General features: G+C 40.2%; 6 protein-coding genes across 9 annotated transcripts; 3 read left to right on the forward strand and 3 right to left on the reverse strand.

Moving 5' to 3' along the window:
- Positions 1 to 1,359: 1,359 nt before the first annotated feature.
- Positions 1,360 to 4,036, reverse strand: LOC102718481 (cell division control protein 48 homolog E-like). Its single transcript, XM_040526968.1, has 2 exons — positions 3,552 to 4,036; positions 1,360 to 3,460 (listed from the first exon to the last, which is right to left on the reverse strand). Exons 1-2 carry the CDS (start codon positions 3,952 to 3,954, stop codon positions 1,467 to 1,469), a joined length of 2,397 nt encoding a protein of 798 aa, XP_040382902.1. The 5' UTR covers positions 3,955 to 4,036; the 3' UTR covers positions 1,360 to 1,466.
- Positions 4,037 to 6,774: 2,738 nt separating this feature from the next.
- Positions 6,775 to 10,808, forward strand: LOC102704439. Its single transcript, XM_006659331.2, has 7 exons — positions 6,775 to 6,915; positions 7,029 to 7,162; positions 7,620 to 7,824; positions 8,338 to 8,472; positions 9,040 to 9,672; positions 10,045 to 10,221; positions 10,331 to 10,808. The coding sequence occupies exons 1-7, from the start codon at positions 6,775 to 6,777 to the stop codon at positions 10,502 to 10,504; spliced, it is 1,599 nt and encodes a 532-aa protein (XP_006659394.1). The 3' UTR covers positions 10,505 to 10,808.
- Positions 10,809 to 14,029: 3,221 nt separating this feature from the next.
- LOC102704725 lies at positions 14,030 to 18,548 on the forward strand. Of its 2 annotated transcripts, XR_001550928.2 has the most exons (3): positions 14,030 to 15,235; positions 16,342 to 16,732; positions 18,028 to 18,548. XR_001550928.2 is itself a non-coding variant. In XM_006659332.3 (2 exons), the coding sequence occupies exons 1-2, from the start codon at positions 14,782 to 14,784 to the stop codon at positions 18,072 to 18,074; spliced, it is 501 nt and encodes a 166-aa protein (XP_006659395.1). In that variant the 5' UTR covers positions 14,030 to 14,781; the 3' UTR covers positions 18,075 to 18,548. The 2 variants fall into 2 exon arrangements, 1 of the variants encoding a protein (XP_006659395.1); XM_006659332.3 differs by lacking the exon at positions 16,342 to 16,732.
- Positions 18,549 to 25,995: 7,447 nt separating this feature from the next.
- Positions 25,996 to 26,759, reverse strand: LOC107304815. Its single transcript, XM_040527209.1, has one exon. The coding sequence runs from the start codon at positions 26,656 to 26,658 to the stop codon at positions 26,323 to 26,325; it is 336 nt and encodes a 111-aa protein (XP_040383143.1). The 5' UTR covers positions 26,659 to 26,759; the 3' UTR covers positions 25,996 to 26,322.
- A 12,111-nt stretch (positions 26,760 to 38,870) lies between these two features.
- LOC102718764 lies at positions 38,871 to 41,680 on the forward strand. Of its 2 annotated transcripts, none has more exons than XM_040526830.1 (4): positions 38,871 to 39,381; positions 39,824 to 40,024; positions 40,660 to 40,754; positions 40,837 to 41,680. In XM_040526830.1, exons 1-4 carry the CDS (start codon positions 38,976 to 38,978, stop codon positions 41,401 to 41,403), a joined length of 1,269 nt encoding a protein of 422 aa, XP_040382764.1. In that variant the 5' UTR covers positions 38,871 to 38,975; the 3' UTR covers positions 41,404 to 41,680. The 2 variants fall into 2 exon arrangements, with proteins under 2 accessions (XP_040382764.1, XP_040382766.1); XM_040526832.1 differs by having other exon boundaries at positions 40,833 to 41,105.
- Positions 41,681 to 44,568: 2,888 nt separating this feature from the next.
- LOC102705094 (probable alpha,alpha-trehalose-phosphate synthase [UDP-forming] 8) lies at positions 44,569 to 50,584 on the reverse strand. 2 transcript variants are annotated; one of them, XM_006659333.2, is made up of 4 exons: positions 50,427 to 50,584; positions 45,786 to 47,859; positions 45,385 to 45,658; positions 44,569 to 45,287 (listed from the first exon to the last, which is right to left on the reverse strand). In XM_006659333.2, the coding sequence occupies exons 2-4, from the start codon at positions 47,765 to 47,767 to the stop codon at positions 44,955 to 44,957; spliced, it is 2,589 nt and encodes an 862-aa protein (XP_006659396.1). In that variant the 5' UTR covers positions 47,768 to 47,859; positions 50,427 to 50,584; the 3' UTR covers positions 44,569 to 44,954. The 2 variants fall into 2 exon arrangements, with proteins under 2 accessions (XP_006659396.1, XP_006659397.1); XM_006659334.2 differs by lacking the exon at positions 50,427 to 50,584 and adding an exon at positions 50,274 to 50,317.
- Between the last annotated feature and the right edge of the window lie 20,974 nt (positions 50,585 to 71,558).

The raw sequence follows: 71,558 nt of genomic DNA on the forward strand, positions 1-71,558 counted from the left end.
GACCATCACGAACTACATTACAAAGCTGACAAACCTCGCGTCGAGAGCTTGCTCCTGTCGAAAAGATTGGTGATGTGCCGAATATGTGTTGATCATGTGTGAGTCGATGTCTTTACAAAGCTACAAGGTGTTATATTTATACCTCGAGAATTAACTAACTAACCGGATATGGATCCGTATTTAATAACTAATCTATTACACATGGACTCTATTAGATATAAAACCTAAACAAACTCTAATACGTATATAAAACGAAGTTACACGGATTATATCTATTCCCGAATATATCTGCATGATTTTCAGGCCCAATCGGACTCCTTTTCCCATCTGAGTCAAACTACATCAGCTGTATCCAAGTTGTACTCCAATTGCTTCCTGTCCAATTGCCATGTTTCCTGTCCGATTCGGTTATTAATCCCGGTTTAATCTCCAACGACTATTTTTCAAATTCTGGCGTTAACAGCAGCACGTTGAGGAGAAAGTCGGACGAGAGCAAAAAAGAGTCAATCATGTGCTTAAAAAGGGAAGCTACTCAATTCAAAATTTAAAAATTAATCACTAAAGTTAAAAAGATAATTTTTAACATGTCATTAGTTTATGCTAAACAACCCAGAAAGACTTATATCTTAGAACCAAGATACATATATTTTAGGATGGAGATAGTATTTGTATGGCCTGACTTTCGTTTCTTCCTCTTCTTCTCCTCTTTTTCAATTAATCAACATGAGATTTTGCTATTTCGCTTCTGCTTAGCCAAACTTTGAATTTGAAGTTAATTTTGAAAAAAAATTATCGTAGTTTATTTTATAGCTCTTAAATCGCCAATAACATGTTTTATTCATAAAATATTTTTATTTTCAAATATGCCATATGACTTTTTAGGTTAAAAAGCCGAACACTGATCCATGTCCTATTGGCAAGGCACCAACTGGTGGTAGCCAATACAGTTGCCCAACATGTCCCAAATCCTTTTTGGAGTGCCCTACATGGAGCGATGAGGTGTAGGGTAGTTTCAGTTCCTGTGAGAAACAGGGGGCAGTGTGGATTATTTGGCCACCCACTGATTACGACTTACGAGTCGGTCCAATTTTCATTCTTCAAGCTCTGTTCTATATGACAAGCCGAGCTCAGTTCCAAGCAAAGCTCGTCAGTATAAAAATAGTAATATACTCCTCCGGACCTCCGGTTTTCAGTGCTCAACACCATTGATTTTTTTTACGAACATCCATTTTATTTAGTTTATGTACAAATATGTAAAAATATTAATCACATTTAAAGTTAAAGAAACAAACCACACAAAAATAAATAATATTTTTATATATTTTTTAAAAAAATGAATAATAAAATAAAACTGACGGTACAATGTTGATATAAGTTGGACGACACAGACAGACACGTTTGAAGAGAACTCCAATTGATAAGTAACTAAATTGACACTAAAAGCTACTACTGGAGAGACCTAACAGCTAACCGTACAGCATGTCCTCGTCGTCCATGGAGGACGAAGAGTCCGTAGAGCCGTCGGCATCCTCCACCATCACTGCCTTCAGCTCTCCCACTGGCGCCTGCGCCTCCTCCTCCTCCTCCTCGGAGAGGGAGACCCCGCCGCTGAACTTACGCTTAAAGAACTCGTATCTGATCAAGTCGATGTCGCTGACGCTCTTCCTCGCGTACTTCATGGCGCTCTTGAAGTGGTCCACTCTAAGCTCCGCGCCCTTCATGGCCAGTGCCTTCCCGACCACGGTGCTCTTCTCGACGACCTCGCGCACGGCGAGCTTGCACGCGCGCTGGCAGATCTCCTTGATATCGGCGCCGCTGAACCCGTCGGTGGATTCCGCCATCGCCGGCAGGTCGACGTGGCGGGACATGGGCGTGTTGCGGAGGCTCGCCCTGAAGATCTCCAGCCGCGACCGCGCGTCGGGGAGCGGGATGTAGATGAGCTGGTCGAGCCGGCCTGGGCGGAGCATCGCCGGGTCGATGATGTCTGGCCGGTTGGTGGCGCCGATGACGAACACCGTCTTCTTGCTGTTGATCCCATCCATCTCGGTGAGAATCATGTTCAGGACGCGGTCTGACGTGCCGCCAGCGTCGCCGACGTTGTTGCCGCGCTTGACGGCGATGGAGTCTAGCTCGTCGAAGAAGAGAATGCACGGCGCGGACTGCCGCGCCTTGTCGAACAGATTCCGGATGTTGGACTCGCTCTCGCCGAACCACATGGTGAGCAGCTCGGGCCCCTTGATGCTAATGAAGTTCGCCCTGCACTCCTTGGCGATGGCCTTGGCCATCATCGTCTTGCCGCACCCCGGCGGGCCGTAGAAGAGCACGCCGCGCGACGGCGACATGCCGAACATGTCGAACAACTCCGGGTGCTCCACCGGGTACTGCACCGTCTCCTGCAGCTCCTGCTTGACCTCGTCCAGGCCGCCGATGTCGTCCCACGACACCTTGGGCACCTCGACGATCCCCGTCTCGCGCAGGGCCGAAGGCTTTGTGACCTCCACGGCGAACCTGAGGTGGTCCATGCAGACGGTCAGGGAGTTGAGGATCTCCACGCTAATTGTGTCGTCTTCGATGTCCATCAGGTCGAGCTTCTCGCGGATGCACTGCATGGCCGCCTCCGAGCACAGCGAGGCAATGTCGGAGCCGACGAACCCGTGGGTGTCCTTGCCGACGCGCTCGAGGTCGACGTCGTCGGCCAGAGGCATGTTCTTCGTGTGTATGCGGAGGATCTCGAGGCGCCCGACCTCGTCGGGCACGCCGATGTCGAGCTCGCGGTCGAAGCGGCCGAAGCGGCGGAGCGCCGGGTCGAGGCTGTTGGGGCGGTTGGTGGCGCCGATGACGACGACCTGCCCGCGGGAACGGAGGCCGTCCATGAGGGTGAGCAGCTGCGACACGACGCGGCGCTCCACCTCGCCGTGCGCCTTCTCGCGGTTGGGCGCGATTGAGTCGACCTCGTCCAGGAATATGATCGACGGCGCATGCTCGTCCGCCTCGGCGAACACCTTCCGCAGGTTCGCCTCGCTCTCCCCGGCCACCCCCGCCATGATCTCCGGCCCGTTCACGACGATGAAGTGGGCGCCTGACTCGGCGGCGATGGCGCGCGCCAGAAGCGTCTTCCCCGTGCCCGGCGGGCCGTACAGCAGGATCCCTTTGGGCGGCCGCACGCCCAGCGTGGTGAACAGCTTCGGGTGGCGCAGCGGCAGCTCCACCATCTCCCGGATCTGCGCCAGCTGCTTGCAGACGCCGCCGACGTCCTCGTAGCCCGGCCCGTCGATCAGCTCGTCGTCCTCCCTCTTCACCGGGTTCTCGCTGTCGTAGAACACCTCCGTATCCCTCGCGACGATCACGCACTCGTCGGCCGGGTCCGTGTCCTCCACCCTGAACTCCACGGCGTGCATAAGCCCGCGCACCAAGAACCGGTCGCCCTTCTTCACCGGCCTCATCGCATCCTTGAAGTAAGCTGCATGCATGAGCATGGGAGATTAATTAGTATCAGATTATGCTTGATGACGAAGATGATTAGTGGACGATGGGTGGTGCAGTGTGCTTACGTCGGAGGTAGGGTTGGAAGAGGTCGCCGGAGATGCCCTTGACGGAGTCTTCGAAGGGGCGTACCAGCACTCGCCTGGCGTTGCCGACGTGGGGGCTGCGCTTGACGGCGACGAGGTCACCGAGGCGGACGTGGATGTTGCCGCGGACGCCGCGGCTGAGGCGGACGCGGCCGTCGGGGCACGACTCGTCGGCGTGGGCGTAGCAGACGGCCTCGCGGCGGCGCTTCCCGCGGAGGGTCACCAGGTCGCCCTGGAAGATGTCGAGCTCCGTCATGGTGACCTCGCTCAGCGCCACGCTCGAGTCGTCGACGGCCACCCCGCCCTCGGAGTCGTCGACCAACAGCCGGTTCGGCGCCTTCATCATCTTCCGCTCCAGGATCGCCGTCGAGTAGTCCATCGCCATCGACGAGAACCTGACCCGATCGAGTGCAACAAAAACTACCCTAAAACCTCTCTCGCGATTTCAGGCTAGCCTGCGTCGATGGATCCTCGATGATCTAGGGTACGTTTCGTGGTGCGGTCGCGGACGTTCGCGATTTCAGAGGCAGGGGCATTGAAGGGATTAGCTAGTATACAAGGGACTATCCATTGATAATATTTGGAAAATTATTAACTATTTGCCACTCCCATATATCTATGACATATGGCCCCGGACCCATATGTCATAGTCATGGCAGTGGCAACTAGTTAAATGCCCCGATAATATTAGAGAGTGATTAGCATATATTAAGTCATATTAATACTAATTAAATTATATTAACAATTAAAATGTTGGGTAACGTTCAATAAATTATTTATGAGACCACTAAACATTTTTAGTATATTTTTCTTATTTATGCTACATACTAGATGATACCCCGCGTATTGCCGTGGGATAATTTTGTGATAATATAGCAGATATGATTACTAAATTTTTTTCTTACCTACTATACGATTTTTTATGTGTTTATATATTTTTGTGCCTTTATCAATTATCCATAAGTTATAAATGATTGGGTTGTATGGTATGCCTTTTGGGAAAAAAGATACGATTTATATTCTTGATAAATCATCCAAAGGCTAAGAATGATTGAGATGATGTGAAGAGATGTAATTTACACCCTTAATGTATCATCCTAAGGCTAAAAACAATGGAGGTGATGTGGCTTTATGAGAGAAGAGAGAATTAGGTCTTGTTTAGTTCCGAAAAAGTTTTTCCCAAAAACATCATATTGAATTTTTAAACATTTAAATGGAGCATTAAACATATATGAAACAAATAACTAATTGCACAATTATTAGAGAAATCTTGAGATAAATCTTTTGAGACTAATTAGTCTATGATTAGCCATAACTACTATAGTAACCAATATGTGTTAATGATGACTTAATTAGGCTCAAAAGATTCGTCTCGCGGTTTTCAGCCGAGCTGTGAAATTTGATTTTTTATTCATGTCCAAAAACTTCTTCCGACATTCAGTCAAACGTCTGATGTGACCCATCTCCCAAAAAATTTTAGGAACTAAACGAGGCCCTAGCATTAACTGCATTTAGTGGGCATGAACTTTATAGAAAGAAGGGATTTAATATTTTTAGTGCAATCAACCAAACAACACCACGATATATATAGGCTCATCACAGCCAACCAACCAAACAAGACACACTTCCTATATAATTTCCACATCCTATTTGAGTATAGCCTATCTATAGTTCCTATATAATTCTTACCCACTACCTATAAAGCTCAATATGCACAAATGTCATGTTATCACCAACTAGCAATCCTTATATTTAAGGGACAATTGTAAATTTGCCACTAGTTTGAAACGTTATTGCAAAACTGACACTAGAAAATTACAAAATGCCACTAAAACTATCATTCGAGTGACATCCATGTAATTTAGAAAAAATAGTGGCAAATTTGCAAATGCCCCTATATTTAAAGCTCATACAAACATGTCACTAACTACCATTATATTTGAAGCTCATGCAAGCATGCTACGTAAGCTCAACATGCAAACATGACATGTCATAATCCACTAGGAACTATTATAAAGTTTATGTAATCCTGCTATATCATATATATTTTATTAGATTCTAAAGATGAATATAAAACAATATCAAATCATCATCCTCTTTACTATTTTGATAATATATTTTTTTTATAATACTTAATATATATTTATCTATTATTTCAACTTATTTGACATGTAATCATCCATGTATCCAACATAAGTATATTCATGTACTATCATAACATATTTAATATGCGTTCATCCATATATCCCGCAGCAAAGCGCATGATATCATCTTGTACTTCTTATGAGCCAGGCTAAAGCTATATAATCAACCAAACACACCCTACGGCTATGCCAGCTGCACTTATGTTGTGATTGGACGGCCCATAGAGATGGCAATGGGTCGGTCGGGTACGGGTGGAGCAGGAACATGCCCGACCCGATACCCGCCCATGAATATCCGACTCGTACCCGAATTGCTTAGCAGGCAAAATATTATACCCATACCAGACGAGCGCTCGGGTATCCACTGAGAACCCAGTGGGTATTTTAAAATAAACATATCCTTAATTTCATATTCAAAATACATACAGAAAATAATAGTAAAAGAAACAATGAACTCAAAATTACAAATAAAAGAAATAATGATATAAATCATAGTATCACACTTAAAAATAGTGAACTACAACCAACCATAATATCACAATGAAATATATATGGTTTTTTATATGGACCAATTGGAGGGAAATTATATTCGGGTCGGGCGTGGGTTAGCCACGGGTAAAAATTAAACCTGGCTGCTACCCATTAGGCAGTCGGGTCGCGAGCGGGTACGCCTACGAGCAACAAGTTACGCATGTACCCATACCCGTCGGGTCGGGTACCCATACCCGTTGGCAACATTGTCATCCCTAGCGGCCCATACATATGGCCTAATTACATCACAGCCCATCGCATCATGGGCCGTGATGACTACCAAGTGAGGCCCACTCTGCAGAAGCCACGGTCCACGAGCCCACGACCGACGCGGGGACTCGAAAATTTCAAATCGCCGAGGGCGGCGAGCGCGGGAGGCGGAGCGAAACCCGAAAGGCGCCTCCAGAAATTTCTCTCCTCTTCTCCCACCACGTCGCCGCCGCTCGCCGGCGACTCGCAGGCCGCGTCCCCCATTGGACTGCCTCCCTCTCCTCGCGTTGGGCGGTTTTCCTCGAGGCGGACCCCCCACGATGCCGGCGGTGGAGGGGATGCGTGACGTGGTCGCGACCGTGAGCGGCTACCACGGCGACGAGCGGCACAGGCTCGTCAAGCTCATCGCGGAGACCGGCGCGAGCTACGTCGGAGCCATGAGCAGATCCATCACGCACCTGGTAATGTTAGCGCGCACGCTTTCCTACGCCGACTTGTTCCCACCCACGGGCATGGAGTCTGACGCGCGCTTGCGGTTGCGGTTGCTTTTGCTTCTCGATCGCGCGCATGGCAGGTGTGCTGGAGGCTGGAGGGGAAGAAGTATGACATCGCGAGGAGGCTCCGGACGCGCGTCGTCAGCCACCGCTGGTTCGAGGACTGCCTCAGAGAGGGGAAGCGCCTCCCCGAGAAACCCTACATCATGGAAAGGTACCTGGTTTTTCTTGATGCGATGTAGCTCTAGAATTTCCAAGTCTTGGTAATTGTTTCGGATGGATATGAACGGCGATGAATTAAGCACTTCATTTTTTATCCTATTTCTATTCTTTGATAAAATACTAGTTTGGAACCGCGAGTTATATTCTGATACCGTGTTCATTGATTTGTTGCAACATATCAATCGTGCTGTGCCGGAAAGGGGCACTTTATTGTATAAGTTTTTAGTACTATTGGAGTATTGGGGTCTTGCCCTAGATTTTTCTTAATAGGATTTGAACCTTATAGATTTGTAACACAATCGACAGCCCAGTAGGTTTAAGCAATTCATTTGATTTAGATGCTTACAGTTCTTTATGAGCGTGATAGATGATATCTTGTAAAGCAGTATAAATAGCGCGAAAATTTCCGTGCGAGTCTTTTAAAACCTTCTATTCTGCTTGATTTACAGTGGTGAAGAAGCAGGGCCAGTACCTGAGGTGCCCACTTTCCCGTGTGGACGATCCAAGAGAGATGCAAGCATGAAGAATAGATGCTTGAAAGAATTACCTGATGATTTCTGCAATACTTCATATGCAACCGATGTGCTTAGGGTTGCTGATTCAGGTTCTGATTGTGAGCATCACGGATGGTCTGATTCCTCCCTACTGAAAGAAGTAAGAACTATAGTATCAACTGTTGTCCTCACATAATTTGATTTGTTTGGTACAATCCCCTAACGGGGCTTCATTCCATATGTTAAGCTATATTCTGTTCAGTACTGTACTTTACACCACTACTGCACTACTTACTCTTCATTCAGTTCAAACGACAACCATACAATTGTTTGTCATCCATTTCTATTGGCATTGCGGAGTGCCAATCATGGCATTGTTACCGAGTAAACAAATGCTGGATGATGGTTGATCTGCGTTGTTTTTTCTCTTGTCAAGCCACCCATAATATATAAGTACGGGAGTAGCTTTTAAAGCACTCTAAATTTATATACATCTTCTGCACATTACTTTAAAAAAGTATTGTTAATCCTGACATTGGATGGTATTCGTCCATTTTCCAAAAAGTTTTCATCTTACAAAATTAGAATACTTTCGATACTTTTCTCAATGTACTTTTATACTTCAATTTATACTCTATTTCCTGATGGAGCTTTGTTGATCTGTTGGCTTCAGAATGTTTTTGTTGGTGGTGAGAATTCTAAGATTGGTGCAACACATGCTAAGGAAAGAAGAAAACGTTTAAAGCATGCACAGAAATCAACCAATGAAGATGTACTAGAGCCAGAAGACAATATTTCTAATCTCATGGTAGTATGCTAATTATATTCTCCTTTATGTCAGTTTTTTTCGTTGGCTTTATACTGGTGAACCTTAAGACGTCATCACTGAATTGTCCTGATAGTTGGGTGTTCATCTTGTTAACCTACCAGTACGTTTGTTGCACAACCAGGTCCTTAACTTTGATAATATCCTTCATAATTTCTTTTAGAAGTTAGAACTATCTTTCGTAGTAATAAGGGTTTATCTTGCATGTTGTAAATGATAATATCAGTCTTCTGATGAACGAAATTCCCATTGACACAATCTGCACCAGTTCTGTATCCTAAAGGACATTTCAATGATGGAAACTGCAATGGGCCTATATGAAGCTGCTGTTGTTTATGCAGATGGCTAAATGACTTAAAACTTTTTCTTGTTGTCGCTGTCTAGGGAATGAAATTCTGGCTTGTCAATCTTTGTTTTAGATTGGCACTCGTGTTGCTAGTCTTTAATGATTTTATAGTACCTAATTTCTTGTTTCTCCTTGCTCTGTATTTTCTTGTACCTACAAGTTACAGCTGTTCTGCAATCTAATCTGTATTTATGACAACACAGGCAAGAAAAGGGCGTCATGAGTCAAGTTTTACTTCATCTCGGAGCAGATCAGAGCAGAAAGGAGATCTGTCAAGGTTTCTTCATAACGATGATGCTAACATGATGGCAAAAAGAAATAGTCTCATGAAAAAGGAATCAATAACCAAACATGCAGGCTATCTTGTAGAAAGCTGTGAAAATGAAATTTTAGCAGACAGCTTCAGTGAACCTGAGATGTTGGATAGTCCGTCCACCGAAGATCGGAGAAAAATAAGGAAGACAAGATTGTCATCATCATTTCGACAAAGTACCTTGGACAGTATATATGATTATGGTGAAGCTATTGAGCATGATCCTGAGAAAAGTGCGGATCAAGAAAGTTTCGAATTGGGTGAAAGTCCAAGAAGCTTTCAGCCAAGTTCTTCATCCAGGCAAGAACCAGCTTTCTGTACTGAGGAGAAAGCAAATCAAAGTGGCATTGATGATGAAAAGGGAGATGATGGGAAACCCCCTTTGGAAAAACCAGCCAGTTGTCAAGGGCAAGCAGAACTTTCATGTGTTATTTGCTGGACAGATTTTTCTTCAACAAGGGGCATCTTACCATGCGGACATCGATTTTGTTATTCATGCATTCACGGATGGGCGGATTGTCTGGTATGTATTCAGTGCAACTCATTACTTAAACACCATTATATCACCCCACTTGTCTGCGTTATGTGTGTATTCAAGAAATCAGTGTAGCATTTCGTCCTGAATCCCTGATTGAAATAGATGTTGCCAACCTACAACAGATCAGATATAGAACAAATATGTGAAACCTTTTCTTCTGCAGTCTGCATTACGGAATGTGGCATAAGCATAGTTGCTCCCAGCATGTTATAGTGTGGTATGTTTATGTGCAACTACAGTTGTTTTTGGAGACCATGTCTGGTCTCACCGACTAGCCGTTCTTCAATTGGATTTCTTATTGTAGGAACTGTTCTTTCACGTATGCTGACATTCATGATGCGTCCTTTTCTTTTTCAGTCTTCTAGGGGAAAAGTCGCAACATGTCCACTGTGCAAAACCAGCTTCACCTGGATCAGTAAAATAGATGAGGCCGGTACATCTGATCAAAAGATATATTCTCAAACAATTCCTTTCTTAACTTCTTCCGACACTTTCATGTTTGATGATCGAACCTATGGCAATCCTGAATCACCGGTGAGCTCTCGTTCCATTATCTTGTTGATGATTGAATTGCTCCCAGTATTGGCTTGCGATGCTTACACCTCAGTACCTCACCTATATTCTACCTATCCGACATATGTAGTCTGGGCAAGGAGCTTGCTACCAGTGCCATTGTCGTGAGCCTGAGGAACTTCTTCTGAGCTGCCATGTTTGCCGGTCGCAATGGGTACACTCGTACTGTCTGGATCCTCCATTGACGCCCTGGACGTGCATACATTGCAGAGACCACCGGATGCTGTATCAGCGGTATCGCTAACCAGAACTCTGAAACCTGATGAATCTTCCTTTGTTCATTAGAGATTATTATAAGGGGCTATTGCATTTGAAATGTATCATCGCTGCTCTGGTCATGTGCTTCAGGCATTGTTATATATGTTGAGAATTGGCAATAATTGGTGTCTGTAATGGTGATATCCAATTTCACATAAGCCGTGATAAACTGCTCACGTTTGAGCTCCATTTAACTGTTGTATACTGTAGTTGCGAAGCTGTACTGTTGGAGCAACTCCAAGAGTTTTGCAAATTTTGTTTCTCATCTTGTATTTTGGCGAGTCTTCAAATAATATGGCAAACAAAATCTATCCAATCTCCAATATTTTGGGACAATTTGTTTGGCAAAATAAAAATAGAGCTCACAGTATGTTATTTTCATCCTAGCAGTTGGAAGTCTCTTGTCGTCCGTGCGTCAGAAACGTAGCCACCACCCTGACTCTGCCTGCTCGCACGTGCTGCTGCTTGCTTGCTTGCCCTTGCCCAGTGCCATGCCGTGTGGCGTCGGGGCGCGGCGCGGGGCGGCGGCGTGCGGGTCAGGGTGGCAAATGGCGCATGGAGGGGAGAGAGACGGCGTCGGCATGCTGAAGCTTCCGCGTGCGTGGAGAAAATTGCAGATATAGGACCCGAAACAGTGGGCCTCGCAATTATAGGACTCCAAACATCGACTTCGCTAAAATAACCCTTGAAACATTGTAACTTTGTTTAACATGACATTTGGCCTTTTTAATCACTTTTCTCAACTAAAATACATGTATTTGTTTCCTATGACCGTATTTCATCCTATCCTGTATATTCCATCGTTTCATCTAACGCCGCCCGCGAGACGTGCGACGTTCCTCCTCCCGACACCGCCGCGCCTCCTTCCCTCCCCACGCCGTCGCCTGACGATGATGATGGTCGCCCAATCGCCGCCGCCGCCGCCGCCGCAGCAGCAGCAGTCCAGGTTTGATTTTTTTTTTTGGGTTCTTGGAACTCACACTTGTTGCTCTCGTCTGGTATTTCTTGGTTCAATTAGAGGAGATGATGTTCTTGGGTGCGATTTGTGGCTGACTTGCCCGATTTTATTTTTTTTCTCCTGCTGCTGGAATGCAGGTGAGGTGCGGGGAGGAGATGATGTCGCGGCAGTGCGGGGATGGCGCGTTGCTAGCGGAGCGGGCAGGCACTGTCCATGGTCGCAAGAGCAGAGGTGCGGCGGCGGCCAAGAGGAGCCATGGCGCTGTCAGGTTCCATCGGTGCTGCGTGAGGGCTCACCTCTGGAGGAGGGTAGAACGGGCGGCGATCCTGCGACCATCGTCATCGTCAGGCGGCGGCGTGGGGAGGGAAGGAGGCGCGGCGGCGTCGGGAGGAGGAACGCCGCGCGTCTCACGGGCGTCGTTAGATGAAACGATGGAATACACAGGATACGATGGAATACGGTCATTAGAAACAAATACATGTATTTTAGTTGAGAAAAGTGATTAAAAATGCCAAATGTCATGTTAAACCAAGTTACAACGTTTCAATGGTTATTTTAGCAAAGTCGATGTTTGGAGTCCTATAATTGTGAAGGTCACTGTTTTGAGTCCTATATCTGCAATTTTCTCGCGTGCGTGGGAGCGAGCGTTGTACTTTTTCATTGAATGCCAAGCGAAACTTTAACTTCTAAATATATGCACAAACGAGGAGATATGTGATATTGTAAATTTGGAAAAGTCGGATTAAAGAGAGGTTTTTTAATTTGTTAAAAATAAAAACAAGGATGATAAGGTGGGATAGGGAACTCTTAGAGTTGTTCCCATACTAAATCGTACTAGTAGCCTAGGTGCCAATGGTTCACCTAGACTACTGGAGTAATTTTTTACACGTGTGCTGTAAAATAAATGATGTAAACTTTAAAATCAATTTAAAATTAAACTTTAAAATGTAAATTTTGACACATGCTTATACAAAGTTGTCAAAACAATAAGGTTTCTTAGGAATGTTGGATTCTCAAGACATAGGAATAGGAAAGGTAAAGTATTGGAGTGTCATATCAACTTAAAATTTATGGATTAAAGATCACGAGAAAACTATAGGAATAATGATTTCAATAAAGCGTAGGAAAAACACCGTAATTATAAGAGAGGATATGAACAAATTGATTTTTCGAAGAGGTTGAATGTCATGTTGAAAATTTTCAAAAAAATCTTATGTTTTGAGGTATTTCTAAGGAATTTTAAATAAATTTGGGAGAGGCATTCCTTTGTTGGAAAGGACGATATAGGAACTTTTCCACAAGAATCTAATCCTTTAAGATCTCTTCAAAATTACCTTGTTCCAAAGAAGTCCTAAGGTCCTCTTGCTAGATGGCACTCCACAATTTTAAGTCAAATATGAGCGATTAAGTCAAATATGAGTGATAGATAGCTCAAAAGTGAAATTTATAGTTGATTTTGGGTTCCTTTTATCACAGTTTTTTTAGCCATTCTTTTAGATTGCTTAAAACATATGTATAAAATTTCTATTCATAAATTATTTTTTATTTATAAATATGTAGTTTGACTTTTTTCCTTGAAAAAGTCAAAGAATGTTCCCCAGAGCATGACAGTTCGCGAGACATTTTAAATTGGGAATCTGCGAAGGAATTCAATCTCTATGAGGAATTTTCAGTTTTACGCTATTGTCATGCTAATCAGACAACATGGATCCTAATCAGATTGTTTTTTTTCATCATATAAAGACTGGCAGTCAATTGTTAATAAATGCCAAGGGTATGATAAGCACGAGCTAATTTGTGATTATCATCTGCATTACAGTTGACCCAAACAAGGTTTTGTTCCAAATACATCATCGTCTAAAATAAATAGTTGCCTCAAGCAAGAGTTTAGTGCAATCTAATTAACTTAAATTAAATGCGCGGTAAAATCAACAAATTCTATTGTATCTTTTTAAAAATCTATTATTTCAGTATATATATATATATATATATATATATATATATATATATATATATATATATATATATATATAGAAACACATTGTTTAGATGTTGGTATGTCGGGTTGATGAAAATCTAATAGCCTAATTAGAAAGTGATTAGCCATAAGTGCTACAGTAACAAACATGTGCTAATGATGGATTAATTAGGCTAAAAAATTCGCCTCGCGGTTTTCAGCCGGAATCTAAAATTTATTTATAATTAGACTACGTTTAATACTTCAAATATGTATTTAAAAACTTGATGTGATGTTTTTGTAAAAAATTTTTATAAACTAAACGCCAATCCTTCGCATATGCCAGTCATCACGGACGCGAACCAGCAAGGAGGCTTGCCTTGGAAGCACACGTCACGCGCTCACGTGCCACGTCGGACAAAGCCCACGACGGTGGGTGGCCCAGCCGTGCAAGGATCCGTTCCGCCTCCCCTCCCAGATCCGACGGCTCCGATCTCCCTCCCCAACCGCCACGCGCGATCCCAGCCGTCCATTTCCCCCCAATTATTACTTTACAATATTTATTTTCCTTTTTTTTCCGCCGATGGGTTGCGAAAACAGAGAGCAGAAAAGAAGCCCCTCCTCTTCTCCTCCTCGCGACACGCATCATTCTTCTTCCTCTCCCCCACGAGATTCGAATCTCGCGAGCAGTTTCTTCCTCCCCGTTTGGATCGGATTTGAGCGAGCGAGTGGTAGCGGCGGGGGAGTTTTCGCTTCCTTGTGCTGAAAAAAGGAGAAAAAAACACGTCATTTTCGTTTTAGGGCGGCGGGCTCGTGTGGTTCCTTCGGGTTCTTTGAGCCATGGAGGAGAGTTCTTGCGGCAGGGTGGAGTAGTGTAGTGGCAGATCTTGGGGGGGGGGGGGGTGAGGCTTTTGCAGTGGCTGGTGTGAGTGATTCTGGGCTTACTTGGGAGCTTGGTTGTTTCGTTTCGCCTCCCGATTTGGTGGTGCTTTGATGAAGAACCTATTGATTCTGGTTGGATGATTTTTGAGCGACTCCTGATTGTTTTGTTGATTCGTATTTCATTGATTGATTAGGGCTTAGGGAGAAAAAGATAGTATTTGTGGCTATTTGTGAGCAATTTTTGTTCTCCTCCACCTAGCCTAGTTAGTTGCTGTACCCGCTATCTGTGAGCAGTGTTTGCTTGTGTTCTAATTTTGGTAGAAAAATATCTTAATTGGATCTCGCTGTAGCAAAAAAAAAAAGATTGGATTTTGAGTGTGATTTTTCGATTCTTGTTGGATCCGGCGATTTTTATCCGGATCAAGAAGAGGGGGAGAATTCTTGGCTTTCTCTTCCACTAGCGGCCATGGGGCTGAGCCGCTTCTCCCACTGGATATGGCCTGGGAGTAGAACCCGGCGAGCTCGCGATGCACCGGTGAGCAGCGCGGCCACGGCCATGGCTGAGGCGCTGTTCCCGGACTCGCCGTCGGGGTTCCGGGAGCCGGAGGCTCTCAGGGTGCCGAGCTCCGGCGTGCGGCCGCGGAAGGGGGCGAGCCGGCGGCGCAGCAGCCGTGAGGAGGCCAGGGTCGACAGGGAACACGACATGGTCATCGTGCCATCTGACGGCGGCGACGCGTACCTGTCCGACTCGGGCTCCGACGACTCCGACTGGTCCATCGGCTGGCTCGAGCCGCAGGGGCCGGAGCTGCACAGCGATGGGGACTCGGAGGGTAGCTTCGCCGTCCTTGTGCCGTGTTACCGCCGCGGCCGCCGCGTCGAGGAGCCTGGCCGCGGTAGGCTCGCCGACGACAACGTTTCCGGTGAGCTCACTATCCAATATTACAATGTGCATTATATGCTTGTGTTGTTAATGTAGAGTAAACAAGTTCTTAAATCTGCATAATTTTAAGTACTGTTGCACACAAAGTTTGAAACTTTAACCGTTCACCAAATTGGAAAGTTTCAGGGTTTAATTGATGCTGAATTTAAAGAACTGGGTGAAATACTCCATTAGTAAATGCACATGAGAAAATGATCTTGATTACTGGTGTCTGTTGGACATTCATTGACTGCTATTGCCATAAACCTATTTGATGAAAGCGCATTCTTGGCAAGTACTAATCGAAAATCAGCAAGTTGGAGTGTACCATCTAATTGTAACTAACATACTGGGCAGAGGACAGTTGCATTACTAATGTGTAAAATGGAAGAGTTAAGGGTTTTAAACTTTTAACCACAGGTGCTTTAAGGGCACGACCAAAGTTGTTTATTAGCTGACTCTCTCAATCGCCACACAAGCAAATTGAGTGACTTGGAGGAAAGAAAGGAAAGGAGAGAGAATTATGCATAACAATAGCTTAGAGTCGACTATTGATATTTATTAAAGAAAAAATTGTTATATGAGGGTGGATAAACGGGAAAGTAATGTAATAAAAATATTTTGTTATATTAACGAAGAAACCATATCTGACTCTACCTTTGCACCTACTATTATAAAATAGGTTCTTGTTGCTGACGTGGATCAGATAAGAGTCTACGGTGGGCTCTACCTTTGAACATATCTTAAGAATCATCACTGAGATGATAATTTACATGTACATAGTTGTCTTTTGATCAATTTCACTCATTCATGTTCATACTTGGTGGTTTTTTTTTCCAAAATTTTCTCGTGGTGATTCGTATCATCCCATTTGTACTAATAGGAGTCTAGGATAGTGCGGCATAAGTGTTCTCTCTACATGCTTTGTTTTGTTAGCATTTGTCTGCCCTACTGTGACCATAATTGTTCTTATATGTGATTGTTTTTGGCATGATCATCTTCAAATTATAATGTATCATGCTTCTTGTGCCCATCTCTGTTCTGGTGCATGTGCCAAGCGAGCTACTACTGATGATCTGTCATGTTGGTGTCCGTATGCTGTTGCAGTTGGTAGATAAATCAGTATTGAGTTTGATGGCTCATTTGTACGGTTGCCATGGAAAAATCATTTAGTTTGTGAGTTCTGTTGCCAAAATCCTCTAATGCATGGTAGGATGTGCTGTTTTGTCAAGTTCAGTTCTAGATGGAAACCCTGAATTCTCTGGAGATCTGGTGAGAAGTACATTTCCATTACTCTAGTGTTATCTGTTCTTGTAGTTCATGATTAATTCTGTGTCATGTGGTGTTGCTCTGCTGGTAGCGCCCACTTTATCTCTATGTTAGGAAGTTTTTGGCTTGGTCCTACACATACGTCTTAGTCCTGGCTCATTATTGCCTCCTAAGTTAGGAAGGTCATGCACCAAACATGAGAGCTGCAAATGAACATCACCACACAATGGTAATAAATTCTGTCATATGCTCTCTTTTCATTCTTTTGTTCAGTTATATGTGACCATTGGATAATGAACGCATGTTACTTTCTGTACTTTGAAAAGGTGGTAGTGAAACAGTGCCTTTTTAGTAGTTATTCCCCAAATTTCTTTAGTAATTCCTTCATCTCGTATTACAAGTCACTTTGGGTTTGTTCTAAGTTAAAACTCTTCAAATTTGACCGTTTGACCAATTTTTTAGAAAAATGTCGTAATATGGCTGTGTTCGGCAATCCATCTAAATAACCCAGATTCACTCGTTTTCCACGTGCATGCTTCCTGAACCGCTAAACGGTGTATTTTTTATGAAAATTTTCTATAAGAAAGTTGTTTTAAAAATCATATTAATCTATATTATATTTTTTTAATAATTAATAATTAATTAATCATGTACTAATCTATTAATACGTTTTCCGCGCCGGATAACTAACCCACCTCTCTCCTCCTGCCGAACGCGGCCTATGTACAATACCAAATCAGTTTTTATTAAATCCATAATTGAATATATTATTATAGACTTATAGTATATTTATTTTCTGTTGAAATTATTTCTATATATTTCTCTAAACTTGGTTAAACTTGAAGATATTTGAAAATCCAAAGTGACTTGTAACATATAACAGAGGGAGTGCTATGCAATAAACCTTTCCTATATTGTTAGTTCTTATTTGATGACCTGCTGATTTCACATACTAAGATAGAAAACCTGATATGACCGAATTGACGTGTATGGGTAAAATATACAGTTAGGTCACATAAACACTGTCTAATGCTCCTTGCAAAAAAAATAAAAAATAAATAAAGGACATTTCATTGCAAATATCAGTTTTTAGTTACTTTTATAATAACAATATTAGGACATGTATGACTCGTTTTCTTATATGTAGCAAACGCACTGGAATTTAAATTATCAGTATAATATAGAAAAGAGGCAGTTTTCCTTTTTTTTTTGGTTTCCCATGACTTTTTTCAAACATGTTAACTGATTGGTACATGAAATTTCCTTACATTTAGTGTTTTAGTTGCAATGCCATTTTGTGCAGAGCATATTGCCTGCCCAAACTGATCAAAAGAGACTATGTTGTCTGTTCTGACCGTTTTAGTGTGAACATTTGTAAATAAATCTGTTCATATCGAAGATCATTGTGCAGCTGGTCTTTCCTGATATAGTTTTGTTAATTAATATATACTCTACTCCTTAGTCAATAATTCCAAATACTTGTTTCGCATGACCATTGTTGTACTTTCTGTTTGTGTTGCGCAGGTGGCAAGAATTTTGTAGAGCGATGGCTTTCTTCTCTTCCAAATTGATTACTTATCCATTCTTCTATGGCTTTGACTTCTTTGGTATTTTTAAGCGTCTCGTATCTGTAAATACATCGATGAAGACATGAACCCCAAAAAACCAAAAAAAGAACCCAAAAAAGAAGATTGAAAGTAGAGGAGCAGTGGCATGAGGTTTCGACGTGATGGTACTTTCAGGGTAATATTATTTTCCATAATGCCACGTGCTGGCAACCAGCAATTGAATCAACTACGAATTGTCAAGACTACTACTGATCAAATTGCTTAGAGATGTTGAATCTACCTGTATGAAATGGCAGTTTACCTCATTTGTGTGGCTGATATTCTTCTGTACATACATGAACGCAGAAACATTTGAGATGAACTCCTATGAATTAATCTGCATTTCTTCTGTAAATAATAAACCATCGCCGGTTTGGCGGTTTGTGAACCCCTGAATAAACTCTATTGTCTATAAAATATATTATTTTTTTCACTATAATTCAGCATATATGAATGGTTTTCCATCATGTTTCCGTTGCTTCACGTTGGTTGCGGTTTCACCAACGAAGCGTTGAGCTTCTTTCTTCGTACCCAACCTTTTGTACTGATCCATGTTACTCCCTTCGTTTCAAAATTTAACTTTTTTAATTTTTAATTTTTAGGTACAATGTTTAACTCTTTATTAAATTTTTTTTATGATTAATAATTTTATTTTTATTAGATGATAAAACATGAATAATATTTTATGTGTGACTAATTTTTTTAAAAAATTTTGAAATTTTTTCAAATAAGACGGATGGTCAAATACTAACAAAAAAAAACGAAAATTTCTTTTTTAGGACGGAGGGAGTATGTAGCAGTACCAATTAACACAAAATGTTAATATTTTTGGGAAATCAACTTCACAAATAGCTTTGAACAAGTAGCTGAAGAATTTTTTTAGAGAAAACGTAATTCTTAAAAGCATGGAGCAAAAAGTCTGAGGCAAATTTTGTTGATAAATTAAGAATTTCTAAACATGATGAATCCGTTCTTCGTTCTCCCAGAGATCTAGTTTGGTGCAATGCCCTTCCACGTATCTTGTTTAGACCGCGAAAAAAAGTGAGCACCTTCAAAAACTGGGTCGGCCATATCTTATTGATTAAAAAGGGCTGTTTGGTTCCAGGGACTTTGTTTTAGTCCCTTGTCATATCGGATATTTGAACGTTAATTAGGAGTATTAAATATAGACTGATAACAAAACTAATTGCATAAATAAAGGCTATTTCATTAGACAAATTTTTAAGCCTAATTAAGCTATGATTAGCAAATATTTATTGCAGCATCACATTCGCTAATCATGAAATAATTAGGCTCAATAGATTCGTCTCGCGAAATAGTCCAGAGTATGAGGTGAGTTTTATTAATAGTCTATATTTAATACTTCTAACTAGTATCAAATATTCAATGTGACGGAGACTTAAAAAAAATCCCAAGGTATCCAAACAAGGACTATATCTAACTAAGTTATCATTAGTGGTATGGTCTTCCACGGTAAAAAAAAAACCTAACTGGTTGATCTAAACTCACTTCGACTTCGAGGCGTATTGATTTGTTGAGCTAAATCCACTTCGCACGGTGCATATCTTTAGTTTGATTGGCACTAATAGGAACTGAGAGAGGTGATGAAGTACAAATTGCAAAAAAAAAAAGTGCACAATTTTTCAAACTTTAAATCCTCTTTGGCGGGGTTCAATATATCAAAATCAAAGCAGATATCTGGACACATTAAACTTCTCAAAACTTGGGGAAATTTTTCAGAAATTTATGTAACATATAAACAAGCTTTACTAGATAAGTAATCCAAAATTTCCGGCCAAAAGATAAAGGGCTTTTTTTGGTAGGGCTCAAGATTATGCGTTTTTGGTTCTCCATGAATCAGATTATGACAGAATAGAATTGTCTTGATTAGGCGTTTGGCTAGAAACAATAATCTTGGATCCTAATTTTTGTTCATTTACTTGAGGAGAAAAACAAGTATTTAAAGGAGGTTAAAGAACATAAAAGTGTATTAAATAATTTTGATGAAATAACATATCCATTACATTGATATAGTTACAATTGATTTATTTCAAAAATAAATCACTACTGTATTTTTACAAAAATATGCCAACTATAGTGATATGAGAACTTTCATCTATATTGCCATAATACACCTGCTAAGTCATCACAAAATATACCCATTGTCTTATCACTAGAGTGTGAGGTAGATGTATCAGACATATTGTGTGAGACAATATATTTTGCATATGCAGTATGGCCAGGACATAATTTGGATCATGATCACACCTACAAAAATATTGTCGGATCGATGTACATGTATATGCATATTCGCCTAAGCCGATTGGAGTCGAAATATTTCGGTGCATATGCATATTCCACTACATATACATGATTCCGGTGTATATGCGTATCCCAGTGTATATGCTTGTCCCGGTGTATATGCACATTCCGGTGTATATGCGTATCCCAGTGTATATGTAGTAAGGGCATTAAGCAGATTATGATGCCTTTAATAAACATCATTGTATATGCATTGTGAATATGCCAGAGTATGTGTACTACACATATGCCTTTAAGCAAAAGGGGTAAGAGTATTTGAGGCAAGACTCAAGAGGGGGCGAGACGAAACTTGCCAGCTATTTTTTCGGTAAATATTATTTCAAGATACCTTGGAACTAGGGATAACTTGTAAAGTGGTCCAAGATACTAAGTAGATTACCTTAATACCATTGTACCTTATGTGTAACCGCTCAAGGGCATTCTTGTAATTATAAAGGGGATTTCCGGGCTACAAAAGCCCTACCCCTGCCTTATAAAATCAAGATTAATTAGATAATACATTACGAGGGTATTTGATCATTTCTACTCCCGAGTTCACCTCGGATAGGCGAGGGGAAGATAAATCTTCTCCCGTCATATATTCATTTGTGTGTTTGTGACTTTGGGTCACAACAGTACAATTTGGAGTAAATTCTCATTTTGATGCTCTCTTGACTTGAACTTCAAACAACTTGGCAGATCCTATGGGAACACAAAGGCTATAATAAGATTAATATTTACAAATAATGGTTACTAACTTCATATGAACAACCAAAATCATTATACCTTCTTCATTTTTGCCCACCGGTCATTAGATGCAACAATGGTCCTTCTGACTTCATCCTAACCTAACCAAGTCTCTCTACCAATCAATTACTTCCATAGATTTGTAGTCCTTCTTTATATTGCCCCATTTATTCTTGTACTAGAATTTTGATGTTGTAAGTTGGTCTTCTCTTCAAAATTTTCAATTACATTATCACACTTGACATTGTTCAAATGGGTATTAGAGCGATTTTCATCCCTAACCTGTGCAAATAACTCACAAACTATTCTAGTATTATCATCTGTCCATTTAGCATTATTTTTTGGGGGGGGGGGCACTACACACGCAACTGCTCATTGTTCCTCAACGATCTCTTCAACATCTTCATCAAGCCGATGGCAACCAACAATCTCAACATGTTTGACGTTGGAGGATGAGCCGGTGATGGCAATGGAGGATGCAGTGGGGAGGAGGCAATGACAATGGAGGCAACGACAACGGAGGCGATGGTAGCAATCTTGGTAGATCAAGCGGATTGACTACTTCCTTTGCATCAGAATATGTGTACTAGACGTTAAATTTGATTATGTTCATGGTGACTTCGATTATGCTCATGGTACATTTGACTAGAGATTGTTAACGTGAAATTTTGGCAAATTACCATTATGGATGGAAACACAACTAAAGACTGAATCGGACAAGAAAGGACGGATCGGCTGGAGATAGAAGGTTGAAAGCGGCACGAAGGCAGCCGATAGAGTCCGAGTCGGACATGATTTGGAGTCCGATTGGGCCCGGAACTTGGAGATAGATTCGGCACGAGGTTTGTCAGCTTCGCAATGTAAGTTCTAAGTCCGTCAAAACTCGTCGATCGGCTAGAACAGGACTGTCTCGATTAAGTCCAACCTCCTGCCTAGCTGATCGGCGGGCTGAGTTCTATTATTGCTTGAATCTATTTTAAGCTTGAAGTAGTAGTAATTCTCGATCAAGTACATGTGAGTTCCTCTGTTCGATCTACTAAGCATGGATCTAGTCAACTTGATTCTATCTCAGTTTGGTCCGATCAATCTAGTTGGTCGGGTTTATGCTATCAGATTGGATTGAGTACTCGTAAGGGATTATCACTAGAGTTTTAGCCAACATTATCCCAAGTAAGTTGTTAGTTTATTTGTTAAGTTCGTCGATCTTCATATTTCTGTGATTATATCGTACTAGATCACATACTGTCTTGGTTAGGTCCGATCTATGCGTGTTTAGTTTGATCTGCTGGTAGGAGTCTCTCCGATCGGCTGAGAATATTGGATAGGTTGATAGATACGCCGGTTTGATATCCTGTTATTCGTATACTGCAGTACTTTACTGGTTGCTTGCATGATTATGCTTAGGTCTGTACTGTCTCGGTTGAGTCCGATCTTCTAGGTCTAGCGTGAGTATGTATGCGACTGTTTATTATTGTTTTATGCTAGTAATTGGTGTAGCAATTCGGTTTACCTTAAATTCCACGTTTAATCTCCTATCGGCGGTTGATTTTGCGTGCGATAAGCATCAGATTGGTCCGACCGGTTGACTAATCTTAAAACTGTCTTGGTTAAGTCCAACCTTTTAAGATTAATTAGTTGACTGGTCTGTTTGATGTTTATCCTATTGTTGATTCGGCCGATTGAGCATATTTACACTTATCACCATGAAATTCCTATAAAGCTGATCGTCTAGTTCATCGGCTAGGGTCCTAGGACGGTATCAGCTATCCGACCGATAGCGATTTTAGGTTTAACTGTTTTCCATGTTATATCTTGTCAGTTACAGGATCAAACTGACTGACACGCTCAGCAATTCTAAGAATTAGTCCTGCACTGGAGTGGTTTAGGATTAAATCCCAAGCCTATGTGTGTGACCGTTGTTATTTTCGGCGTCAACAGAGACGTACTGCACAGATTATTCTCATTGTGCGTGTGTCATGTCTTTAATATATTTCTTTATGATTTTCTTGATTAAATTATATCAAAAATTAACTAGATTTCAACGGTAGCACACCAAACATGCATGATGAACTGAATTGCTTAGTGAAATTCTGCTCGAATCTCCAAACAATATGCATCCTGCCACTGCTGGAATCCTCTAAATTAGACTAGTGTAATTTTAAATTTAAACAAAACAATCTTTCTTGAATTAAATGTGAAAGGAGAGATTAACGGAGAGAGGAATTAACATAAACTTTTAGATGCGGCGTTGGGAGAGAGACAACGGTAGCGTCGCTTCTACGCTGCACAGACGGCCGGCGAAGGCATGTGGAATAGTTGGTGCAATAGTGCTCCTTCATGGTGGACAGTGCAACGGTAGACCTCGAGGACCTCTTGCGTGGCCACGACGACGGCGGGATACTGGGGGGAGGGATGGGGGCCTGGGGGCGATCTCGGTACAGACGTGGGCTGCGTCGGAGCCCTTCCCCAAACCCTAATCGCGCACCAACGAACCTACCGAGGGGAGGGGTTGAGGGAGAAGGGTATGGCAGTGGCATACGTGCTTAATTTTTTTATACAAAGAGAGGTATTTTTAATATTTTGTTGCTTGAATAGATTCAGCTGGGAAGCCGTCTTTTGGCTGATTCACGCTTCCTGTGTAAAATGATGGAATCGTTTCATCGGAGAACCTAAACTGCTCTTTTTTTTTGTGTGTTTGGATGAGATTTAATTTGATGATTCTCCTAGAAAGATGTGAATCTCTACCAAACAAGCCAAGACATATGTATAGCACCAGAATACAATAAGGGCACGTATAAAGGTAGACTTATTAGCCGAGGAAGGAGAGAGAAAAGCTATTGTCATGCATGACAACGGTTTAGAGTCGACTCGTATCATTTATTAACGTAAACTTTCTTACATGGGGTGTATAAAAAGGAAACTAGCGTAATAAAAAATATTTTATTGCATTAATGACTATATTTGTACATATAATTATAAAATAAACTCTTTTTGTTGACATGGCTTGAGATAAAGTCCAGGCTCTACAATTGAACATAGCCTACAACCAGTAAAACCTAAAATTTCGGGAATTTCGGATCGATGGAAACATGGAACCCTGCTTTCTGGGAGAAAAGTCCATGATGTGCATGCGATACCGATGGACGTATGGCTGCGTACACTGCGTATATACAACATCCATCACCAACATATATAATTGCATTGCCAGCTCCATCGATCGATCGGCCGGGGCTCTACTTTACTCTCGATCGATCAATCATCGATCGATTATATCTGATGATGCATCCTACATGGTGTACGTTACGTGCATTCAGAAGCAGATGAGAAAGATAATAGTTCGTCCGTTCTAAAATACTATCCCCGTCTCTTAACGCCATTGACTTTTTTATGTAAGTTTGATCATTCATCTTATTCAAAAAAATTTTAAAATTATTAATTATTTTTATATCATTTCATTTATTGTTAAGTATACTTTTATGCGTATATATAACTTTACATATTTTTTTAAAAAAATTGAATAAGACGAATGATCAAACATATATTAAAAAGTCAACGGTGTCAAACATTTAGGGACGGAGGGAGTATAAGATTTGTATGATTCAAACTTTGCACCATGATAAAATCATTTCTGTACTAATTCTCATAGTTTTAATCATTCTTATGACTATAAAGCCAATTAGATGTTTAAAAAGAAAATCTAATCAATCTAAAATTTAAAAATTAACCCACTGAATTGACTACAAAAGAATTTTTTTAAAGTCTTCTTAATCTATATTAAAAATACCTATAAGTATTTATATTTTCGAACTGTCACTATAGTTCTGGATATATAGTGCTCGAAATCATATCATCATATTATCTGGGAGAGATGAGAAGAGAGGAAAGAAAGAGTACCCTCTACGCTGTCTTCAGGGGACGTGTCGTTCTCGCTGCTCTGTCGTCCATGCATGCATCATGTGCATGGCTCTTTCGCCCGACAAAAATTTACAAGCTGGCCTGCCTTGCAACAGGTGGCATCACAACAGCTAATATATATGTGTATCAGAGATATGATTGATCACATATGTTTGCTGCATGCTGCATGCTGCATGTGCATCAATGCTCTTCAAGTCAAACAACAAAAGTTTGCTATTCTTGTTTTTCTTTTTCGGTTACATGAAGGATACACATGTGCCTGTAAGTATTTGTTTTTTTCGTTTTGCTAAAATCTCTAGTTTCCCAAAATTTATAACTTGCTCGCCCTAAGCTTGTGAATATACACAAAGCATATGCTAAAATTGCAATGCAAATTAACCACCATAGTATGCATGCGCAGTAGAGATTTACTACAATTGTTGATTTATATTGTCCATGTGACCATGTGCATTTCTTTGATCGAGATACATGTGCAGCATGTATAACTTGCTTAGGTTTTATATTTGTACCTGTTCACCTTTTGGAGTTAGAACTTGAGAAATATATATACCTTTTTATTTCTATGACGAAAATGTATATACAGGGATATGATGTTGAATGTCGATCTAACAATCGAAAAAGGTAGCCTGAAGTAATTCGGTCACAATCAAGAGATATTAGCATTTGAGCTGATCTCAAGAAAAGCCTTTTTTTTTCGTTAATTCTTGAAATTCTCGTTAGAAATTAAGAACAATTTTCATCATTGCGTGAAGAATCTCACTTGATCAATCAACATACACTTATTGGTTCAAAAAGTCACATACATACCCTTATATATATAAAACAAGATAACTAAGTGCTCTTAGAGCCACTTCATCAGAACGCAAGAATGTCATAGGAATTTCACAAGAAACCGTTCAATTCCACTTAAATTCCTCCAAACCGAACAATTTGCGTGCCAGCAAAAAGATAACAAAACCAACCATGGAAACAAATATAAACACCAAGAGCCTCTATTTCACCCTAAAAAGAATGAGCCGCTGATCGAAGAATCAATCAGAGGGGGAAAACGGAGAGGAAGAAGAACTCGAATTAACAACTAACAAAACTAATTATATAAGATCTTGTAATTAATAAATTCTCCTCCGGTCTGCCTGAACTCCATCCACTCTACAAAAAATTCAATGTTTTGATAGCTTATCGATCGATCGAAATGAATTAATCTTCTATACATCATTGGTAGCTACTGCATGTGGTTGATCTTGATCGATCATGGCCGCGGCGGCACTCCGGCGCCGGCGCCGTCGTGGCGCGGTAGGTCGTAGAACGCGGAGAGCGCCCTGAGGAGCTCGACCCTTGCCCGGAGCCGGACGATGTAGTCGGCGGTGCGGACGAGCAGGCTCCTCGCCGGCGCCTCCTCCCCTCCTGGCACCAGCCGCCGGAGCTCCCGCACCTTCCGCCTCAGCGCCACGCCCGCCGCCGCCGCACCGCCGCCAGCGGTCGTCAACCGCCGCCTGCTCCACCTCCTCCGCGACGACCTCGCCGTCGACGAATACGACGAGTACAGCCTCCCGCTCCCCGCAACCGCCACCAGGCGCCTCTCCATGGCCACCAACGACGACGACGTACGTGCTAGCTCTAGCGTCTAGCTATTATAAGTAGATCTGGTGCTCGATCACTAGAGGTGGCGAGCGAGGAGGAGAGGCAACGGCGTCCGACGGAATTTATAGCGAGCGGGCGGGCGGGGTGGAGGTGGTGCCTGGTGCTGGTGGTGGTGGCCGACGACGCGGGCGCGGCGGGGGAGGGGGGCCGGCGCTTTTCGGCTCGCGCGGACGTGGAGGAAAAGCGAGGGAAAGAAGAAAAGCGCGCGAGGGGAGGGGAGTGGTGGGTGGTTCGTCGGGTGGGCCCGGGGCGTGGACGCCACGTCTTGTCTGATTGTCTACTACACGTGTCCGACAACTGTTCACTCACTTGTGGAGTATAGTTTTCAAAATTTTTTTCTAAAAACGTCATATCAAATTTTTGACATCTAAATAAAGCATTAAATATATAAATATTAAAACTAATTACATAGTTATACATCAAACAGTGAGACGAATCTTTTAAGCCTAATTAGAACGTGATTAGCCATAGGTGCTATATTAACCAATATGTGCTAATGACGAATTAATTAGGATTAATTAGACTCAAAAATTCGTCTAGCGGTTTTCAGACGAAATCTAAAATTTGATTGAAGAATTAGACTACGTTTAACACTTCAAATGTGTGTTTAAAGTTTTGATTTGATGTTTTTGCAATTTTTTTTTCAAAAAACAAGACCTAATTTAACTCGTATGTATTTTTTTTTTCTTTTGGGGGGTTTTGGCCTTTTGACGAGAGAGATGGATGAGGCTGTGTTATCATGCAAATCGATGTCGGCCAGCGACGACATTTGGGATGCATCGCGCCTTTTCCGTCGGTGAAAATTTGCCGGAAGCTCGGTTACAAACCCTATAAAAAATGTACGCTGCATGCATATCATGTACTACATGCTCATGTCTTCGAGATGTTATCGTCATTGTTTGGATTTCCTTTTCTATTTGTATTATTGCATACGTGCACTGTTTATATAAAAGGAACAATAAAAAAAACATAAATAATGTTTAAGTAGCGTAGCATATAATCTGAGCCTTAGATGATCTCTGATATTAGGCCTGTTTGGGGGAGCTTCTCCCAATTACAGCTTTTCCTAGAAGCTGCTTCTGTCAGAAGCTGCCCCAAACGGTCCACAGCTTCTGAGAATCTGTAGTTACAGATTCTGGAAAACGAACTAAGAATCCAAAATCTAGAGAAGCTAGGTTTAGGAGCTTTTCCAGATTCTCAGAAGCTGACTACCAAACAGCTGCTTCTCAGAATCTAAAGCTCCCCAAACAGAACTAAGCTCTCCCAAACAGGCTCATTATAGCCCTCAGATATTATAGTGCAAGTGTCAGATATTGTAGCTCTGAGAGGATCTCAATCCTTCCATGATCAACTCTAGCCGCATCAGCCATGCGCCTCTCTTTAATTCTGCTTCTTAATTTTGGATTTCATCCCTACGCTTTTTACATTATTGATACATACGTTTTTTAAATTACGGTGCTTTTGTATAAAAAGGGTTTTTTTTTCAAACTTTCTTAGAATGTTTTTTGAGAACAAGTTGTTAACTTTGTAATAGTTGTTTAATTACTTATAGCCTTAAATAACTATTAGAAAATTAATTTTAAGATATATTCTGACGTCATTTGCTTATAAAAAGGGTAACAAAAGGAAGAAAAAATCTTCCTATTGCCGTGTCTTGTCTTCTATTCAGGACATCATCCCCTATTCTTTTTTAAGGAAAAGGGATATATATTATATTTATTCTTAATGCTCTCCAATTTTACCAGAAATACTCTAAGAACTTGTTAAGAGTAAATTCTTTGAACTAATTCATCCATAGCCTTGGCCTTAGGACAGAACCTTTTTGACTCTGTACCCTTGATTCTACTATGATTATTCATCAATGGTAGAATAATTCCTTCATAGAAATAGGAGACATATGTTACATATGTTACATGGATATAGTAAGTCTCGCTTGGGCTGCTATGAATAAATAACCTATTAACTTTGCTTCTTATTTTTTTTATTAAATAGAAAAGTTCATTATTGTTGAACGGTTGGTATTCTTGAACTATTTACTAGAAGGGCACCCCTGCCCTTTTTTATCCAATGCCAAATCGACCACCTATGTATAAAAAAAGGAGAAAGTTTTTTGGATTTGAAGGAAAAAAAATAGGTACTTCATCCATTTTAGCTATGTCCAATGTGACATACTTAGCTTGACTTTGAGATGGAAGGGAAGGAAAGAAGAAAAAGATATGCAAAACAAGGTGATTCATCACCATAAAATTTGCTTCAAAAATCTTATTAATTTATTTTTAATTTTTGTATATAGTTAATAATTAATTTATTATTTACTAATTAGATACCTTATTTAGTATTATCTACGTACAGCTTGTTATTCATTCATTACTCTTAAACTCACACTTAGTGTGTATATGGGCAAGATAGGATGGTATATGAGCCAAAATAGCGTAGTCCACTTTAGCAGGCTAATCTTAATTTTTTTAATTAGTCAAATATACACAAACAATTTACTTTATAATATCTTGTATGATGTGCACTTACTTTGTAATATAATATGTGAACTTTGTAATAATCCGTGAGATTTATACTTTAATTCATAATAATTTGTTAACTATAACCTTTATTTGGTATTGAGACAATCATTTACAAACAAAGTGATACAATCTTGGTTGTAATGATAAAAAATGATATGGTTAGTCGTTTGGAATTTTGGATCTGCTGTTTAAAAAAAATGGAAGCTCGGGTTGTGGGTTTTTATATTGCGATAAATTTTTGTTACCGTATTCGCTCCGTTTTCGCATTCAATAATACTCGATTACGTTTTCGTATCCGAGATTTTCGATTTCAATTTCGATTCCGGAAATGATATATGGAAACGAAAACAACAGAGGTGGTTTCCATCCGTTTCCGAGTCATCACTACTATAGAACCGGTTATTTGTGACGGGTCTAAATCCTTGTTTATGACGAACAATAGTCTGGTCAGTGATGAGTGGTCACTAATAAGAAAAACCTATCATTGACGGGCCAAAGTCCATTACCGATGGACATCATCTTTAACGGGCCAAAAATAAAACCTGTCACCGATATGGTCATAGCCTGTCACGGATGACTCATCTTTGACGGGTCATGAGATAGGGCCCGTCATGGATGACTCATCCGTGACGGGCGCTTATTACGGCCCTTCATGGATAGTGAAATATACAACAAAAAAAATAATTTGATTTATTTTGTGGCCTCACGATGTTGATTGCTACGCCCTCAAAAAAAAAAGAATGAAGCAATATATATATATATTCTCAGAACCCCACACATATATATCCATACATACATTATTTTAATTTCAACACTAAAATAAAAACTACAGAAATTTTTCTGATCAGTAGTGCGCTAAAATAAAAAGTATAACCAAGTAATTAGCAGTGTACTAAAACTACATTTAATTAGAAGTACACTAAATTTCTACTCCAAGCCGCCGTCGGATCCCTCGCTCCCGCCATCGGTCGCCCCCGCTCCCACCGCCCACTCCTGCCTATAGATCCGAGCAGGACGGGCCACGTCGCCGCCCACTCGTCGTCGTCTTCGGGGTCAGCGCCGCCGCCACCACCCATGTCGTCGTCATCGCCCACTCGTTGTCGTCGTCGCCCATCGTCGGGGTTGGCGCCGCTGCGGAGGGGGCAGCCCGAGCGACGGGGGCAACATGCGGGCCGCCACGCGCAAGCTGCCCACTCGAGCTCGGCGCCGAGAGAGGAGGAGAAAGAGAGGGAGAGGAGAGAAAGAGTGAGAGATGAAGAGAACGAGCGAGGAGAAGAGAAATATATTAGGGGGAGGAGGGAGAGAAGAGGGGGAAAGATAAAAATTTTGAAGTGGTGAGGAGAAAAAAATTTCATTGGAGTCTTTCATGTTATCTTTGACGGGCCATAATTATGGCCCGTCACGGATGACTCATCCGTGAGGGGTATTAATTTTGGCCCTTCACAGATGACTCATTTCATCTTTGACGGGCCATAGTTATGGCCACCTTTATTTTAGCCCTTCACGGATTAGTGTCATCGGTTACGGGCACTAATTTTGGCCTTTCACGGATAAGTCGTGTCGAGCGTAAATTTTGGCCCGACACAGATGATATGTCATCGGTGACGGGCCAAACTGAATAGAGTTATCTATAATAGGCCTTATTTTGGCCAGTCATAGATGAGTATGGGTGTGACGGACTGTTAGGTTCCATCACGGATGATCCGTCAAATTTGCTAGGTTATGTAGTAGTGCATTTTTATCCCTAACAGCAATGATCAATAAGGGCACGATAACCTAACCAAGTTTTAAAAACTAAAATTATTTTTATCAGGTTTTCTTGATCGATTTATCATCGTATGCCGTACTTAATTACCACCTGACAGTGCAATAACACGAATAATACCTCCTCCCGTTATGAGAAACTCCGATTCACCATGGAAGGATAGAAACCCCTGATTCATCGTGAATAAATTACCATCAACTCAACAAAACAGGGAAGTTTCAGATATTTCTTGAATCATATGGATACATATAATCATTTACACGTAAAACCTATTGCCTCATGCTTGGAAGTTTTGACAAAGCCTTTTTCTTTTCACTTCATTTTTAAGAAAACCTGCTTAATTTGTTTCCTTGTCGACAAAAGGACAAAGCATTAAAGACGTACACAAGAGAGCAATATCCTTTCCATCATCTGTGGGCATGTACATGAATGTTGATGCTACTTTGGGCTAATGGTCCAATTAATTAAGCATGGAGCTGGCCGAAGAGAATAACGCTCAGGAAAGCAAATGGTCAAGCCACACGACGTAGCTCTCATGCCAGGTCTTGGCACGTATACTGATCAATTCATGCGTGTAGCCACACATGCACATGGATTGCGACATGCCGGCCGACATCAATCCAAAGCTTTGGTACGTCACGCAACGGATCGGAGAAAAAAGAGAGATGCTTGGGTCACCCGGTTTGTGATGTCCAGATTGCATGTGAGTGCAAGCGTGCTTGCAAACAGTGGCAGAGCTACAAATTATTTAAATTATTTAAAGTCTAGTGACGGCGGATAAGCATCACGTAATTACTTGATCTACAGTGTTTTGTATAATCAAATATATAATCTATACTCTTACTTGCTTTATCAACAGTGTTTTGTATCATGTTTTGTATCATGTAATTGCTGATCCTCTGATGGTTTGACGCTGAAAAGCCCAGGCATCCGTCCTGGCTGTCCGGGAGGTGAATCCACCGTTGTTTGCAAATGCTTTATTTTGTTGTACTAAGAATGCTTCATGTGGATGCAAAGTTGAAATGTTAATATTTGTACCAGGCAGGGGCGGTACCAGGCATGGGACAGCTTGGGCTGTAGCCCCACGCCTAGGCAAAAAATCGCATTGAAAAATTACTATTTTTTAATTAAAATTTATTCAAAAGATTTATATTTTATTGTTAAGCCCTAGGTTTAATAAATTTTTGGTTTCACCCTGGTACCAGGTATATGGATGAAAATGAAGTGGATAGTTCTTTTTGTCTTCCGCAGAGAAAAATAAATACAAATATAATCCAGAGAGGATAATTGACAGATAATCTAGATCAGGATACAAATGCTAATATTTTTTCATGGATATGAATACGAATATGGCATGATATTATTCATGGATATGAATACGAATATGGCACGATTGTTTCCGTTCAATGCAGATATGGATATCCGGGTACCTCAGAACACATAATATATATCTTTCTTCCTCTTAGCTATAATTCTTTAAGCAACTTTTTAAATTTCTAATAGTAATTTAATGTACAATAATAATACAGGCTATTAACATTATTTAAGTTAAAATGCCTATCCAAATTAGACATGTGTTTATATCAAAATAGCTAATTATACGTGCATACTTTTTATCTCAGAGAAATTTGAGGGATTATCGTGCTCCAAGAAATATTTGTGTCCAATCCTATTCAATCATTATTTGTATTCGTAATAATTTGTATTTGTTCTATATCTGAATTATATAATTCATATCCATTCACATATCCATTTATGATATGAAAACGAATATAATATGATCATTATGTATCCATAACCGATCCGTTTTTATCTCAGTACCAAGTTATATCATTTCGTAATTATGTATAATATTATAACCTCTACTTCTTTATCTGTATGAGTTGAACTGATATATGACGACACACTCTAACCTACTAATTACTTGGTCTTATCCAAATATAAGTTATTTTAGACTTGTATATAACTAAATAGGACCATATAATTTCAATATTTCCTACAATTTTTATATTTTATACCATTCGCCTTATTCAATGTTTTTTTTGCAAATATGCAAAATTTTAAGTTATTCTTCAATTTTTCCTTTAGTAAAAAAATCAAACCATAAAAATAATTAGTAATTATATAATGTTTTTAGATAAGGTGAATGTCAAACGTAGACCCAAAGTAATTAACACGGTGAAATAAAAAAAGTGAAGGAAGTAATTGCGTTTACCTCATTTATAGATGGACAATTAAAGATGAATCATTATTAATTTGTTCCGCAAGGATAAACTAAAAAAATATCTTTCTTCCTCTTAGCTATAATTCTTTAAGCAACTTTTTAAATTTCTAATAGTAATTTAATGTACAATAATAATACAGGCTATTAACATTATTTAAGTTAAAATGCATATCCAAATTAGACATGTGTTTATATCAAAATAGCTAATTATACGTGCATAAGTTTTATCTTTCAGAAATTTGAGGGATTATCGTGCTCCAAGAAATATTTGTGTCCAATCCTATTCAATCATTATTTGTATTAGTAATAATTTGTATTTGTTCTATATCTGAATTATATAGTTCATATCCATTCACATATTCATTTATGATATGAAAACGAATATAATATGAGCATTATCTATCCGTAACCGATCTGTTTTTATCTCAGTACCAAGTTATATCATTTCGTAATTATGTACAATATTATAACCTCTACTTCTTTATCTGTATGAGTTAAACTGATATATGACGACACACTCTAACCTACTAATTACTTGGTCTTATCCAAATATAAGTTATTTTAGACTTGTATATAACTAAATAGGACCATATAATTTCAATATTTCCTACAATTTTTATATTTTATACCATTCGCCTTATTCAATGTTTTTTTTTGCAAATATGCAAAATTTTAAGTTATTCTTAAATTTTCCTTTAGTAAAAAAATCAAACCATAAAAATAATTAATAATTATATAATGTTTTTAGATAAGGTGAATGTCAAACGTAGACCCAAAGTAATTAACGCGGTGAAATAAAAAAAGTGAAGGAAGTAATTGCGTTTACCTCATTTATAGATGGACAATTAAAGATGAATCAATATTAATTTGTTCCGCAAGGATAAACTAAAAAAATATTTTAATAAGCGGATAAAAAGTTTTAGAAAAAACAGAAACGGTCAAGAACATTGAAATGCCAACATTTAACAAAAAGGTAAGAACATATTTAAGTGACGAGAATAATTTATTATACAGAAGGATGCGTAACCATGCTAATTCAAAGAAATAAAAACTGATAGCTGTAGCAAATCTAACTAATTAAAGCTTATCATGATGATAATGTTTAAAGCGCAAAACCGAATACACAAACAAAAAGTGCATACATGTCGTGCGATAACATATATAGCGGTGATTGTTTAGTTTTTTTGCATGAAAAAAATCAAACAACATATTTACAAATAAAAAATAATTCGTAAATAAAATTTTATATTTATATTCTTAGCTATTTAAAAAAAGACTACAAAATAAACTTCGGTAAGAAAACTTTGATAATTTAAATTTTATCCTATAAACAAATGCCAGAAGATTGGGATATAATCTCTATGCAATTTTGCTAGCCACACTTTGGGGTGTCCAGCTGGATGCTACCATACGACAAAATGTGATTATCCAATCAACCGATACCAATACTTGCTCACTAGTGACAAAACGATATAATTGCACACACACGCCAAAGGACTAAAGGAAAGGGCCGGTCATATATAGCATGCTCAAAATAAAGCTAGCTTTGGTAGCGACAAGCAGATGCGCACGCAGTACTACCAGCTAGCGATGGCATGCAATTTTTGTACACGCGCGTAACACGGCGTGGCACGGCGGTTGGCCTCTAGCTAGCTTAGAGCATCTTCAAAAGAGATTTTAAAAGAGACTAGATATATACTAGCTAAGCTAAATTTTAGCTATTATATGAAAAAAATAATCTTTAAGAAAAGAGCTATCTAACCTGGTAGGCTATTAAAATGGCCTCAGTAGCCAAATCTGGCTAGTCTCTCACGTCTCATCTCAATAGCCAAATCTGGCTGGGCCCATATATCTATTAGAATTTAGCTAGTAAAGACGACTAGTCTATTGAAGTGCACATCAATTTGACTATAAAATCTTTTGACATAAATAGCTAAATTAATTAGGATTTACATAGATAAATTTTGGCTATTCTCTTTAAAGACGTGATGGCCATGGCCGCGCGTACGTGGTGCGCGCATTGTATGGGGGACCAGTGCACCATGCGTCTATACGTGTCGCGGGCGTGCATGGATGGGTGGGACGTCCGTCGATCCGTCGTGGTGGGCTGGATGGTTGGATGGTGGTGGGGGTGGAGAGGAAGCAAGCTGGCTAGCGAGGCAGCTGGTTGCGGTTGGGTTGGGGGAACGAACGGGAGAGGGGAGGGGAGATAGGTTGCGCTTGCACATGCCGGCACATGGTCGTCGGGACTAGCTTGCCGCACGGCCGGATGGCGCTTAACTTTGTTGCTGCTGCCAACTGCGCCAGCGCCAGACCGATCGACCGATCAGCTAACGTAACGTAACGTACGCTAGCTTGCGTGTGTGCAGTGCAGTGATGGCTGGCACGTACGTACGTTACGTCGATCGCCCTCGGCCTCGCCTCAGCTCCATCGACGTCGTCGGTGCATGCATTCATTCTTGCTACCAGCTGGTCGATCCTACCGTCCGAGGTTTAAGATATATACTTCCTTACCCCCTCCATCGCAAGATTAATTTGATCTTTGCCAACTATATATAGTTATTTATCCTACGAGTATATAAAGACTTCAATTCTAATGTAATTGTTACATTAAAGTTTGGGAAAGTATGGGACAACTTTATTGGAGTTTGAAAATTAAACTATGGTACAAAAGTTCATTGAGGTTTACGCGATCTTACCACTATCCAAAAAAGATGAGGATTATCCATAGTACCACAGTGATAGTGCTGACATATAGAATCAAATTGACCTACCTGTCAGTGAAAATACTGTAGAGGATCTAAACCCTTTGTTAACTTTATCACTTGCACATTGTGTACCATCCAAGCCACCCTCCCAGTCACTTTTAATACTATTACCCTTCATCTTAATACTTTTGTTGTCACGCATGATCACTATATTATCTCATGGACTTCTACAACCCCCATCTCTTAACCACTCTAAAAAGACCATCATGCCATCAATGCTAGCCCACCGTCCACTGTCGGTTCATCCTCCCAAGTCATCCCCTTAAACCCAAGGAAACTTCCACTCCCAAAATCTAAATTATTGAGTTGTTGTCATCACCTTCAAATCAACATTGTATTATGTTACCGTTATCATCGAACAAGACGCTATTGTCAAGTTTTCCTTACTGCTCCTTGTATGTTTTGTTTTGGAGGTAGAATACGACCTAGCATACATATGACTGAAAATTTGTGAAGTCGCTGAAACCTACTAGTTCCCATTGGAAAATAAAATATTTGTGAAGAAAATAAATAGTACCTTTCTCCTAAATAACTTCATCTTCCTCCATCCCATGCATATCAATATATAACAAAAATACTGAATGTGGTTAGGAGGAGCAAAGAGATTGGTTGGATTTTATATTCTTACGTTTATCCTTCAAGAATTCTAGATGTAAAAAACTATTCTCCATTCCATAATATAAGACTTTCTTGCATTGGCCAGGGAATCTAGACAGATATATAAAATGCATGGATGAATCTAAGCAAATATAGAAAGTCTTATAATATGAAACGGAGGGAATATGAAATCATCTAGTGCAAGGTATGCTACTCTCTTCATAGCTCGAAGTGAGTGAAGAATGAAAATGCATGAGAACTGTTGGAGCGAAACCAAAATCATTTGCACCCTTATCTTTTGGCTTTTGCTTATGTTTATAAGCCAAATTTTAAATTTTGAACCTTAAATTTGGAGTTGATTTTTAGATTTTTTTATTGTAGTTTTTTTTAGCCTTAGCTTTTAGTTTATATAAAAATTTTATTTGCAAATTATTTTTCGCTTATAAATATGTCGTTTGACTTTGTTTTAAAAAAAACGAAAAGATGACCCTCTTAAACACGAATCTCATTAAAGATTGTCTCGTTTGAGCTCGTTATCTTATCGAGCCAACTCGGCTCAACCCACGAATTGGCTTGTTAACAAGCTCTATCACATTCATACGACATCTACAATTTTGAATAGACCACTTTATCCTGTATTATCATAATACTATATCTTAAACAATTATAACTGCAATTAACCCTTCGTAGTACTAACAAAGTAAACGAGTATTATATATAATTCGCTCGCTCGCTCGCTCGTTAAGACGCTCGCAGGCTCCTAGCCGGCCCCGGCCACGGCCACACCTGCACAGCAACCTTGCAGCCCACGCGCGCACGCAATGCAAGCCTTCTCGTGTCGTGCCTCCCCTCCCCTCCGCCGCGCCGCAGCGCAGGAGGCCACCACAACCTCGTTTGCGCTTCCGCACGCGCGCCGTGAGCCCGTGGTCCAGTCCAACCCTCCCAATCCGCCGCACTTGGGCCGCCGGACCGAGCCGAGAGCGCAACGACCTCGGCCGGCCGGCCGGCCAAGTGACCAACCGCACGTACGCCGTACGCGCCGCGCGGCGCGGTCAAGTCAAGACTCAACAGTCCAACGCCCCCACTGTAGATGGCCATATGAGCCGGGCCTTATTAAAAGCATGAGCACGGCCCGGTAAAGCACGGCCCGAATACAGCCCGGCCCAATACAATTCGTGCCCGTATCGGCCCTACCCGAGGTGGGGTGCCGTGTTTGGGCCGTAACCCCAGCACGTTGGGCCAGCACGAGGATGGCTCGGTAAAGCCGACGGCCCGATATGGCCCGCTTTAACGATCGGATGGGCTGGCGGTAGCTGGCCTGGGAGGGGAGGAGGCCCATTGGATCGGCCCGTTGGAGAGGGGGAGAGGCCATCCGCCGCCGTATAAAAGGGGTGCCGAATCGGCAATCCTAACCCTGGCATCGTTCCCCGTCTCGCCTCTCCTCTCCTCTCGCCTCTCCTCGGCTTTCTCTTCCCGTCGCGGCGTCGCCGCTGCCGTCTAGCGGCTCTAGTCCTCACATCCTCCCGCTCCCTCGTCATCTCTGGCCGGCTCCGGCAGCCCGACTCCTCCTGTGACTCATCGGCCGTCGCCGCCGAACCTCGACACGACGCCGCCACGCACAGCCTCATCGGCCGGTACTCGGCTGGAGTGAGCAAAGCTATTGATTCGGCTCTTGTACCCCCAATCTCGGCAACTCCGGTGCTCCGGCAGCGCAGGTGAGCTCTCCCTCTCCCCTTCTCGCTGCTCTCGGGTCTCGGCCTCCTAATCCTAATTTTCTAATTTCTTCTAGGTCGTTGGCCGGTGCTCCTCGGAGTGCCTGGCGAGTGCGACACCGCCGTCGAGGAACCGGAGGGCCGACCTCGACATGTCGGACGGTGGTGACCCGATGACCATAAACGACGAGCTAAGGTTGTTGGGAACGGGGGGACGATGAGGACGACGTCGAGGTGTTAGGTAGCAGTGCTGATGGGGGTGTTGGCACTGGTGACGCCACCGGTGCCGATGAAGCAGATGGAGCCGGTGAAGCCGCCGCGTCATCAGCCATAGGCCACAAGCAAACTAGAATGTGTCGATCCGAGGCGATTTGGGTATGTAACCTGGGCAGGCACGACACGCTTAAACCCTTTCTATGCCGTGTCTGGGCTTGCTGATAATCATGGCACGTGACACGGCACAGCACGGTTGACAAGTCGTGCCTTGCCTTACCGTGTCGTACTTTAACGTGCCCGTGCCTTGCGGCACATATGGCCATCTATAGCCCCCACCCGGCCTCGCCTCGCCGCCACCACACCACCGCGCGGTACTCGTACGTACGCCTCACTTTCCCCACTCCTCCACTGGCACTCTCGCCTCGCCTCACCTCACCTCCCCGCGTCGGCGTCGGCGGCCATGGCCCCGCCTCCACGCCACCACCTCGTCCTCCTCCTCCTCCTCGTCGTCGTCCCGATCCTCGCCTCGGCAGGCCTCGTCCTGGAGGACGGCTACGCCGTCACCACCGTCGCCGACCTCAACCCCGTCCCGAATGCGCCCCACCCCTACGCGCTCCTCCCGCGGCCGCGCGCCGGGGACCTCGTCCTGCTCGACTCCGCGGGTTCCGCGCTCTACACCCTCGCCATCCCAGACGGGGGCGGCGCCGGCCCTAGGAGCCTCGCGGGGGGCGCCCGCGCCGGCTTCGATGACGGGGGCCCTCGCGACGCCGCCTTCGACCGCCCCCGCAGCTTCGCCGTCGACGGCGCGGATAACGTCTACGTCGCCGACCGCGTCCACGGCGCCGTCCGCAAGATCGCGCCCTCCAGTGAGCTTACACGGCACTGCTCTCTCTCCCTGCCTCCACGCGCTAGCTCCTTCTGGAACGGATGGATGGATCAATCTATAGTGAGGGTTTAGGGTTCATGGGATGTGAGGAGCCGAGTGGACAACTTGATCATTGATAGGGACACTTCTAATACGGCCGCATTAATTTTTCGGCAGTTAGAATGGTGGGCACATCTCACTTAGTCGCTTTCGATATCTGTTTGTGATATTAAAGAGTACATTGAAATTTTACATCATTTAGTTATGGACAACCTTATATATTACATTCACATTTGGATGAATTGCCTTGACTATGATTTAGCTCTGGCTGAGTTTGACATTCAATAAAATCAAGTAAGCATGCTACTTGATGAAGGTAGTTTGTGCAAGCATTTTTGGACAATAGCGTCATCATTTTGCTAATTTCCTGCTAACTATTGCAGGTTTTACTACTACAATTGCTGGAGGGCGCTCAAAAGGGTCTGGACACAAGGATGGGCCTGCACAGAATGCTACATTCTCTCCAGATTTTGAGCTTGTTTATGTCCCAAAATTGTGTGCTCTGCTAGTTACTGACAGAGGAAATCGTATGATCAGACAAATCAATCTAAAACAAGAAGATTGTCCTCGTGAGACACAGCCAGGTGAGTATTAATTGGATCTTCAACTCTTGAAGTTGTATGAAGCATGATTGACTACTGGTTAACCAAAATCTAAACACCTAAATGTTAGTTACCATATTTTTCTATTCTAACTTATAGGTTGATGTTTTTGATAGCAAAAGGAGAAAAGGCATTATATTATTCTTGTTGTTTGGTTGCATCATATTAGAGTGTTCATATTGTTAGTAATACCTTGTAGTGTGATAGTGAAGTTGTTGCTGTGATGTACTGATGTCTCTCAGTCTCTCAACACTGGCAAAGGATCAGTTGAGAAGACATATAAATGTCCTATGTTATGTTGGTAGTTTTTACAATTCACTTTGTATGAAAAGTTCACGTTTCACCAGTTTGAGATCAATTGTATTAGCCAGTATGTATTTTCTTCTCTCTTTTTTGTTTTTGAGATTGCTTTGTTAATTTATTCTAATGAGGCTCTTCTACGACATGAATTGTTCACATAACTGTACATTGTTATTTAAAGTCAACTAGTATGGCATATCGTGTTGCATATTGTAGCAAACTAATATTCATGTTTCAGTAAAACGAGTCTGAAGAATATATGTTTCTATACCACAGGCACAGATGCTATCTGTCTACTGATGTTCATTTCTTGGCAGGTTTCGCAACAACTTCGGTGTCAATTATTGCAGTCGTATGTGCACTGTTTGGATCAGTTATTGGGTTCTTGGTTTGGCATGTTTACCCTGCTCATGTAAGTGGTTATGCTTTATGTATTTCTTCAAAAGAAAATTCAAACTGTAGTTAACACAGTGTAGACTGAAACATGTAGGCAGGAAGTCTCCATCAACCGCTTTTTCAGCCAGATGCGGAAGCAGTACAAGAGAATCCAGAGGGGGGCCGCTCTGATCAGCTGCTCCGACATCAAAAGCGTAGTTGCTAACTCCGTGGTCCATGCCCTCCTGCTGAAGCTAGTTAGAGTCAGTGTTGGCTATCTAAGTGTTGTGTTCCCTAGTGTTAGGTCAGAGAGACGAGTTCCTGCTAAGCCTTGTCCTTCTCTTATTGATTTAGACAACAATATTACTACTAGCGTTGGTCTTGACAACAAAGCACATGAGTCTACTGAGCTAGCGGGGAATTTCATTGGCTTCGATGGAGATACCAGTTCAGAGGAGGATAATGAACCTGCAGCTGATGTGTGTGGCCGTATTCATAATGACAAGGACCCTGCTGGTGATTTGGCAGCGCTTTTGGATAGCCCTCAGGTCAGCTCTATGAAGATAGATGACATGATCGAGGCCAACTTATCAGACTTTTCAGGTCAAGAGAATTATAACAGCTCAGCTGTCAAATGTTCTGGTATAAGTAGGAGGAGGTTGCATGGAGATAGTAAGGCTGTCTGAGCTTGATTGCCGTCATGCACGTCTTTGCTTGGGGTATTATCTCACCTGTGTTGCTATCTGCTGTGGTTTGTGCCGAACTAAATACCAATCGTGTCAGTATGTCCTGCACTAGCGAAGTGTAAACAAGTAGTACAATAACTAGGTGTGGTATGTGCTCATATCTTCAGTGGTTGTGTCATGTAATTGTGCTCAGGTATGATAAGCTCATGTAATGATGGTTACTATTGTTATTCTCGTATTAAAGCTCTATATGATGTCTAATATACTTGCAGTGTCATTTGAGCCTTATGGCCACCGAATGGACATAGATTTGCTGTAAGACATGTATCAAGGCTCTGGACGGCCATGCCCTCCGAACACTGACAAGCCAAAATATTTTGCATATTAGTTAGTAGTATATGTTTGTCGTTTGTTCTTTATTTGTTTACCACAACCAAAAGTTGCAAAATACATAGAACAAATAGAGAGGTAGACCCTTGTTTAGCTGTGTTACGTGCAGTTTCCAGAATATCGTCAGGACATGGTGAGTGGTCTCGTGACGTCAGGATAGCAGCCCGCGTAGTGTGCGAAGGTGAGTGGCTTCTAAGGGCCTTCATAGTGGATCTAGGTGGCATTTGGCTTCAAGACAGCGAAACATACATCTAAGGTGGCTTCAAAATGCCACTCTGCCAGGACGCACGTGGCCAGTAGAGGAACGCGTGGCTTCGTCAGTTCGGTTCAGAAAAGAGGTTATGCGCGTGCAAGGCCACACGCTGGGGCGGGCGTAGCCCGAGGGCGAGTGGCACGCCGGCGCCCACCAACGCCTTCCGTCCCGAGCCGCCCTCCGCCCCAAGCCTCGGTGTGCCTGCTACCGTCCCCTCGACTTCGCTTGCCGCCGCCTGCCCCGAGCTTCGCCTGAGATTTGGTGCGACCCTTCGCCTCGAGCCCACCCCCTCGGCGTCGCCAGCTCTGCCCGCCGTCCTTTGCACCAAGCCCGCCCCCTTGGCTCTGCCCACCACCTCGACGTCACCAACCCAACTCTGCTCACTCCCCGACTACGCTCACCGCCGCCCGCCACCCTTCGCCGCCCTCCGCAAGGGAGATGAGAGAGTGAGCAGTGAGGGAAATGAAGTGGAGTGGTTTTATATTTATTACGGACCAGGAAGGTGTTTGACGTAAAATGCTAGGTTCTAAATGAATTAGAAAAAATACGAGGGTTGAAATATAAAACTGTAGGGACCGATATATAAATGAAAAACACTATGTAAGTCACTTGCACTGTGCAGTGGTTGTGGCCTCCATCATCGTGGCATTTGAAGCCAGTCGATTTAAGTGGCTTGCACTGTGAGAGCCCTAAGGGCCTTCACAGTGGGTCTAGGTGGCGTTTGGCTTTAAGACAACAGCTCAGGATGCATCCGAGGTGGCTTCGAAACACCAGACTCTGTCAGGACGCGCGTGGCCAGCAGAGGAACACGTGGCTTCGTTAGTCATGTCCAGAAAAGAGGCTATGCGCGTGCAAGGCCACGCACTGGGGCGGGCGTATCCCGAGGGCGAGTGGCATGTCGGCACCCACCGCCGCCCTCCGTCCCGAGCTCCGGCGCTACTACCCTCCGCCCTGAGCCCGCCCCCTCGGCGTCACCACCCTAGCTCCGCCTGCTGCCCTCTGCCCCGAGCCCACCCCCTCTGCTTCGCCCTCCATCGCTCGACTCAAGTTCTGCCTGAGATCCAGCGCCGCCCTCTGCCCTGAGCCTGCCACCTCGGTGTCACCGCCCTCCTCCCGGCTACGCTCGTCGCCGCCTTCCACCCTTCGCAAGGGAGATGAGAGAGTGAGCAGTGAGGGAGATGAAGTGGAGTGTTTTATATTTATTATGGACTAGGAATGTGTTTGACGTAAAATATCGGGTTCTAAATGAATTAGAAAAAATACGAGGGCTAAAATACAAAACTGTAGAGGTTGATATATAAATAAAAGACACTTTGTAAGCCACTTGCACTTTGTAGGAGTAGTTGTGCCCTCCATCTAGGTGGCATTTGAAGCCACTAGACTTGAGTGGCTTGTGCTGTGAGAGCCCTAAGAGCCCACGCATCTTGCAGAAGGTGCCTCAAGTCTCACCCGAAAACATCATTGTCCAAGTTGTCCTTTCCCTAGCACGAGGCCCATTACTCGAGCGAGATATGGCCAATTGGAGTGGGGAACGAAGGTGGCATGGCTAGAGGCAGATCAGTCACCGTTGCATGGGGCTCTAGGAGCCGCCGTCTAGACCACCATTTTGGTTAGATCCGCCACCACATAGGGAGAGAAGGACTTATAGTCGACTACAACTTCTCAGTAAAGAGCTCATCCCTCTATGGCAAACCTTACCGCCGGTTTTAATCCGTGTCCATTACCATCATCTTCAATCTACATCCTCTTCGCATAAGAGGGGAAGAAACGGTGACAAGGTAAGAGGAGAGAAGCGAAGCTGACAAGATAAGATGGGTTGCTAGCAACATCAATTGGAGAAGAGCTAGTGACCTAGCTTTGACTAGGGAGGGAGAGTGTGGAGTCCAAAAAAGTATAGTCTTTTAGAATCAAATAAGAGCTAGGAAGGTCCATGATGGCCAATGTTTTTCTAAACGTGTGTCTAATACGTCTAGACAGTATCTAGATGGAAGATGTGGGGCTAACGTCCAGTTTAGACTCTAGTTACTACTCTAGCCGTCAATCATGTCTACATGGTCGAAGATTGTTAAAAACTGTCTAGACGAGTGTTACAGACGAGCACGAGACATATTTAGATGGTGCAATATAGTCATGTCTAGATGATGCACGAATTTGGCACAACGAGCACGAGATATTTTTTCAACCTACCTAAGTCAACATAAAAAAAAATAGAGTTATGAGCAAATGAAATCGAATAACGATTAGCCACTACATTTAATCAAGTTATCATGAGCCTACAATTATTGGTTTTATTTACTTAGATTGCTTTTATGTTTGTTATTTCTAATGAGATTGGAGAACTAAAAAATCTAATCGATGTTAACATTTATTATGTATTTTTATGTATATATCTAGAGCACACATCCTCTAGACGGCGTCTAATCCGTCTAATGCATCGAAACGTTGCCTAGACTCTTTAGACACTAGACATTGGCTCGCCATTTAATCTCATCTTGCGTCTAGAAAAACATTGATGATGGCACAATGCAACTTCTTCCTAAATATAATTTCAAAAAGCCAACACAATCATCAATGTGAAGCAGGAGGTTGGATGCAGTCATTCAGGTAAACACTGGCAACTGGTAAGTGAAGAAAATCGGTGGGCTATTGAAGCCTTTTCTTTCACAGTACAATTCTCAAGCAGGAACCGCCTCAATTATCAAAATTGCCTACATATGATGTACATCACCTAAACTAAAAATGCTGAGCTTCAGCTTGCACTCCCTGTAGTTGTCCTAATGGTGGTGATGATTCATGTTGGCCAGTCTAGTGCTCTACAGCTCTAGGCAAAACAACCTCTTAGAATGGACCATTGTAGACGAAGACATTAGAATGTACACATGGTTGGATGCTAGCAAGATCAGGTGGTTCAGTCCACATAATCCAGTACATCTCTGAACGTCACACGTCCATGGCTGACAACCTCCCGGCGCGATGAAATGCCAGCTACATTCTTGAGCAATCTTATTACTTCACTAGTATCGTCGACATAGTACTTTGCTTTGCTGGGCTTTTGGCCGACTGAACATGCAAACACCTCTGGAAGTGTGGGGAATGCAGAACTGGAGGTCATGTTATCGATGCTTTTAAACATGTCCTCGTCCGATCGATCGTTACCAATGCACATCACAAAATCTGGTGTCTTCCCGTGGTTGATCAATCTGTGAATCACCTTGTCCACAACAAGCCCCTTGCTAACTCCCTGCACAGGTAATGTGTTTCTCAGTTAGTGTGAGTTGTGCCTAGTATGAGTGAAAAGTAAGTGACAAAATGTTACAAGATACTCAAATGGTATAAACCTGTGGTTTGACTTCTACGATGTAATGGCCACACTTCACAACAACAGGTTCATTTGATAGCACCCTTTCAAGATGGCCTAGTAGTTCCTTTGCTTGGCAGGAACCGAAGTCATGGTCTGCATCCAGATAATGCCATACCAGAGCACTTTCTTTTGGCTCTATCGAGGATCCATCAGTTGTTTCGGTGTAAACTTGCATGATCGGTTCAGCAATGTGCTTCCACTCAAAATCCTGATTTGGATAGCTTGATTCCCATTCGGCTGCTTTGTTCCATCTGAGAACACAAACAGTTCATCATACTCCTGAATATTTAGGAACTGTACGTATACACAGCGGTGTATGGATAAAATGCAAATACAAACAGGTCTACAAAGAAATTAATATGAACTCAAAAGGAATACCTGACAAAATAACCATGTTCTGCTGCAATACCAAGCTTCTCGCATGGAGAGAACCAATCATCAAGCAAATTACGCTCTCTTCCACTGACTATGAATACATCATTCTTCGAGTCATCACACAAGCTGTTAAGAATAGCAATAACTTCTTCGCTTGGAGCTTTATTGATTGATGACTGGGGCACAAGGGTACCATCATAGTCAAGAAATATTGCCCTTCTGGTAGCCTTGTTATAAGAAGAAGCAAAGTGCTCCAAAGAGAGCTTTCTAAAGCCAGGAGAAAGAGCAAGCACTCTGAAGTTCAGACCAAAACCAATAGCCCAGCACCTTCGGCTGTAGTGATCTTTGCATGCCCTTTCCAGATCTTGAGCAAAGCTATGTGCCCAGTAAGCAACATTATGAGATCTAACATAACGGTAGTGCTTTTCATGCCGTAACCTTTTTTCAGGTTCAGTCAAGTCTGTTGCATGATGTAGGGCATCAGCCACATCATCAACACTCCAAGGATTTACCCTGAAAGCACCACTAAGAGATGGGGAGCAACCAACAAACTCGGAAACAATTAATGTACTTGTATGATGGCAGTTTATGTCACTGCCTCTGGCATTATCTATCTCCTCATTTCCCTGCCGGCAAATAGTGTACTCATATGGTACCAAGTTCATACCATCCCTCACAGCATTTACAATGCAACAATCGGATGCAGCATAGAATGCAATCTTTTCATAAAATGGTATACGATGGTAAATAAGGATAGCAGGCTTGTAATCTACAGAACCATACTTTATGTTGATTCTTTCAGCTACGGAGACAGATTCCGTTATTGCTTCTTCCACATCTTTCCCTGTGCTTCTTGCTGGATTGATAATCTGTACAAGGACAACCTTCCCTCTGAGTTTTGGATTCCTATCTAGAAGTAGCTCCAACCCAAGAAGTTTTAGACTGATCCCTTTGAAGATGTCCATGTCATCTACACCTAACATCAGCATCTTGCCTTTATACCTTTGCTCAATTTCTAGAACCTTATTTACTGTAGCATGCAACTTTAGGATGGACTCAAGACGACCAACATGTACACCCACTGGGAGGATCTTCAGGCTAACTGTTCTTCCAAAATAATCTATTCCAATGTAACCACGTTTTGATTCATAATTCAGACCCAATAATCTGCTGCAACAAGAAAGGAAGTGGCGGGCATAGTCAAATGTTTGGAATCCAATAAGATCAGCATTAAGCAATGACTTCAGGATCTCATCTCTTACAGGCAGTGACCTATAGATTTCTGAGGAGGGAAATGGACTGTGGAGAAAAAATCCAAGCTTTATACGGTGCAACCTCTTTCTAAGAAATGTTGGGAGAAGCATGAGGTGATAATCATGAACCCAGACATAATCATCATCCGTATTAATTGCTTCCATAACTTTGTCAGCAAAAAGTTTGTTGGCTCGGACATAGGCTTGAAACAGGGAGCGATCAAAGAGCTCACCTTTCTCAAGGCAAATGGGAAGCATATAATGGAAAAGTGGCCACAACTGCTGCTTACAGAAGCCGTGATAGAACTGCTGCTGGAGGTCAGAAGGGAGAAAAGTAGGTATACATCGAAAATCTCTAAGAAGCTTTTGTGCGACTTGATCTTGCTCATTGGGATCTACCTGAACCTTCAAACTACCCACATAAAGGACATCAGTCTCATTTGAAAAGCCATCTTTAAGTTGCATGAGCAGTGCATCATCATCCATTGAGAAGGACCATTGCCCAGCTTCATCTCTTGTACAGTTCAGTGGAAGGAAGTTGGCAACAATTATTTTCCTCTCAACAGAAGATGCTGAGCCAACTGAATCACAATCACTTCTAGTGTCCCAATCAGGATCAGATATAATGCCAGGAGAGGTTACCACACGAGGAAGAGATTTAAAAGTTTGCCTAAAGTCAACTCCATCTCCACAACTCATTTCTAACAGATTTGAATAAGATTTTGAAACCATGATCCCACAACCTTTGTGTTAAAACCAAAATAGCTGCAGACCAATTTTTTTAAGCCCTTGTGTCAAAATAGCAAGCACCAACGTTTGAATTCCTGTGAAATAAAAAAAAAACATATTATGTCAGTTCTTCTTGATAAAAGCGACCATGTGTAATGTCTCACTTGGAAGATGTAAATTAATTAACTAATTTGGATCTAGTGTATATATTTACTACAAGCAGAAACAATCCAGGTTATTCAAAATATTATTGATGCGTTGCTAACTGAGATTGTGATTTCATGTTAGCATGTTTTCGCAAACACATCAAATATCTTGTTCACAGTTTACAAAACATATTTTTCACATCAGTCGCAGTGACTTAACTGATTGATTATAGGCATCCTTGCATTAGAATTCTTAAACAACGAACTCTCTTTTTTTGACATAATAAACAACGAACTCTGGATGGATATCATATAACACAGAACAAGTTTGCTATCATAGAGAAATGAAAAACAGACTCCACACACAACAGAACAAGAAGTTCAGATTTACTTGAATTGATCCATTGGCTGAATTATTGCCTAGGCAAATAAGAGAAGAAATTACTTGATATTGGTAAATAAGATGTACTACCTCCGTTTCATAATGTAAGATGTTTGACTTTTATGGTTGCATTGTTTGATCATTCGTCTTATTAAAAAATTTAGTATAAATATAAAAAAATGATAAGTAATGCTTAAAGTTCTTTTGATAATAAAGTAAGTCACAAGCAAAATAAATGATATTTCCATAATTTTTTGAATAAGACAAATGATCAAACATTGCAACTAAAAAAATCAAACATCTTACATTATAAAACGGAGGGAGTAGTAATCAGTATGGTATAAAATTCTGCTGTGGCACGAAAATGTTAGGCGTGCACGGCAAGTGCAGCACTTCATAATATCCTTACAAAGGATGCTATCCTACCACCTAAGAGATTTTGACATCAGTCTAGTGGATCCCATCTTTTTGACAAAATAAAATAGCACGTTTATCTTCAACTTAAAGGACCACAATATCCATCCATGAAAACTAATCAAAACCTGGACCACGCGCCCCACCACATAGACATGAAAATAGGAGTTCCAGGACCACCGCCACACTCCACAAGTGTGATTCAACCACTCTTAAATCCAGTATTTTTCCCATTCTCACCAAGCAATAGCAGCTTTACAACCCTCATGGCACAGTTACTTGCAATCCTATCCATCTCAATCCAGAGAAGGTCCAAGTGCCATTATGATAATGTTACCAGTTAACAAACAAATTGCAAATCCTATTTGGCAAGAGGTGGCTGGCCTACAGAAGATACTACTTACACGACATGGCATTGGCAAAGTAGGCTAGTGAAACTGAACCAATCCCCACATCCAACTCATCCAAGCTACCAAAACCAGTGGCAGCATTGTGTTAAATGCAACTAGGGACACTATAAATTCACCAAAACAATACTTTGACCATTGACCTGGTGCAGAAACGTTTTGTGGGAACAAAACCATTTCTCTTGATGGCAAGAGGCTAGGAATGCAGAGTAAACAACACAAAGTGGGCAACTGGTAAAATATGCTCGTATATAACAGGAATATGACTGAACAAGATTTGAATCTAGCTGGTGGTTGATTTCTTGGTTGAACGTACTTAGAGGTTATTTAGATCCAAGGACTTTTTTTTAGTCCTTATCACATCGGATGTTTGAACGTTAATTAGGAGTATTAAATATAGACAGATAACAAAACTAATTGCATAAATAAAGATTATTTCATTATATAAAAATTTTAAGCCTAATTAATCCACGATTAGCAAATGTATTCGCTAATCATAGACTAATTAAGTTCAATAGATTCGTCTCCCGGGTTTTATTAATAGTCTATATTTAATACTTACAGTGTCAAACAACAGGGACTAAAAAAATTGGAGGGATCCAACCAGCCCCTTAAGCTAAAAAGAAACAAAAGTTGGAGAGCATGTAACACTCTGCATCCCAAATTGCCGCACACTAGGCCACTGACGATAAGTAAACCTAAAACAATCTACAGCAGAATAACACGGGTTCACTTCTCTGTCGCCGTCTATCAAACCGACGTACACTACTACTATAAAAAAAAACGCCAAATTGGTCGCCATGTTCATACGCAAATGCAACAAATAAAAAACAAACAAAAAATACTGAAAAGGCAAGTCCTGAAAAGAGAATGCCAGATGGATAGGATAAGCCCTGTTAAAGATATACTCATCCAAAAGCAGCATTAATGTTCTCTTTCAAAAAAAAAATCCCCTTTTCACATCAAGTTTCTTCCAAAATGCAAACCAACAACAAATGAAATTCCCTTCAAAACCGATGAACAAGCCTACAATCAGCAAACCAAACTGAAGCAATCCCCGAAAACTTCCTATCGCCTAAAGAAAAAGATCGCCGCCTAACCTACACAACTCCACCAAGAAACGAAACGCGCCCGAGAACCAATCACTCCCAAGGTCGAACCTTTCGTCCTTTCTCCAACCCTAGATCACCACACTGAACAGCATTCATTGATTGGAAATCAAACAAAACAAAGAGAGAGAGAGAGAGAGAGAGAGAGAGAGAGAGGCGCAGAAGAACAGAGCCAAAAAAAAAGAAAGAAATGGCGCTCCTCACCCAGATCAACACGGCCGCTTGCCCCTTTTACTGGACCGCGAGGGGCTTCTGCTCTTTGCTCCTCCTCTTCCTCCTTTTTCTCCGATGTAACGCGGCAAACCACAGTCGAGCAGAGTCTCTCTGAGAGACGGAGCCGGGGACGGGGGCCAAGAATGAAGAATGGGAGAAATCATCGAGACATGGCTAGTCTGAAGGTGATATTTTTAGGCACCCAAAGTTTCTCAGGTTTTGCACTCTAGGTGGACCATGAGAGGTGAATGCAATTTGCCCCCAAAAGTTTAACATATTTCCATTTGTGCCACTGAGGATAGTATTGTCGTCATGCCGCTAACGTTATTACACTAGGTATGATCGAGCGACTTTTTTTAAGTCACTTATTATATTGGATGTATTGACGTTAACTAGGAATATTAAATATAGACTGATAATAAAATTAATTGTATAAATAAAGGCTATTTTATTAGACACATTTTTTAAGCCTAATTAATACATGATTAGTAAATATTTACCGTAGCATCATATTTGCTAATCATGGGCTAATTAGGCTCAGTAGATTCATCTAGCAAAATAGTCTAGAGTATAACGTATATTTTATTAATAGTTTATATTTAATATTTATAATTAGTGTTTATACATTCGACGTGACATGGATTAAAAAAATTGTATGAAACAAACAGGCCCTAAATGTACTCTAATTTTTAGTTGACGTATTTGACTTTGGAGTACATATTTCATACTACATCCGTTTTATAACGTAAGATATTTGAATTTTTTTAGTTGTAACATTTGACCATTCATCTTATTTAAAAATTTAGTATAAATATAAAAAAATAATAAGTCGTGCTTAAAATTCTTTTGATAATAAAGTAAGTCACAAGCAAAATAAATGATATTTCTATAATTTTTTAACAAGACGAATGGTAAACCAATAAAGTCAAACATCTTATATTAGAGTATTACATTTGTGCCACTGAGAATAAGATTGGTGTTCTACATGATTATTAATTATTTTATTAGCATAATTATTAATTATTATATTACAATTTATTTTATCATAAAAGGTATTTTAATAATTACTTATATTTGGCATCTCTGTGAAAATTCTTAAATAATATAGGTCAAACATATATATATATTAAAGAAAATAACTTCAAACGTTAAAACTCAATAGAAGTGGCTGTTCTATATTAATAATATATTAGCAGTAATATACCACAACGTCCTAAAACATAATTACTTTTAAAATTTACATCTTATATTGAAATATAAATATTTATAACACTACTTACCATACCATTTGTTCCATCAAATCACTTTTTATCATAATATTGTTCATAATATTGTTCATATTTTACTCTGAGGTATCATTCCAACTCATCAATTCTTGATTTATTAAAGGACAATACAGAGGGACATCTTTTCGTTTGAAGAAAAAACTAGACGGGATATTTACAAACGTACGACAAGCACATAAACTTCTCTTGATTTTGGCCCTTTTACATTGACCATACAAAAAAGCAAACAAAAACAACATATTTACAAATAAAAATTATTTATGAATAAAATTTTTATATATATTCTTAGCGATCTAAAAGTCAAGGCTAGAAAATAAATTTTAATAAAAGAACCCTCTAAAATTAACTCCAGATTTATGGTTGAAAATTTAAATTTTATCTTATAAGTATAAATATAAATGAAAAGATGAGAGTAAAAAAATATCTTAGGAAGTGGTTATTATAGTTTGAATATTTAAGTCACCTTGGTCAACACAAGTATTCTCCCATCCCAAAGTAACTTATCCTTTTAGTCTAACTATTGAAGTTATTTTAAACGGAGAAAATACTCGATTAATAACTACTAACTCCGTTTTATAATATAAGATGTTTGATTTTTTTGGTTGTAACATTTGACCCTTCATTTTATTCAAAAATTTAGTACAAATATAAAAAATAGCAAGTCGTGCTTAAAGTTTTTTTTGATAATAAAATAAGTCACAAACAAAATAAATGATATTTCATAACTTTTTAAATAAAACAAATTATCAAACATTGCAAAAAAAAATAAATATCTTACGTTACAAAACGGAGGGAGGGAAGTAGGTACATTTTGGTTTTTAGAGAGATTAAGGATTGAGATGATATGCCTAAAATACATTTATTAAAGTCAATACAGTGTCTAATTTGGTTGATGTGATGGTGATGGACAGGGGTGGGATCGTGGGATGTGTTTCTAACTCTCACCCGGCATAAAGTGTTATACGTAACTGACCGACAGGGGTGGGATGTTATCTTTTTTTTTTTTAAGGTCATGTGAGGTTTTGGCTTTCCCTAAACTCGTATACATACAATAAATATATAAAAATTAATCTAGGAAAAATCAAATCATCTTATAAGCTAAAATGGAGGGAGTACTTGTCTGGCAGACCTCCTATTTCGAGACCTTGTTCTATGAGGCTATAAGTATGCCAAACATTTGCAAAAATCTTGAATACTAATGCCTGTTTGGATACAGTGACTTTTTTATAGTTCATTGTCTCATCAGATGTTTAAACGTTAATTAGAAGTATTAAATATACATATAACAAAACTAATTGCATAAATAAAGGATATTTATTAGACAAATTTTTAAGCCTAATTAATTCACGATTAGCAAATATTTGTTGTAGCATCACATTCGCTAATTATGGACTAATTAGGCTTAATAGATTCGTCTCGTGAAATAGTCCAGAGTATGGGGTGGGTTTTATTTATAGTCTATATTTAATATTTCTAATTAGTATCAAACATTCGATGTGACATGGAAAAAAAATAAACAAATAGGGTCTAGAGAGCAGAGCAAATCGAACTATTCAAAAATACACTGCCAGAGTGGAGTGGTATTTTGATCGCTATTCAGCTCTGCTCCGTGGTGGCTTTCATAGCCCTACCGAACAGAGGAGCAGAAAGCGTGATAACCTTAATTAGGTCAAGATCGATTATTTTACAACTTTGCTCTCATGCTAATCCATTAATGTATATCATAGAGCGGCAGGAGCATTGTTTATCTTATCCTTCATTGGTAGGGATTGGGTTATCTAGTTGGACACTATCATTAGGAAAAATTAGGGACAAAGACAGCTTTTTGACCAAAGCTGCACTGCAAATCCGGATTTTGTCACAAACATATGATGGTTGCCGGTTGTTGTTTTCGGAGTATTTGTTATTTTTACTGGTCCTCGTATATTCAAATAGTCTCATCAATTAAATTCCCTGTGTGTCAAGATGGGCACTACCACCCCAGAAGACAAAGGGGTGATTAAAAAAGCCATACGGCATAATTATAAATAAAAAATAATTCATGAATAATTATATATATATACATATATGTATATATGTATTCTCAGAAATCAATAAGCCAATGCATGAAAATAAAATTCGGTGAAAAAACTCTAAAGTCAACTCTAAATATGAAAATTCAAATTTTAACTTATAAGTCTAATTATAAGTCTAAACTAAAGCGAAAAGATGGAGACGAGATACCTTCCCCACCACAACCATATCCTTATAATTAACCAACACTGATTGGTACTAAGATTAGGATATGGTCAACTAGCAATAAACTTTCACAACATGGTAAAAGATCTTCTATAGTTTTAATGGTACTTCCTCTCTCTCAAAATAGAGACTTCGGCTTTTATTACTTGGAGGTTAGAAACTAGGAACAAAATATTGAACGGTAGAATGTTGTGCCTCCTTCAGAGGAAGAAGTAGATGGAGATGTAATTGAATTTTGAGAAAAAAATTAAATCCTAGTGTTGCTATATTTTTTAGGCGTGCTACATTTTAAGATAGAGGGGTGATATATTATGCGTCAAACCAAAATTGATGCTCTCAAAAATTACCCCCTTCATTTTTTTTTGCAAGCAATTAAAATTTATTGCTAACGAATATCATCTATTCTCATTGAAATTTCATGCAAATCATAATTGACACGGTTGCACATATATTTTTTAATCCACATAAATTTCATTATGTCATTGTCTTCATATTGATTGTCTTAATATCACGACAAATGCCAATGAAATATTTTTGCCATCTCTTATTCAAATCCATTTAATTAATGAACTTTGACCGATAGGATTAGGACAAGATTAACTAAACAAATCATCCTCACCCCATTCCCATGTGTAAAAGACCATGAGATCTCAAACACCACCAACACCACTTTCTATCAACATTGTGCATGCATGCATGGATTTGGCAAATACATAATTACACATATACATACTCTATACATCAAGCATATCCACATTGCGCCCCCACATGATCCAAACCTAAATTTAACTAATTCTACCTCCCATAATCAACCATTACTTTATGGAAACACAAAGAAGACCAACAAACAACATCATCAGCACCACTAATAAAACAAGGACTATGGAGTCTTAGGCAATATTCCATGGTTATACCAGTCCACTCCACTAATCTTCACAATCACATTGGTTGTGTTCTTTGTTGCTCAAAGATGAAAGATGAAGCATTATCTAGTTTCGTGATATCTATTTAATTACACAAATTTCATAGTTAATCAATAAGAAATAAAAATATATTCTAAAAAGATAAGATAATGAACTTTTATATAAAAAGATTGTCTTGGTTTTTTTTAAAAAGTCAAACGATATATTTATAAATAAAAAATAATTTATGAATAAAACTTGTATATATAAGAGGGGTGATCTAAAACCCAGAACTGTGTAAAAATAAACTCCAAATAAAGAACCTTAAAATCAACTCCAAATTTAAGAAAAGGCCAAAAGATGGGAATAACAATCTTTTTTTCCAAAAAATTACACTATTTAGTTATTTGGAAAGTTTGCGCATAGAAAACCAAGAAAAAAAATCAAAAAGTCTACTAAAAGCTTAGGCCACCTTCAATGAATATCTATAAGCTATCTATAAGATATACTATACATTTTTTAATAGAATAGAGATAGAAGCTCTCTCTTAAGGTCTCTTGCACATATTTTAGTGTTAAATGAGAATGAATTGTAAGATCATTCGTATTATGAGCTATTTGTTAAGATTGTTAAGAGCTAGAAAAAGTTATCTTTTAGAATGCTTATGGATAATAGTAAAGGGAGGTTGCCTTAAAACAACACAGCCATTATCACAAACCTCCAGTGGCAAATCACTGTAAATACGGCGGTAATCCGGGGGGTTGGGATGGGTGAAAACCGGAAGCGGATAAGCGTTAGGGCATTCCCAACTTATAACACTAGATATGGTTTCTATAAACTTCTTATCATCAAGGAACTAGTACTAGGCATTACTCTTCCAATGCAAACACCTCTAGTCCACATTTAAATTTAATGCTACTTATCTCACGTGATATCTTGGATGTTGTGTAGAAACCATGTCTCATGCAAGACATGATTTCATTCTCTTCCTTCATTTATTCACTTGCCACGTCATTTTTTATCCTATATGACAACTTATTTAATGCTATGGATATCATTCTGGTCATTGGTTTGGGAATGCCTTCAGTTAAAAGCCCGGGGGCGCGGTAAAAGGTGGCCAGCTCAGACGTACCACCTCCTCCCCACGCGACGCCGTACGGCCACTGTCACTGACACGTGGCGAGGGATGGCCCACTTGTCGGTGAAAGGGGGGCGTGCCGGAGAGGATGGGCCCGGATGGGTCAGCGGGGTTTCACTGGTTACAGATGGAACACGCCGGAAGCTGGACTGTCTGCTTTGTCGCGTCTTTTTCGTGGAGATTTGCTTACTGCGCCGCGATAATTACAGCTTGGATTTATTTATTATATTAATTTTGGCCGGTACTCCTTGCTATCCTCCAACCAAAAATAGAGTTGGATGAGAAAAACATTACTCCACCATATAGTTCAGACTCCATATCTGCAGTTTTCTCACCTTACTCTAAGCCTTGACATTTAATCTCACGAATTGAAAGCGAGAATAATACGAGTATTCAACTGCAAAATATTAATAAATATATAAAAAAGAATTTAATATGAATATTATGTTTGTGCGATAACTGATACGAATAGATAATTTATTTCTACATGGTTATATAATGCCATATCAAATTTGGGTGAGTCATCGTGAATGCTATAAGTATTATCTTTATCGGCATATAAGTATGTTTGTAGCACCATAAAGCCAACATATCTGTAAGAAAAAAAAATTTACCTCGCCCTGAGCTGCCGTGAATACTGTAAATTCTTTCTCTGTCTTAATATAAATATAAATATGTTCGTAGCACCATAAAGCCAAAGAATTAGTAAGAAAAAAATGATGTGAATGATCCTAATTAAATAAGAAGATAGTACGGAATATTAGGTAATTATAAAATAAATATAGATTTAAATACGAGGTGAATAATGAATTCTAAAAATGTGCTAATTGTAGCAGTATTTTATAATTAGCGTGGTGGTGCGTTTAGGTGGTCAATTAAGGAGGCTAACGGTGATTAGTTTAGGGGTGGTTTAGATGGGCTTAAACTTTTTAGCCCCATATTACATCGGATGTTTAGACACTAATTTGAAATACTAAACATAGACTAGAAAAAACTAATTTCATAAATGCGTGGTAATCCGCGAGACGAATTTTTTAATCCTAATTAATCCATAATTAGAGCATGTTTACTGTAGCATCACATAGCCTAATCATGGATTAATTAGGCTCAATAAATTTGTCTCATGAATTAGTCCAAATTATAAATAAATTTTATTAATAATCTGTAATTACTATTTATAATAATTATCCAAACATTTAAATAAGATAAAGATTAAAAATAAGTTCCTTGTTTCAAACGTCAAACGTCAGATGTATATGGGCCGCGACGACTCGAATGGCGTGACGCTGAGAGCCACGTGCGACTGCGCGCCGCTGCTCGACCACGCGACGTCCGACCTGGCATCACCCACCCATCCACCCACCGGATAAGGGCAGCCTTCTTTGCATTTACCCCCTCGGAGTTTCGATCATTCACAGTTCAGCCCCTGCATGTGTATGGCGGTATGGGTCCATAACATCTTTTTTACGGGGTTGATTAGACGAGGGTAGACTATTTCTTACTTATTGTTATTTAAGGATGTGTTTGGTTTTAGGGATGGGATGGGTTGGAATAGAACCAACCCATTCTTAATCCTGTTTGGTTGGTGGATGGGTGGGATGGGTTGGACCCAAGAGAGAAATATTCCTCCCAGATTTAGGTCCAACCCATCCCACCAAAACGGTGGGACAGATCCGTCTCAGGACAACTACAACGCACAGAGGGATGTTTATTTTATTTATTAAATTTATGTAAAATATATTACTGGTATAAATATATATTCAATTACTTTATGTTATTTATATATTAATCCTAGTATTTAATATTTTATTTTTGATATGAGAGGTAATCTTTATCCCATCTCATCTCTTCAAACAAACAAAAAAATAGATTCAACCCATCTCATCTCATCCCTTCCACTAAACAAAAAACATGATCCAACACATCCATCTAACCAAACAGAAAAATAGAACCAACCCATCCTACAATACAGGGATGAAGCCAACCCAACCCACCTCGTCCACGAACCAAACACATCCTAAATACCGAAAGATACCATATTTTACATATAAAATATTGGTATCTTCTTCTACCTTCTTAAGAATGATAAAATTTGTTTTAACCTCATGTCACATTGGATGTTTGGACACTTATTATAAATATTAAACGTAGATTAATTATAAAACTAATTAAAAAATGAGAGCTAATTTACGTGACAACTTTTAAGCCTAATTAATTCATAATTAGTGCATGTTTACTGTAGGCTAATCATGAATTAATTAGGCTTAATAGATGCGTCTCGCGAATTAGTCCAAGATTATGAATGGATTTTATTGATAGTCTATGTTTAATATTTATAATAAGTGTCCAAACATCCCATGTGATATAGGGCTACAAAGTTTAGCCCCATCCAAACACCAATATATCGCTGGGAGCTTGTTAACAAAATTATATGTATGTCCAACTAGGGATGGAAGGAAAACTGGTGGCTCATTGTCTCACTTGGAGCATCCTTGCAGATAAGTTATCTCATCATTCATTCTAAGAAATAAGGGATAAAGAATAAAGTTGAGCTCTACGCCCCCGTCTCAAAACAAATCAACTTTTCAGTTTTTGATATAATGTTTGACTCTTTGTCTTATTAAAAAAATTTACGATTAATAATTTTATTTTTTTAGATAATAAAATGTGAATAGTACGTTATGTCTGAGTAATTTTTTTAAAATTTTTTGAAAATTTTTTAAATAAGACGGATGTTCAAACGCTCGACACATAAATCAAAAGGTTGGTTTTTGTGGGACAGAGGGAGTAGCTAGTAAGCATCCATCTCATTATCTATTTTTAGATGTCAACCATATTAGAAGAGAGAAAAAAGTCATATTTAGATGTTCTCTTTTTATCATCCAAAAAGATATGAAAGATATCATATATAGATGATCTGCTAGAGTATAGAGAGATATGAAAGATAAAATTGTTTTGGATAATCATCTAAATGAATATTTGGATTACCGAATCTAGATAAGCTGCTGGGATGCTTTTAGCTGATAACTAGCTTGGCTTAGCTCAATTTGATTCGTTTAAATTTCTTAACGAGCTAAACCATCGTTTTAGCTTGGTTGGAATAACAAGATAGCTCGATCTGGCTCGAGAACTAAGTTGCATGAAAGAAATTTTCTAGACTGTTTTATGTTTTTATATTTATAATGTATGTAATCATAATCATAAATTATAGAGGCATGTAATTAAATTTATATTAGTTTTTATATATTGAATTGAGTTTATAATTGTGCTTTATATATGCATTTTTGCGGTTATTGTAGATTTACGTTCCAAAGGTTCATCGAAATGCGGTGGCTTGGGAGAATACACAAGCAATATTTGTATTACTACTATCAATTGGAAGCAGGATAAATATGGCATCATTGCTCTGTGGCAATCTATACTAATTAGAGCAGGTATAATAGTAGGCTATAAGCCAACTATAAACATGTTTTAAAGAGATAAGAGAGAAGAGAAAAAAGTAGTAAGTTATTCCTAACCTATAACACTAGATATAGTTTTTATAAACTTCTCATCATCAAGAAACCATGTCTCATGTGAGACATGTTTCATTCTTTTTTCTCGTTTATTCACTTGCCACATTATTTTTTATCCTAGGTGATAACTTATTTAATGCTATGGACACCATCCTATTAATTGGGTTAGGAATGACCTAATTTATAGTCAGTTATAGCATGGACTCCAAGACATAGTGTGTGTATGATATTTGAGATCATGTATTAATGACTTGTATGTAACTGTGGTATAAATTGGCTATTAGATTGACTATAGATGAATTAGAGATAGTATTTGGTTATACTATTGAACTTGCTCTTAAAAGAAGGCACCTCCATTATAAAGTGAACAATTTTTTCATTGAACTTATTAATATTAAGAAACAATCGAATCTAAATAGATAACTAGTTACAAGATGAATATTCCCTATAAAAAGATATATAACACATTTAATGCAATTTTTTTAATTGTAGACCATGTTAATATATTTTATTTTATATATAGAAAAGTATGGGTAACTAGTAGTTATTCAAAAATGTGTTTATGCTTCTTTTGTTTTTCAGGCCATCCATACAAGAAGCAAGTTGCTTTCCTTTTCTGGCTGCAGCCACTGACCCTCCACGCTACCCTACAAGTCATAGCTGGGGGAGTCGGAGTAGAGTAGCCAGCTTAGCTAGGTGGGGCCCACCCTACGGCTGCAATAGTAGCATACTGGTAGAGGCAGTGGTAGCACTTTCTCTTTCCGGCAAAGATGAGCTCGAGACATGTTATTTGCCATTTTCCTTTTGCCGCCATTGTTCGCGCGCGGCGGTGTGGTGTCCGCCCGGATCACACGGTAGATCGCGCAGAGCGCTGCACAGTGGTCGTCTCGCCGCAGTGTTGGACTGCAGGCACGCCCGGTGCACACTGCACACTCCGTGGCGCTTTGCGTCGACGGAGTAATGGGCTGTAGATTGAACGATTTTTTTTTACTTGTCACACAGAATATTTGAACATTAATTAGGAGTATTAAATATAGATTGATAATAAAACTAATTACGTAAATAAAGGCTATTTCATTAGACAATTTTTTTAAGCCTAATTAATTTACGATTAGCAAATATTTACTGTAGCATCACATTCGCTAATCATAGACTAATTAAACTCAATAGATTCATCTCACGAAATAGTCCGGAGTGTGAGATGAGTTTTATTAATAGTTTATATTTAATACCTATAATTAGTGTTTAAATATTCGGTGTGATAGGGACTTCGAAAAAGTTGAGTGAACCAAACATGCACTAAGCAAGCAAGAGTGGGCTGTGGTTCGAAAATCATTCAAATTTTGACCTTCTTTGGTCGGTGGGTGGCCTAGTTCAAGATCCATCTGATCGTGGGCTGTCTTTTTCTTTACTAAAAAAATATCGTTGATACGTTATTAAAGAATAATTAATAAAAATAGTTTGATACGTAGATCTAAATAACTTTCTTTTCAAAAAAATGAAGGAATTAGGGGTGAGATAGGAGATAGATTTATCATCACTATTTTTTTATAAGAGTATACATAACCGTTATTTTGGGCGTGTCATCTATATATATATATACAAACATCCATATATAAATGATATAAACTTCAATACGTAATATATTGCTGTTACGGTATTAGTTTTTTATATTACTTTTGTCTTATAATAAGTGAAGATATGTATTTCGATAAGTGCAGCCTTGTATGAAGGTAGTATGAATGATAGTATTTTTTTTATATTAGGACTTATGGAGTTTTGTAATAAGACTTATAGTCTTTTAGATTTCTAATTTATATTCCTTTATAAGCAGTATGCAGGAAAGGTATGATGGCCGATGGCCGATGGCCCGATGTTGATCTATCGGTATAATTATCTCTTTATAGTTTTTATTAAGGGTCAAGTTTTTAGTGTCTCTATCTTGAATAGGTTTTTCACGTTAAAAATTGTGTCCTCTTCTGCCCTATTTTCTACTACTAACACATACTCCAGTTAACAGGATATCCTACATCGTAGGTTCATTTTTTCTCAGTCGATTTTTCGACCCTAATGATAGTGGGCAGCTGGGAGGGTTAGGTGTAAAATAATGTAGACCTAGTACATCCTTCTCAAATTATAGCAGATTTGATTATGCATTTGAATCACTAAAATCACTTAGACGGACGTCGTAGACTAAAAGAGACTGACACATAAATAGGCACTGTTGGTGAAAGGAAAAGAAACAATTTAAGACTAGCTAGCAGGTAGCCTTTCTTTGTGTGTGAGATTTGCGGGTTACTATCCCATATCCCCTGATATATTTTTAAAAATAGTTATATATAAAGTTGTTTTAAAAATTTAAAATTAATCTATTTTTTAATTTTTTAATTAATAATTAATTAATCATATACTAATATATTAATATATTTTCACAGCGGTTAATAACCCAACCGCCGGACGCTCGGGGAGTCAAGGTGATAAAGTTTTTTGAATTTTTTCTGAAATCTAAGATGGTGTTTAGATTGAGAAAATTTTTGGACGAAGCGGACGTCGGAAGGAGCTTTCGGACACGAATGAAAAAACGAATTTCACGGCTAGCTTAGAAACCGCGAGATGAATCTTTTGAGCCTAATTAAGCCGTCATTAGTATATGTTGGTTACTGTATCACTTATGGCTAATTATGGGCTAATTAGGCTCAAAAGATTCGTCTCAAGATTTCTTTCATAACTGTATAATTAGTTTTTTTTGGTTCATCTACGTTTAATGCTTTATTTAGGTGTCTAAAAATGTTTTTGAGAAAAAATTTGGGAACTTGTTCGGCCTAAGGTGAACAATTGGGTAACATTCATTCACACGCCCAATATTCACGCGATTTAGTACGGTGAAATTTAAAAACATTCACATTGCCCCTGTGTCCCAAACGTGTTGTTATTTGTTTTTTTTAACGTGGCTGACCAATCTAGTGGCAGCCTTTCTTTTTGACAAAAAAAAATGGTCGTACCCGCGGGCAAAACGCCGAGCATTTTGTCAGCAAAGCCGCTCACGAAGAAACACGCTGCCTGCCTATCCGTATAATCAATGCATTAAATTCTAGTAGATGCAAATGCAACGTGCATATAAAAAAATAATAAAAAATAAAAAATGTTGATCGCGTAACGGTGCACACTGAAACTGTACCCCCATTCTTCCGTTGAGTGTGTCGGTGAACTGCTAAAAATAAAAGAAGAAACTGATCTCGTGAGCTGTCGGTTCTCAAAGTACTCCAGCGGTAAAAATATATTCTTAATTTTCTCTTATAAAACAGCGTGGGTTACTCCGTTTAGATTATACGATGTTTTGGAAATTAAAAAAATTAAACATGTATATAAAATATATAAATAGATGAATATATAAAAACATATAATAACCTAAGAGTAGGAAGAGCATCTCCAACAACATAGCTAAATGGCTGGCCAAGATAAAATTTAATTATTTTCGTCAAAAATACACTCCAACAGCATGACCAAATGGTTGGCCAAGCTATCTGGCTGATCAAATTAGCCTTCTCACTTGTCAAAGTTGATCAGCCAAACCAGAGTGACCATCTACGGTGCCCACGCATGGGGCTACACCCCAGGCTGCCACCGGTGCTGGTGTTGTCCAACCCCCCCGGCGTTCCCAGCCCGCCGCCGGCGGAGGTCGTTGAGGTCGTCGCCGCTCCCGAGTAGCCGTGGCGGTCGTCGTCTCCATCCCGAGCCACTCCGGCTCTGGCGAGGCACCGCCTCCCGCCCGCTCCCGCTCCGGTGCCGCACGCCGGCTGCCGCCTCCCTGCGCGGCCGTGTTCCGTCGCCCCGTGGCCGGCCGCGCCCCTGCCTTCGCCCTCTGACTCCGGCGCCCTCGGACGGAGAGAAGAAAAGGAAAGATAGACGAAGAAAGTGAAAACAGAAAGAGGGAGAGAAAGAGAAAGAGGGGAAGGGGAGACAAAGAAGAGGCTGACAGGCGGATCCTAATATCATAGGCTCATAATAGAGAGGATAAATGGAGAGATTGTTTCAGTAAAAAAACGAATTTGAGTGGGCAAATGAAATGGAAAGTGACTAAATAGTTATTTGGAGAGTCTAATTTGAATAGACCGTTGGAGATGCTCTAATGTGCTACATTCATTCGACTATATAAACCCATTTGTAAATAAGAATTGAATGTAGTTGAGGGGATATGTGAGGAAAAATGAGAAGAATTTAGGTCTTGTTTAGTTACCAAAATGTTTTTCCAAAAACATCAAATCGAATTTTTGGACACCTAAATAAATTATTAAACATAGATGAATCAAAAAATTAATTGTACGGTTATGGAAGAAATCTTAAGACGAATCTTTTGAGCCTAATTAGTCCATGATTAGCCATAAGTTCTACAGTAACCAACATGCGCTAATGACGGATTAATTAGGCTCAAAAGACTCGTCTCGCTGTTTCTAGGCTAGCCGTGAAAATCGTTTTTTCATTCGTGTCCGAAAACCCCTTCCGATATCCGATCAAACGTTCGATGTGATGTTTTTGCCAAAAAAATTTGGCAACTAAACACCACCTTAGAATAGTAAGAAATTGATGGGACAAGCGGTAGTAGCAATAATATTAGAAATGATTATATTTCATAAAAGTTTTAAATCACGTAAATAATTTCTATTTTGGAGGGGTGTATTGTGCTAACCTACTGGAGTATGTACTTGGCGATTGTACCAGGCTCCAAATCCTGTCATCCGGTGCATAGACCGGGTCCACCTAGTACACGCCCATATCCTGCGGCTGCCTACCCCCGCCCGCCCCACGTGGTGAGACGCGCGAACCGAAGCCGTCGGCTGCGCACCGCGCGCCTCGTCCGATCCCTCAGCTGCGTTCCCGGACGGCCAGGATCGACCGCGAGACGGGCGCGAGCGGTGAGGGGGGCCCACCCCACGTGGCGCTTACCGCGGGTCGCCGCGTTCCACGACCGGTCGTGGGGGCCAACCCGGCGCGGCCTTATCCGCACCGGAGGAGGGAGATGCGGTCGCTCTCGCGGGCAGCGACGGCATGCTTCCTGTTCTCTTTCTTTCGTTTCTTTTTCTTCCTGTGACAGTGGACCAACGTTCTAGCTGCAGTATCTGATTTATACTAACTTCGTCAAAAAAAACTTTATTTTTTAATTTATATGTCCAACGTTTAACCGTTTAACCATCCACTGTACGTAAAAAATTTCTAAAAAACTTTAAAAAATTAGTTGCGGGTAAAGTGTTATTCATGTTTTATCATCTAATAACAATAACAATTTTAATCGTAATTTTTTAAATAAGAAAAAATCAAATATTTTATAAAAACATAAAAATAAACTTATTTTAAAACGGAGAAAATATGTAGCAATCCATGCCAAAATTTTCTCGTGAATTTGTAAATTCATGAGCTCCCTCTAGATTTTTAATATGGAGTTATTGCATAACTCACCATATTTTGAGAGCCAACTACACATTTGACTCAATTTTCCCACTTTGCAGATTTGACCCCGTTTTTAGAAAATGAAGACGCCGTTTGACCATGAAGTTAGGCTACCGTGAGTAGGAAGTGAAAAGACTCGCGGAAAGACCAAAATACCCTCCTCAAACCATATCTGCTACCTCTCTCACTCTCTCTATACGCGCGAGAGAAGTGAGCGGAGGTGGCGGCGGCGGCGAGCGGAGGCGGGGCAGGGTGCGCGCGGCCGACTGGGGCAGCGGCGAGCCAGCGCGCACACACACGTCGGGGCGGCGGCGGCCGACGGGGCAGGGCGCACTCGGCGAGGAGGCGGGGCGGTCTAGCGCGGCGGCGGCCGGCGGGGCGTGGTGTGGTGGCGGGGTAGGCTAGCTTGGGCACGCTGTGCCCATACCGTGTCACCACCTTCATCCTCGTCTTGGACTCCACCGCGCCGGCCACGACACGGAGGAGCTCCTGCTCTGACGTCGGGTACGCGACGGCAGCGGCGAGTAGAGGTGGGGCAGGGCGCACGTGGCCGACTGGGGCAGCAGCGGGCCAGCGCGCACACACACGTTGAGGCGGCGGCGACCGGCGGGGCAGGGCGCACTCGGCGAGGAGGCGGGGCGGCGGGCGGCGGGGCGTGGTGTGGTGGCGGGGTAGGCTAGCTTGGGCACGCTGTGCCCATACCACGTCACCACCTTCATCCTCATCTTGGACTCCACCACGTCGACCATGACACAGAGGAGCTCCTGCTCCGAGGCCGAGTACGCGACGGCGGCGGCGCGACACGTGGAACGGTCCGGGAACGCGCCGTACGCGTTGGTCAAGGTGCAGTCGGCCATGCCCGATGCGCACCTGACCAGCCCCACCGGTGGGCTTGCGCCAGTTCTTAGCTCGGACACTATGAGGCCAGCTCCAATGGGTATCTATAAGCTGTCTATAAGGTATACTATATATTTTTTTAATAGAAGAGAGATAAAAACTCTCTTAATCAAGAGATAGTCTCTTACATGTATTTTAATGTCAAGTGAGAATGAATCGTAGGATCATTTGTACTATAAGCTATTTACTAAGAGCTAGACCATTGAAGAAGTTATTATCTCTATTGTTTGAGGTGGCCTGACTAGCCACTTGATATGTTGTTTGGCCTTTTAATGCACGAGAGAATGAATTAGGGGTGTTTGTTTTCCCTCAATTTTTTTAAGTCCAATGTTTGGATACTAATTATAAGTATTAAATATAGACTATTAATAAAACTCACCCTATACTATGGACTATTTCACGAGACGAATCTATTAAGCGTAATTAGTCTATGATTAGCGAATGTGATGCTACAGTAAACATTTGCTAATCATGGATTAATTAGGATTAAAAATTTTGTCTAATGAAATAGCATTTATTTGTGCGATTAGTTTTTTTTATCAGTCTATATTTAATACTTGTAATTAACGTCCAAACATCCGATGTGACAAGTGAATACAAAAAATTCCCTGGATCCAAACAGTCACTTAATTTGGAGGCTAGGTGATTGTTCATAAATTGATTTTTCCTATTTAAAGTTCACATATAAATTTATATCATGGAATATATAGAGAAAATTAAATGTATCATGATAAATTTATGTCATGGAATAAAATTTATATCATGCAATAACCATTGTACACAAGTAGAATCAAATATGCAAGGGTAAAAATATCCATTCATATCTCATTTAACATCATTAAGCCCACTTAATGGACAGGGTCAGTCGGCGTCTTCAACTTTGAAAAACAGGGTCAAATCTACAACGTGAAAAAATAGGGTCAAATACGTAGTTGATGCGTAGTTGGTCAAATGTGTAGTTGGCTCTTAGATATGGTCCGTTATGCGATAGCCCCTTTTAATATTGGACGCCGATATTTTAATGTATGTTTAATTATTTTACTTATTCAAAAATAGTTATAAATATGTGAAAGTATTAAGTTATCCTCAAAACAACACAATAAAATAAATAATAATTACATAATATTTTTAAATAAAATAAATAGTTAAAACGTATATCTAAAAACTCCTGGCCGAGCTTTGTTCACTTTGGTCGCGTTCAGCGGATGATCCTCCCTCTCTACCTATATTCTCTCGTGCGCTCGTATGCTTTCCGATCATGTATATGAAGTGTTTTTTGAAAAAAAAAAGTTTTATACTAAAGTTGCCTTAAAAAATTATACCAATAAATTTTTGATGTTTTATAGAAATTAATTAGTTATATATTAATACGCCCGCACGTTTTCGACGCTAGTTACTGAACATACCAGCCTTTGTCAAATTTGATGTTTCTGGCCGAGCTCAAATAAACTCCTGGGCAAGCCCTACAACATTTCAGGGACAAATCTTACGCTTCTATTGTACAGTAAAAGGAAAAAAAAAAGTAAGAAACTTGAAAGAAGAGAAATTTATGTTTAGTTCCTAAAAACATCCTATCGAATCTTTAAACATATAAATAAAACATTAAATATACATGGACATTAAAACTAATTACACAGTTATAGGACAAATAGTGTGATGAATTTTTTAAGCCTAATTAGTACGCAATTAGCTATAAGTGTTACATTAACCAATATATGCTAATGACAAATTAATTAGACTTAAAAGATTCGTCTCGTAGTTTTTAAGCGAAATCTAAAATTGTTTTATAATTAAACTATGTTTAATAATATCTAACCATACGTGTCTGTAATCTCTCTTAAAAAAATTTGGGAACTAACGCAGCCGTCGGCCGGCGAAACGTGTCCTGTGGCCTAGCTGTGTCAGCGGCAACGTGCTGCTGCAGCCTGTACGTGGGGAGGCGATATTTCCTTGCCTGCTTGTGCGTCGCCGCGGCGTGTTTGTCCGGCGCGGTCGACAACGGCGACATCTTAGGTGGTGTTTAGTCGTCAAATTTTTTTTTTATAAAAGTATCACATCGCATCGAACGTTTGACCAGATATTAGAAGTGGGTTTTAGACACGAATGAAAAAATAAATTTTAAATTCCGCATAGAAACCGTGAGACGAATCTTTCGGATCTAATTAATCCATCATTAGCACATGTGGTTACTGTAGCATTTATGACTAATCATGTCCTAATTAGGCTTAAAAGATTCGTCTCACGATTTTCCGCATAACTGTGTAATTAGTTTTAATGTTCATGTATATTTAATGCCTCATTTAGATGTCCAAATATTCGATGTGATGTTTTTGAAAAAAATTTTGAGAACTAAACAGGGCCTTAGCCTTGTCTACTTGCTAAAAAATTTTAGTAAAAGAGTCGCTTTTGATGTTTGATCGGATGTTAGAAATGATTTTTGGACACGAATAAAAAAATGAATTTTATGGCTCGCCTGTAAACCGCGACACATATCTTTTGAGCCTAATAACCCGTTATTAGTACATGTTGGTTACTGTAGTACTTATGGCTAATCACGCACTAATTAGACTCAAAATATTCGTCTCACGGTTTTCTCCTATAACTGTGCAATTAGTTTTTATTTTTATCTATATTTAATGCTTCATTTAAGTGTTCAAATATTTGATGTGATGTTTTTAGGAACTAAACAGGGACTAAGTTAACTTACCTGACACGGAAAAAATAGTAATAGATTAGTACATGATTAATTAATTATTAATTATTAAAAAATATATAATATATTAATGTGATTTTTTAAAACAACTTTCCTATAGAATTTTTTTAAAAATACACCATTTATCCGTTTAGGAAGTGTGCGCGCGGAAAACGAGAGGGGTAAGTTAACTTAGCGGCTCGAACGAACGCGGCTGGGGAATGGCGGATAACCCACGGCCACGAACGAACAGATGTACATGTGCGTACGAATATGGTAGCGGTGGATCTAGCTAACACGAATAGAATGATCTAAACAAGCTTGATAAAATTTTAGCCTCTCTTTTTATTAATCTTTGCCATAAAATTATAAAAGTTGTTTGCAGGAGCTCCAATGGTCTAACAGGGTAGCAGAGGCTCGACCCCCGTTGTCCCCATACTCGATCCATCCCTAGTACATGAGGAGCTCCAGTGGCTCTAACAGGGCTCGACCCCCGTTGCCCTATGCTCGATCCATCCCTAGGTACATGACGCTATGATGCGTGTCTCTTGTAGGGTAAAAAACAGAATGGCTATTTTCCAACCGCCTGTCCTTGTACCCCAGTATGAAAATAAAAAAAAATATTTATGGTACTATTTGAGTTTCACTGTATCTGTACGGTTCTACTTAAACTTATGAGACAAAATTAGAATTTTTAAACTTTACATTAGAGTTGACTTTAGGGCTTTTTTTATCGAGGTTTATTTTCTAGAATTAGCTTTTATATCACTAAGATTACGTATATAAAAGTTTTATGCTCAAATTATTTTTCGTTTACAAATATACCGATTGACCTTTTTTATAAAAAAAACTCGTACAATCAGCCTCTTTGAATCCAAATCTTGTTGGTTAGAATACAGAGAAGAGTTATATCCACCGGCAGTGGCGAAGCCGCATATACTGAGGGGGGTTCCTGGGAACCCCCATGGAAAAAATTTTAACTAAAATTTATGAATTTTCACCGTATATTCATTCCTCCGATCCAAGTTCAGATACCCATAGCACCCCCTCTATTTCGCTCAAGCTTCGTCTCTGTCCACCGGTATGTTCCATGTTGTCAAACATATAGCAAAAATGCTCATTTATAAATACGATAAAAGATCGATTAATCACTATTTTGCAAGCACACAAATAATATTGCATATTTTTCTTTTAACATTGAAAATGCATCTAGACCGTTTCTAGGTTTTAATGAGGTAGACACATGTTTAATCCTCTAGATGAAAAGGAGCACACCAGTGACCCTGCATGAAAGAAAAAAAAGGCTCAGTACATTTAATTTTTTTAAATTTTTCTATTTGACTCCTAGTAAAGTCGTACTATTAAGAGGGGCTCGCTCGATGGTTATGTTCAAGTGCTGAGAGATATCCTTGATATTTAGAATAAGAGAACAAATCACTACACTCATAAGGAAAATATGGTCTTTGCTATTTAGTGTTGATCGGAAGTTATGATCAACCTGCTCTGCCTGATCGAGACGCCTGATCGAAACATCTGATGATCATGATCATTATTGGAACTTCCGATCAAGACTCTCGGCTAAGACGAAGAGGACGATTGTAAGTTCTTACGGGTTAGATCGGAAATTCTAATTCAGTCTGATAAGAGGTTTAATCGAAAGTTTCTGAAGTTTGAATATGTTGTCGTTTCTTTGGGAAACTGATCGGAAACTCTCTTCTATTAACGCCAAATATGTCCGATCTGACGTGTTGAATAGACACAAAGTTGACCTGGGAGTCTCTACGTCGCTCTAGCGCAAAATCTAAATTCTTAAAAGGGATGCATGTGTTCTAGTTTGTTTGTTCTATGTTGATTTGATTGTGCATGGATGAGGCAGTGGTAGGCCCATCGTTGTTGTGGTTGGTGATACTTACAGATGCCACACATTCATGGAGGTAATGTTGTGATGCCTCTGCCCTCATATATGCAGTAGGGTGAACTCTCTGAGTGAAAACCTTGTTCTGAATCTAGGATAGAGATGGTGACATTCTAACATGTTACGACTTTTCTAAAGACGTCCTATTAGAGATTCTTTATTGGTGTGAAATCCTTGTGACAGTGGGTTCAGTGGCAATAGAGGTGGAAAGATATGGGCAAATAACTAATCTACAAATCGGTTAGTCTCTGAGGTTTTCTTCTTCTTTGGTTTAATAGTGGTCAACAACAGTGATGGAGACAAAGGATGAAATGCTGATTTTGGAGATGCTAAATTTGTGGTTTGAGAAAGACAAATACTACACATAACTTGTAAGCCCTAGGGAGAAACAATGCTTACGTATTATATGGTCAACCATAGATGAAGTTCTCTTTCTTAAAGTGGTATTTTTGTTGTTCTTTTGTTTTTACTCAAGCGATAATTTTGTACTTTCATGTTATTTTGTCCTATTGTTATGTAATAATTGACTATAGTTTAAAGTCTATAATGAATTTCATTATTAATTTTTTTTAGCGAAGCCTATTTTCATGACGATCACATTTGGACGAAACCTTGTTCCTAGGATGACATAACAGCAATTTTGTCGACTTAGACCCGGCCGGAGCATCCACCACAACACACGAACTTATGCACGTTCTCTCTGCGTTTGTTCAGAGTCCCTGAACAAAGTCACATGAACATATATATATGGAACCTGCATGCATGCACAGTTCAGTAGTTGCATTGATTTGGTAGATCGTGGTAGCATCGGTTGGTGTTTTTGGAGTGGACGATCCGCTTACTTATGTGCCGATGTGATGTTTAGTGGTAGCTGCTGCAACAGGATAAGAAGATATGGCATCGTCGTTGATGCAAGCCTCAAGCCTGTCGTCAGAAAAGAGAGAGAGAGATGGCGATATGGCATGGCATCCATGGATGGCTTTCTTATCCTGGTGATCTGCGAAGAAGATTTGGGAAAGATGGGAGGGACAAATTGCCCAGCCTAGCGTCATGGCCTTCATGTGGCACGCACGAGGCCTAGGAAGAAAAAAGGGC

This window comes from Oryza brachyantha, chromosome 8 (assembly GCF_000231095.2).
Source record: "Oryza brachyantha chromosome 8, ObraRS2, whole genome shotgun sequence".
NCBI classification, from domain to species: Eukaryota; Viridiplantae; Streptophyta; class Magnoliopsida; order Poales; family Poaceae; genus Oryza; species Oryza brachyantha.

Bases quoted from the DNA above. Each gene is read 5' to 3' on its own strand.
- LOC102718481 (XM_040526968.1), bottom strand. From the start codon at position 3,954: ATGGCGATGGACTACTCGACGGCGATCCTGGAGCGGAAGATGATGAAG. The intron at 3,461-3,551 runs GTAAGCACACTG...TCATGCATGCAG, and splicing joins CTTCCAACCCTACCTCCGAC to CTTACTTCAAGGATGCGATG.
- LOC102704439 (XM_006659331.2), top strand. From the start codon at position 6,775: ATGCCGGCGGTGGAGGGGATGCGTGACGTGGTCGCGACCGTGAGCGGC. The intron at 8,473-9,039 runs GTAGTATGCTAA...ATGACAACACAG, and splicing joins ACAATATTTCTAATCTCATG to GCAAGAAAAGGGCGTCATGA. The intron at 10,222-10,330 runs GTGAGCTCTCGT...CGACATATGTAG, and splicing joins ATGGCAATCCTGAATCACCG to TCTGGGCAAGGAGCTTGCTA.
- LOC102704725 (XM_006659332.3), top strand. From the start codon at position 14,782: ATGGGGCTGAGCCGCTTCTCCCACTGGATATGGCCTGGGAGTAGAACC. The intron at 15,236-18,027 runs GTGAGCTCACTA...TGTGTTGCGCAG, and splicing joins CGCCGACGACAACGTTTCCG to GTGGCAAGAATTTTGTAGAG.
- LOC107304815 (XM_040527209.1), bottom strand. From the start codon at position 26,658: ATGGAGAGGCGCCTGGTGGCGGTTGCGGGGAGCGGGAGGCTGTACTCG.
- LOC102718764 (XM_040526830.1), top strand. From the start codon at position 38,976: ATGGCCCCGCCTCCACGCCACCACCTCGTCCTCCTCCTCCTCCTCGTC. The intron at 39,382-39,823 runs GTGAGCTTACAC...TAACTATTGCAG, and splicing joins CCGCAAGATCGCGCCCTCCA to GTTTTACTACTACAATTGCT. The intron at 40,755-40,836 runs GTAAGTGGTTAT...ACATGTAGGCAG, and splicing joins GGCATGTTTACCCTGCTCAT to GAAGTCTCCATCAACCGCTT.
- LOC102705094 (XM_006659333.2), bottom strand. From the start codon at position 47,767: ATGGTTTCAAAATCTTATTCAAATCTGTTAGAAATGAGTTGTGGAGAT. The intron at 45,659-45,785 runs GTATTCCTTTTG...TTGTGTTCTCAG, and splicing joins GAACATGGTTATTTTGTCAG to ATGGAACAAAGCAGCCGAAT. The intron at 45,288-45,384 runs GTTTATACCATT...TTACCTGTGCAG, and splicing joins TCGTAGAAGTCAAACCACAG to GGAGTTAGCAAGGGGCTTGT.